This window comes from Topomyia yanbarensis, chromosome 2, assembly GCF_030247195.1.
Source record: "Topomyia yanbarensis strain Yona2022 chromosome 2, ASM3024719v1, whole genome shotgun sequence".
NCBI classification, from domain to species: domain Eukaryota; kingdom Metazoa; phylum Arthropoda; class Insecta; order Diptera; family Culicidae; genus Topomyia; species Topomyia yanbarensis.
Window position 1 is genome coordinate 171,368,861 of NC_080671.1, and position 72,089 is coordinate 171,440,949.

General features: G+C 38.0%; 3 protein-coding genes across 8 annotated transcripts; 1 reads left to right on the plus strand and 2 right to left on the minus strand.

The window, feature by feature from the left end:
• Positions 1 to 739: 739 nt before the first annotated feature.
• LOC131678503 (uncharacterized) lies at positions 740 to 2,660 on the minus strand. Of its 2 annotated transcripts, none has more exons than XM_058958696.1 (2): positions 2,189 to 2,660; positions 740 to 2,119 (listed from the first exon to the last, which is right to left on the minus strand). In XM_058958696.1, exon 2 carries the CDS (start codon positions 2,104 to 2,106, stop codon positions 811 to 813), a length of 1,296 nt encoding a protein of 431 aa, XP_058814679.1. In that variant the 5' UTR covers positions 2,107 to 2,119; positions 2,189 to 2,660; the 3' UTR covers positions 740 to 810. The 2 variants fall into 2 exon arrangements, with proteins under 2 accessions (XP_058814679.1, XP_058814678.1); XM_058958695.1 differs by having other exon boundaries at positions 740 to 2,129.
• Positions 2,661 to 9,445: 6,785 nt separating this feature from the next.
• LOC131682116 (endothelin-converting enzyme homolog) lies at positions 9,446 to 52,951 on the plus strand. 4 transcript variants are annotated; one of them, XM_058963345.1, is made up of 5 exons: positions 9,446 to 10,106; positions 32,318 to 32,594; positions 50,020 to 50,543; positions 50,601 to 51,019; positions 51,087 to 52,951. In XM_058963345.1, the coding sequence occupies exons 1-5, from the start codon at positions 10,095 to 10,097 to the stop codon at positions 52,240 to 52,242; spliced, it is 2,388 nt and encodes a 795-aa protein (XP_058819328.1). In that variant the 5' UTR covers positions 9,446 to 10,094; the 3' UTR covers positions 52,243 to 52,951. The 4 variants fall into 4 exon arrangements, with proteins under 4 accessions (XP_058819328.1, XP_058819327.1, XP_058819330.1 ...); XM_058963344.1 differs by lacking the exon at positions 9,446 to 10,106 and adding an exon at positions 17,003 to 17,026; XM_058963347.1 differs by lacking the exon at positions 9,446 to 10,106 and adding an exon at positions 31,888 to 32,201.
• Positions 52,952 to 64,912: 11,961 nt separating this feature from the next.
• On the minus strand, positions 64,913 to 67,032 carry LOC131682117 (serine protease 55-like). Of its 2 annotated transcripts, none has more exons than XM_058963349.1 (5): positions 66,336 to 67,032; positions 65,984 to 66,277; positions 65,742 to 65,909; positions 65,481 to 65,622; positions 64,913 to 65,410 (listed from the first exon to the last, which is right to left on the minus strand). In XM_058963349.1, exons 1-5 carry the CDS (start codon positions 67,027 to 67,029, stop codon positions 65,131 to 65,133), a joined length of 1,578 nt encoding a protein of 525 aa, XP_058819332.1. In that variant the 5' UTR covers positions 67,030 to 67,032; the 3' UTR covers positions 64,913 to 65,130. The 2 variants fall into 2 exon arrangements, with proteins under 2 accessions (XP_058819332.1, XP_058819331.1); XM_058963348.1 differs by having other exon boundaries at positions 65,975 to 66,277.
• Positions 67,033 to 72,089: the final 5,057 nt, after the last annotated feature.

Sequence of the window (72,089 nt, forward strand, 5' to 3'; positions counted from 1 at the left end):
ACTTTTCCTATGGACTTGAATTGATTTTGAACGCATCTGCTTGTATTTTGGATCGTTTGCGTATTGCCTTGAATCACTGCGTACGATGGGCCTTTAATTTATCAAGGTACACCAGAGTTACACATTTACAACAGCAGCTTTTAGGCTGCTCTTTTTATGAATTCTTTAAACTAAGAAGCTGTATTACCTTATTCAAAATTATCCACCTGGGTCCCTACTATCTGCTTGAAAAACTACGGCCATTTAGGAGCGCTAGAGTAAGACACTATGTTGTACCGCAGCATAACTCCTCTCATTACGGTAGTACCTTCTTCGTTCGTGCAATAATTCTATGGAATCAGCTGCCTGCTAATATTCACACTATTTTATCTACTGCAAGATTCTACCGTGAGTGCTTGAACTGCTTGAGTGGAGGAAATTAAATGGATTGGGATGAGCAGTAGGCTGGGGAACTGGACAGCATATAAAAATTTTTTATTAGCATTAGTTTAATTTTTTTTGTTTAATTAGGCCATTACAAATATTTTTAAAAAATTATGTCCGGCTCCAATTTTTTTTTGAAGGGGGGGTGGGGGCAAAATAAAAATAAATATTTTTTTTATAAAACAGCAATAAAAATTTATTTTAATTTAGTTTTTAAAAAACTAATTTAAGATGCCACATTCTTCTTTGGTCGTCCTCGTGGACGTTTTTCCAGAGCGATTGCAGATGGCGCGGCTGTGGTGTTTGTCTGAGCGGAACAATTCCTGCAAAGCATTAGTTTTCGTTCCGTCGAAAAGTCTTGCGTATTAAGACACTGCGCATAAAGCATTAAAAAAGACCCGGCTTGATAATAGTGCAGAGAAACAGGATCATAGCATTTAAGCTTGGTGTTTCGGAAAACATTCTGAAATGGTTCCAAAGGTGCTCCACAATATAAAGTTTTTCGTCTATATATTTATCTATCTCTGCTGCAACCGTTTTATCTATTGCGCATTTTGTATGCAGCAGCCGTGGAAACTCACAATCTGTGCATATAACAATTTTTCGAGCCCTTGTGTATGACAATGGAAACGGTGGCTTTGGTTGCTCGGTAGTGCTAGAAGATTTGGAGTTTTGTTTGCTTGGTACATGGTCATCATTCGGTTCTGTTCCATGTACATCCGCAAAATCTTTGTATTTTTCCCCATCCGGTTGCGGAGTATGGAGCCACATCAAGGAATTAAAAATGTCATTCAATAGTCGTATAGATTTATGAAATCTGCAGGAATCGTCAGTATGCTTGTCAAAAAACTCGCGGAAGTACCCGATGTTCAAAACTTGACTTTTGCAAACTTTGCTGCTTAGATCGATTTCCGGCCAAATACGAGAGATTTGTTGTTTTAAGTATGTAATTTCGTGATCGTTTGCTGGCTCTCCAACAAAAACTTTCTCTCCTTTGTACGTCAGACTTTCTAATCGATGTGTAAGAACATCTAACGAATCCTTCAATCCATCGCGGGCTAACTTCCGATAGTCGACCTCAGGGTGCTTATCCTGTGCATTTCTCCATTGCTTTTTCAACAACAACGAACGCACTTTTTGCTCGTAGGAACCCAAATGATTTCGCGCTAGTGAAACACCGATTAAAGCTATATTCGCGGTACACATCAATCGTTCTGCTGGATTAATGATTGAGAAATTTGGAGGTGTACGTACAGCACATAAGTAGTCCAAATCATGTTCTATAAATAGCGCAATGTAACTTAGAATCACTTGTATAGATGTCACGTTGTGATTCGGACCGCCATCTGTGCCTATAAACACAATGGGATTTTTTCGATCTTCTTCGTCAGCATACTTAACGAGTTCGGCTGCATGCCGAAAAGCAGTAGAAGTTTCGAAAATAGCATCTTTTAAGATGATTGTTGGCTTTCCTGCATACCACTCATTTGATAAAACTTTTGGAGGGGTGAGCTTAATCGAAACTGATGGAATAATATGTTGGGGCACGTTATCGTGGTCCATTGTATTCAACCCTCTCTCGTTCAGACCAGCCATAAGCACCGCACGTTGTTTTCGAGTAGCACTCACCGGAGCACCAGCGTACCCAACAGGAATGGAAGACTTGTCGTCTAAGAAATACATTAAAGCATTTTCGCTAAAAAGACCTATGAAATGTAAAAAAAGGTTTTTTATTTTTTACGTAGACTAAATTTTATAAATTTACCAGCCATCTTCTTCAAATATTGAAATTGTTTAACACCATAGTAGTGATCCAGATGAAACTTATGAAGCGTTCTTTTCTGAATTCCAAATTAATGTCGAAGCGTTCCTAGTAACGTTTTGCCACTTGTGAAGTGGAATTTCTTGGCGTGAATTGTAGCCGGAAGTATTCATATGATGGAATAAAGTTTTTGTTCGAACCAGCAAAAATTTCATCCATTTTCTTCTCACTGTTATCCATCAAGTCGCGCAAAGAAACACATAATGGCGAAATCCAGCAGGTTGATCCACGCCTTCTTTCCTCAGCTACCGCGAAATCGTTGTTTGCTATTATTTGCTCAACAGCGTTCCAAAAATTCTAAAACTTGTCTTTCTTCGATGCATGTGCCTCCTCGTCGATCGTCAAAGCTTCAGACAGGTCATATCCCTCTTCCAGTAAGAACTGTATCCCAGTTTCGATTTCGCTTATATCTTCTTTCGTATACTCTTCACCATGTGAAAATGCCAAAATTTATAGATATTCATACTCACAGTCTAAGAGAAAGTGTACTTGTCGCGAATGAAACAACGTCGCTCACTGTTTCAGGGGACCAATTAGCCGTTGCGCCGAACAATTCCAGTAGCCGTCTATTCTTGTCAAGTTTGACCCGCTCATCGATATGCTTTTCAATGTACACGCAATTGTACACGCTAGCGCCGTTTCGTCGCGTTCTGTTGAAACCCTCCAGATGAATGTAGCGTTCGGTTTAAATGAACGATACAACTGAACAGCAAAACTGAAGTTCATTCCAGAAATGTAATTATATTTTGCTCGCCGCTCCGATGGTGCAAAAAAAATAACATTCACAGCAGTGTAAACCGGGCAGGATAACAGCTCTTGCTCTAAGGCTTTATAGAGAACTTTCACAAGGCTTCCTCGTTTGGAATTTTGTTCGATAGTTTGAAGAGAACGGTTCTTTCGACATGCGATTGCTGATACGAAATCTTCACGAAACGATTCGGCTCTGTTGAGATGGCGAATGTAGCCTGCAATCGAAGTTTTCAGGGAGCCTATTTCGTTTAGCACCATTTCCCATCCTTCTACACGAAGAAATGATTCAAGTTCGGTTAGCCTTTCAAAGCGCTCTACTAACTCAGTATTTTTCATTTGTGGTATATTTTTTTTCTTATAAGTGCCATAATACGTGACACGGAATGTCTCCCGATCCTCTGGTTTGAAATGCAAAATTTCAGGAAGCTTTGACACACCAGGGGCTGTTGCAAATTTTTCCCACTGTCCATCTAAATACCATAAGATGGAAACGATCGTCGACATGAACATTTCCATATCCCTTTTTTGAAAAACTCGAAACCCAATTTTGCGCTGTGCCATATAATCGATCAGAAAATTAAATATTCCATCACGTCCACTATTTCCGTGGCGTTTTTGAGGAAGCTGAACTAAAGATGCTTGGCTCATAAGTTGTTCAAATGCGTTTTGCTTCGAGTTGGACGGAACTTGAATCTCGTCACTGAGTATGCATACTATTTTAGAGCACGATCCGATGGTGGAAACGGCATCTGATATACACGCAACGAGTGAAACTTCAAACAAATCGTTCAATGCAAAAGATTTGCTGCCAATATACAGTTTGGATACTTCGTAACTTTCAGATGGGTAGCAGCTCAAGATGTCCTTGATTAGATCGACGATTTTGCATCCCATCGGTGCCGAGACGATCGATTGTTTGACCAGTTTTCCTCCACGTTCAATTTTGACAGCCACCTGATTGCTTTGATCCTGAAAATTCATGTACTATTAGATATTATACATTGTTGTAAGTATACACTTACCATTCTGGTGATACGACTCACTGAAATGTTATTTAATGCAATCAATTTTACCCTTAAAAATAATGACGCATTAAAAATTTTAAGCGTTAGAAATTTCACGTACTGTTGAATCTGATTTTTTTAATCGATAGTCAATCCATATAAAAAAGGTTGGGCAGAATATATGGTTCACTGATATTGGTCAAAATGTAAAATTGTAAAGGTGGACACATTTGTAATTTTTTAGTTTGCCAATATTTTTCTCACTCACTTGACCCATGGACCCGATAAATGACTCGAAAAAAATACTTTTAGGATGTCTTATTTAACGTTACTTACATATGTTCAAACACGAATAAACCAACTGAAAAATATGACGATAGTTAAAATGTGATCCAGGACATCATCGCTAGAATCAACAATATCACGAAAGAAAATACATTCAAGACGTATAGGTGAAGTCATTTATCAATTTTTAAATGTCAATGTTTTCGGCTTGCATGGTTGGGTATGGTGATCGGGTCCGCGCAATGTAGAAACACGTTAAAAAATCTGACAAAAAATATCTTTACTCCCTGTATGCCGCACCGAAACACAAACCTAGTTGCAAAAGGTAGACTACAGATAAATCAACCGATACGAAATACTGAAATACTGCGAAGGTTGTAAATAAAATGTCAGAAATCCTAATAGAAAAATGTACACACCCTTACATTTTGTAACGAAACCCGGTTAAAAAAATGCGGACGAACATGGTCAGGCGATTTAAACAGTTTGACGATTGACTCAACTCGCCTGTGCTAATTGCCCCTAGGAAAAAAGGCAATTTGCGAATGCGATTTAAAGGCAATTTTAACACTTTAACACATAGAACAGACGTCCATCTTCAGCATTCAACTTGTGTAAAATCTCTACCGGTTTCGAAGGTAGTTGGGATATCCAAGCCAGCTGCGCTACTGTCGTCATGTTTTTTTGTGGCTGAGTTCGACAGAATTGACAGCGGATATTACTCTACCCAGTCAAACTAGTCCGGAACCGGTTCGGAATTCCAGCATGAATTCCAGCTCAAATCCATCAACCGATAGAGTCGGAATCGGTTGTTTTCTTTGAGCAAAGTTCCATACTGAATCCATTCAGGATTTGGAACCGGTTCCGGAATGGATTTGACGGATAGTTGGGATAGGTTGGTGTAGCGGCGCTAGTGTTTATCGTATATTAATTCAAATATTTACATACGTTTTTTAAATATTTTTATTCGATCATGGAGGTCTGTTCCCTGTGACTTAGACATATTTTCTTACGGTTGAAATGTTGTTTTTTTTCGCGTTTTTCAAACATGGTGGTTCATGTTTGGCTTAAGCTCAAAATTGATTTTTTTAAACAATTGGCGTGTTTTCGCTTGTATTTTGTTTGTCTAGTGCACCTCATTTAGCCAACGAATGTGGAAAATGTGGAATCGTGTGTAAGTATATCAAGATCAAGATCTCTGATCTAGAGTCTTAATGAAAGTCAGATTGTGGTAAGTTTTGGTGTAATACCAATTTACCCCAGATATCAATCTGTATTTCTGTATCTGTATGAGGATAGGAGGAAAACTTACTTTCTGGCAAACAATTCATAATATAAGTGAGTGAATGTAATTTCCAAAACTGCCATGATAGTGTTCAATATCGAAAAGGAAGATTTTATGAAAATTTAATTGTTGTTTTATTAAACGTGACCATTTTTTTCTATTTCGGTGATTAAAAAAAATTATTTGCCCCCTCATATTTTTGAACGATTTTGAAGGGGGGGGGGTGACATAATTTAAAAAAAAAACCTATTTTAATCCACCTAGCGGTGCAATTGTGCCTTTCTCATTTCTCTAAACTATAGCACGGAGGCTTTTTATGTTCAACATAGTTGTGGAAATGTCCATTACATTCTTAGTACACTTTGCATTTATACACAATAGCTTGCCAGCCACGAACTTGATGAGCTACGTGTCGACGGTGAAACACTTGAAACAAAAAAATATCGTACTTCATTAGCCTAATCAGTATTAGATCAATGTTATCTGCTTGCTAACTCATTTTGTCATGCGGGGATGGGTATGTGAGGTGGGCGAAAGTTCCATGAACGAACGACTCCCCAGCTTAAATTGGTTTGCTTTGTGATATAGTGATGGTTTAAAGATGATGGGGTTGATGGGGAGGGGTATGAGGGCTGAGGGGAGATTTAAGGAGATTTTTAAGAGAGGGGAGTGAATGGTAGAGGGGGGGGGGGTGTAACCCCTCTCCTTAAAGCATCAACTACGCCCCTGTTAAAATCCAGAAACCCTATGCGAGTTAAAAAAAAATTGGCCGGGATTAGGTTGACGTTTTTCAGAGTGATTGCATAACCTTTCTATATGAAAAAGACAAAAATGTGCCAAAATCCAAAAAAGTGAATAGTCGTCAAATTTTTTTTCGAGTTTGCATCAAAGCTCGACGTTTCATGCACCTTGAAGACATTTAGCTTCAAAAATAAAAATTCTATTTTTAATTTTTCCTATAGTTTATATGAGAAATTTCTGTGTGGCCGCACTCTTAAACCCGTAATTCCGGAAACAGAATTCCGATCGATCCAAAATTCAATAGCAGCCGATGGGAAGGTTGCACCTTTCATTTGAGACTAAGTTTGGGCAAATCGGTCCAGCCATCTCTGAGAAAAATGAGTGACATTTGACACATACGCACATACACACACATACACACATACACACATACATACATACACACACATACAGACTTTTTTCCGATCTCGACGAACTGAGTCGAATGGGATATGACATTCGGCCCTCCGGGCCGGGATTAGGTTGACGTTTTTCAGAGTGATTGCATAACCTTTCTATATGAGAAAGGCAAAAATTGGCCTTATTTAAACTCATTATTCGTGGTTTGAACAACATTATCACCAATTGTAGTAATTTATAAGAGAATACTATTACTCTACAAGTATTTGAATCAATAAATATGAAATATGAAAATGTGAATATCGCACAGAATTTCACGTGGAATTTCCAGTTTTTTGCACGGAATTTCGCGCGGAATTTCGTATGAAATTTCGCACGAAAGTTCTAACCGCATCTCGCGCGGAATTTCACGCTTAATTTTACGTGAAATTTCGCGTGTTATCAGTGGCGGCGCGAGGTGTTTTGTCGCTCGGGGCCAAACATTAAATTTGCCGCCCCTTTACAACGAATTTTCAAAAAAGTTCAACTATGTCCCACCTTTTCACATGAAACGAATATGATAAAGGTATTAGAAAGGATCTACACAAAAATGAACTTTTTTACATTTTATTGTCAATATTTTGTCCTGGTGGTAGTGTTGCGCATAAATTTCCTCGCGAAAGGTGTGGCTACGACTCCGTTCACATGTTCGCTCCGCGCTCATGTCCTTTAATTATGGCAATAATTGGTGCCTAAAATTTTCTTGTTTGAGCAAAGAGACGGCATTCTTCATTTGGTTTATGACTACTGGTACATCTTCTATAAAATATTACATATTAAAAAAAACTGATCAAGGAATTGGACAAATCATTTTAAAATATTATTTTTGTGAGGTACTGGCGATCAACCTTTTTTTTAAAATTATCTAGCTAAACGTTCAGAGAAAAATAATTTTCTTTTAACCCCTATCAAAGCCATTTTATTTATAAACAATAACGTTTATCAATTTTACGCTAAGGAAAGACTAGCTTACAAAACTAATTATTGAGACTATTAAATTTCATTTGAGCACTAGCACATATAGGGTAAATACCTAATTTTAGCCCCATTAGGGAAGGTGCCACACTATTCTATTAATTACGCAGCCTACAATCGATAAAATGCGTATAAAGTGGCATCAGTAGCCTTGCTTCGTTTCCAAGAACCATTTTAATACCAACAATGTCCTGAGAATGAGGAAATATTTCTGTTTGAGCGCCACGAAAAGTTGAATTGAATGCTCTTATTTTCGCACTACCATTTGTACCAATGCGTTGAACAAAGATGGCAGCCGCTGCTCTAACTAATGGCTTCAAATGGGTAGGGCGATAATAGAAATAGGGCGAAAATAGTCTCCACACCCTAAGTAATATTCATAGAACTGATGTAATTGCAATTTGTCTGGATAGATCCCGGTGAAACAGTGCTGCCAAGGACAGTGGGCATAACATAAATCTTTGATATATTTATGATGGCTCGAATTATTATTGAAAACTGATAGACTCAATTAAGACCGTCTTTGACTACCTTTTCCATACTATTTGATTATAGTAATCATTGTAAGGGAATTGTATTGAGCATCGGATCATTAGACCGGTTCTCTTATCGACTATGCTGGACCAACGCACCTGATTTTTAACAGGAACAGGAATTAAAAGATTGAAAATACAAAGTATACTTTTTGAGTTAGACATTTAAAAACAAACAAGTTGTTTACAAAAAAAGTTCAATAGCTTTGTAGTTGAGTTTTGATAGTTTGTGTAGAACGATTTTTCCCCAAAGACAACTCTCTATCACTGCTCGAGAGATTCTTAACCATGAACCAAACACTCTGTATAAGATAGAGTTCCCTGGTTTAATCCCAGCAAATTAGTCTGCATACTCTCACTACTTCAAGTTCGTTCGGAAACTAATCTCAGTTGAATTTTTTGAGACTGAGCAATATGTATATAATTTTGTTCGTTTGCATCCGTCGTCTTGATCCCCTACTTTTTAATAGTCAATCGCCAAAATCATATAAATTCAAGCATTTCACCCACACTTGATTTTGATCGTGATTATTGAAACTTGAAGAATTATTAAAAAATGAAATAGAAATTTGTTTAGTAGGAAATGCCGCCCCCTGATTTTGCCGCTCGGGGCGGTTGCCCCCTTCGCCCCCCCCTTGGCGCCGCCACTGCGTGTAATTTCGTGTGGAATTTCGTGCGGAATTTTCCAGAGAATTTTGCACGGAATTTTGCACGGAATTTCGCGCGGAATTTCGCATGAAGTTTCACTGCTGGAGTTTCACAAGGAATTTCTCGTGGCGTTTCGCGCGGAATTTCGCAGGGAAACTCACACTGAATTTCCCCTGGAATTTGCACGGAATTTCGCTGGTTATTTCGCACGGAATTTAATGTGGAATTTTAGTGCGGAATTTCGCGCGGAATTTTACACGAAATCTTGTGCGGAATTACACACGGAATATTACACGGAATTTCGTGCAGAATTTCGCAGAATATATCTAAAAAAACAAAAACATAACGAAACTCCTCTGGTGTCTATCAGGAAATACCAAACTTCGGCACAAAACATGAGGCGTCTCCGCAATGCTGGTTATAAATCTAACGGACGTACCGGGTTTTCCTCCTCCGGTGAAAGCTGTCTTTTCCGGTATTTTTGACAGATGGCTTCGGCGCAGTCTCCGTAGCTAGCAAAATGACGCATGCCCCCAATCAGTGTTTTTATCATCATACACATATGGATAAAATTAGTCAAACAAAACTTCTAACATAAATGTGAAAGATAATAGATAACTGATCAAAAGTATCTAATATTTTCGAATACAAAGGCTGAGCATTGTTTCACAGTTCAGTGAATCGTATCAAGATGTTCGGCAGTACTCTAATGCACCGATTTTTGAATCGTAACTAAACAGTGGGGGCCTAGAACTAACGATTTTCCATTAATTGTTTGTGTAAATTATCCATAGTTGTACCTGCTATAAATTTGAAAGGTTACTGCGAATAATTGCGGTACTTCGCCGAAAATCTGGGATCTAAAGTGAAGAATGCGGTGATCAAATGTATCAAATGAATGACATAAACATAAATCAAACGGTGTTCGATCGATTTTTCCAATGATAAACAAAACGTAAAGCTGTGCAAAGAACTCCCCTGATTGCCTTCTTTGTGAAAAGTATTGCCTTTCGTGTTATCGGTGTTTACTTTATAATACATTGTGAAGTGTTTCAATGATGAATTGTGCGTTTCCCAAGAAGTGGAAAACTATGTAAATTAGACACCTTTACTGTAAAGTGCGATGGAAACTAGCAGATAATAGTGCATTCGTATTTAGTTAGCTAAAGCAGTAGAGAATAGGCTTAAGGATGTCGGTGCAGGTAAAAATGTGTATAACAACATCATTTCTAACATTTTACGTTTTCTGGTACGAAAAACATTACATGATTGAAACTATAATCCTACGGTTCGCGCTTTAGCGTCCGCTTTGATTATTTTTGCCAGTTGGAATTCAATTGTTAGTTCATTGATGACTGTACATTGTTTGGATTAAAATGTCATCCAATGAAATTTGAGATCTTCGCTGAATATCAAGATTGGCACACTTTAAAGTGCGACTAGATGTTTACCTTCATACGCAAACGATCGGCGAGGTAGACAATAAATCAATAAAAATTCTTCAAAAGGGCTAATGAGATTTTTGTAAACAATCTTATTTCGCTCATTATTCCGCTGTCGAGTTGAATTTCATGAAAGATATACATGAATCAACATCTTTACCCTTGGTAGAATCAATTTCAAATGTCTTCTGTGTTGAAAATATAACAAATTAAGAGAAATCAGCAAAACAAAAGTTTGTTTACAAATATTATTAGCACTATTCTAATGTTGATATGGAAATGTATTCAACATGTTTTTGCAGAGTCGATATAGATATTGTTTTCTATATGTTTCTCAATGTTTTCCCTCTATCAAACGAGCTAGGTATATTCACCCAATAATACACGTCATTTATTAGCAAAGGGCGAAACGCACTGAAAATTCAACTGAAAGCGACATACAATTTATATGGATATAGGTAGGCAATTTCGTTGAAAAACGGCGCGTTCATTTATAATATACATTTCATATAAAAGAAAAAGTATATACGGCCCCATGAGGCACTAGTTATGTTATTACTGAGTATTAATGTCACTTTTAATGATCGTGGAAGGGCTCCTTATCATTTCACTGCCCTTGTATGCAAATGTGACGTAAACGCCACTTTGGTCGAATTTCACTTTTTCGTATATATAAGTTCGCTACGAAAATTCATATCTTTCAGTATATGAATGGTTTTACAAAAAAAAAATAAAAATTGAGTTCATATACGCGAAAAACAAAGAGACGAAGGCATGCTTTGATTTCCGGAAAAAATAAACGTCCCCAAGTTTCATCTATCATTACTTGGTAACGTCAATAGTATTGAAGCACCAAATTGACAAAAAGTATGCTTCTAATGATCTATCTTGTCGTTTCATAAACTTTAAACGAAACATTTACACACTATTGCACTTCTTTTTTCCTGCGAGTAGTTGATTTTATTTTTTCATCCGTTGAAACATTGCACTGCCCGGTTACTCGTTCCTCACAGGCCACAACAACAAGATTATGTCTCAACATTTGCCGCACATTGCATTGGGGGGTGGTCGGGTCGTCATTGGCAGATAAGATAACTCTCATTATCGCGTAACTAATTTTCAAGCCGCTTTGCTTCCGAATCTCTATCCAACAGTCATGCAGTCAGGCCCGTGGCCAGGAGTTTATTTCGGGAGGGGCTTAAAAAATTATTGCATAAAGCTTTTTTTATTTCGATTATAGAGGTTTTAACCTTATGGTTATTCGCCTTTTTTCGTGTTAGAAAATTTCTTTACAAAAATTTCTAACCCTATATGTGCGGGGTTGATAAACGAACCCTGATGAGCTGCGTACAAGGCAATCGATTTACCAACTACGCTTTACCCGCCCCCTGCATAAAGCTTTTAGTTCTAATGACTTGATATTGTCACTAGAAGCTAAATGAAATTTTGAAAAGTTCTTATTGAAAACAATGCCAAATCTAAGACAATCCATGTTCTTACAACGAATTATTGATGTTTAATATGATATTTATCATTTATTAACAAGTTACAATTTACTCTCGTTGCAACAATGGATATTCTAGAGTTCTCAGTATTTATGCGCTAACCGAATATGACAATCCTTGACGGTGCTGGAAAACGCAAGGTGTTTTAAGCTGCACGTTTAAAAGTTGTAGAAGACGCTAAATCGAAATGAGTAGAAATATATCCATAAAATGTTCGATCGAAGAGAATGTCGAAATTTGCACAAAATCTTCTGATTTAGCAAGCGAATTGTAGATGGTTCAACTTCAATTTTCTTGATCTGGCGTCCTGCAACTATTACCAGTTCTAATGCATCATGCCAACATAATTTTTTGGCATATTCTATTTAAATGAAACTATTTTTGAGACTGGCCTTGGCCTAGCAGATCAGAACCCTAGGGGCAGATCACTTGTGATGCATTTTTTAAAATCGCCTAAATTAAATGCATTTCTTTCCATCAAAATAGAAATTCATAATGTATTTTGCGTTGCGTGTAAGACGTCAAAGCCCTACACAAACTAGCCCTACATTCAACAAAACGTCGAACAAAGTGAATCAACGTAGGACGTTTGTTAAACAAACTTTTCTGCGAGGAAGTGCAAAGTTGATGCAAAAATGGAAATTAAATGAATTTTTTGATGCAAGTTTGTTATACATTTCTAGAGTGATCTGCCCCTAGTCAAAACCCCAGTTAGGAAGGAGGATTTTGATCAATAGGATCAAAATATATGGATCATTCCACGTCAGATTTACAACCAAAATATTAATTCCTTCCAATTTTTTTTCTTGCATTCATTAGCTATAAATAATTGACACGTATTTTTTTTATTTTGGCTGAATATGATTTATTTTCAAGTTATTAGTTTTTAAACTTTTGAAGTTTATAACATTGATCATTTTTCAATCACTCGGAAACGATTGGATATATGGAAAAAAATATTAAATAAAAAAGTTGTGTTCTCTAACGAGCTTACTGAAAAAAATTGCAATTTCTTTTTGTTATATAACTTATGAAATTTGCAATTGTTTGAAACAAATTGATTTTTTTTAAAGTTGTGCCTTTTTTTTTACTTATTATTAAGTATCATGTTAAAATAATTGTGCAAAACTTTGGGAGTGCATATCAAAATACTTTGCGAGATATTACAATTATAAACTTAAAACAAAGCAATTTTACACCAAACGCCTAGTGATAGGTCTATTGTAAATGAAATATCTCGTAAAATACTTCGAATTCCTTCTGAAATTTGTACACAATCTTCTCGATATAATTATAAATTATTTGAAAATGCTAAAAATATTTTTTTGGTACTATCCTGAAAAAAATTATTTGTTACTAATATTTGCATAATTCATCAATTATATAACAAAAACAAATATTACAAAAAAAATCCGGCGAGATCATCCGAAAACGCAGCTTTTATTATTTAATGCTTAATGTCTTAATTTAATGTCCAATTTTATTAAATTTATAAAACTTTTAAAAATATTATTAAAAGTCGATAGTTGCATGCATATGATTTATGGACTCCCAAACGGCTTAACCAATTGCCGTATAAATTTATACATAGTTGGAATTTGTTATGGAGCGTGTTTTTTGTGCTATTGGTTGGGGATTATCTGCCTACAAGATGGCGCTTCGGAACAAAACGCGCGATGGGTACTAGCTAGTATTTTATAGAGTTAAAAAACTCATAACTTGAAAAAAATATCAAATTCAGCCAAACTAAAAAAATCGTGTCTATAATTTTCAGCTAAAAATGCAAAAAACATTTGAGGGAACTAAAATTATAGTTGTAAATCGTGGAAAGACTCGCATTCTGCAAATTTAAGACTTTTTTGGGGGTATTCAAATGTTAAAAGCAAATATTTTTTAAAAGTCCCCCAAAAACAAATTTATTTTGATTACATAACTATATTAAGAAGATTATGTGAAAATTTCAGAATGGAACTCGAAGTGTTTCTCGAGATATTTCAGTTGTAACAGACCTATCACTGGGCGTTTAGTGTAAAATTGCCTTGTTTTATGTTTACAATTGTAATATCTCGCAAAGAATTTCACTGCCAAATTTTTACACAATCTTTTTAACATGATTTTTAATACTTAAAGAAAATAATAAATAAAAAATATGGTCCAACTTTTAAAAAATTCAATTTGTTTCAAATAATTGCAAATTTCATAAGTTATATAACAAAAAATGGAGGATGGAGGAGGATCTTTGGTGATGTGATGTGATTTTTTTTGTTAAGCTTATTTGAAAACGTAACTTTTTTTATTTAATATTTTTTTCCATATATCAAGTCGTTTCCGAGTTATCAGTGATTGAAAAATGTTCAATTTTATTGACTTCAAAAGTTCAAAAGCTAATAACTTGAAAAAAAAATATAATATTTAGTCAAAACAAAAAATACGCGTCAATTATTATTAGCTAAAGAATGTAAGAAAACATTTTGGAAGGAATTGAAATTTTGGTTGTAAATCTGACGTGCAATGACTTATGTATTTCAATGATTTAATCAACTAAAGGTAACTGCCCGGAATTTAATCTATTCAAGAAAATTATCCACAAATCGAATGAAAATCACTTAACACTGATTACTACTATCATCTAATTTACGTAAAATTTTACTAAATGCTTCATTGCTGACACCAACAACATAACTAGAAACTATAAATGTGAACAAGCTCAATAATTTCAGCATCTCTTCATTTCGACACATGAAAGGGAATACATCGCATTTACTTCCCCTCGATTTCAATTTATTGATCCCTTTTTGCTTTTTTCTGCATGATGTCTTATCATCTTATTCCATAAAGACCAAAAATAAAACGAAAGACTGTCATATACTGAAAACATGAAATCGATACAATAATCCCACCTTATTGACTTATAGACTCAACTAGTTACAACGTTTTAGTCGCTCTCCGTGATAACCTACTGATGTCTGATCAATCTATCGACACGTCGTTTTCAAACTTACATAGGCATTAATTAGAAACCATCGAAAGCGACTGAAATGCTGCTGGTGGTTGCAACATTATGTGGTTTAGCATCAATTGATCAATTGACATCCGAAGGAAAATAAGTGTAAAATCACGTCAGGTAGTCCTACCGCTACTGTGTACGTTTCTGTATATCAACAAAATTAGTAATATACGATTCGTGGGTTGATGAACACCTCCGGAAAACCGCCGGTTTACCACTTTTTGGCTTGTTTACTTTTTCACGTTTTTCTTGCTTATTGTTCGATTTTCCAGACTAACAGTGTTTTAATACGGACCGCATTCCCCACATAAAATGAAATTGAGTGTCAATAGAAATACTATTGCATTAAAATGATGCGAAAATAAAAAAAAAACTGTCGTCTCGGCTACAACTATGTCATCAGCTAACTGAATTATTTTTGTTTAGCGCGCTTGAGTGAGATGCCTGACGTTTATATTAAGCGTAGAGTGCTCTAATCTATTACAGAAATCCAATTTCCGTATGATTTAACTAACTTTCTTTATTCAGGCCAATATCTAGCATAACATGAGTTTTGTTAGATGCAATCACTAGCGATAAATGTTAATTTTGGGACAGTTTTTGTACTCAGTTTTCTATGAAACTTCTAAATTTTTATTATATAATTCGTTTATTTGAGTCGGCTCAATGCATTAGCTAAATGAAGCCTTGAGTCTTTAATATATTCCACGATGTAAACAATGAAAATGATAAAACGTTAATGGTTGTCCAACAGATCTCGTGCGATTGACCTGTTTACTGGCTGAGAAATATTTTTCATAACCAAACGCGTCTTGGTGGTCGTTCATTTCATCTCGTACACTTCCGTATTATTATCGTGGTAACTGCCATGTCCATGTTCGCAAATATCTGATTTCATCTTTGTTTTGTCCCCTTACGGGCCACCAGTGTCGACTTCCTCAATGATGATGCTAACTGTTAATTTTGATATACTAGGCGCAGTTTTTGCCGTCAATATTATATGAACAGCAGCCACAAATTTGGCAATTGTTTGTTTTTCAGGTAATAGTATTGGAGACTATGGATGTGCAAAGATGTAACGTGTATAATGATACTATCGCATTGCGTTTTGTACGTGCAGGGTCAGCTAGGACGAAATCCTAGCTGACCCTGCCCGTCTTATTCCTAGATGTGTCCTTTATAATAAATTCCATTTTTTTCCAAATGTGACAGGAATCTTTTAATGGCCACGGTTCAAGTAAGCTAAGTTTGTTTATTGGGGCTTTAACCTCTTGGTCGTTCGCCCGCGGTTCAAGTAAGTGGTATCAGATCTTGTAGCCGAACATTGATTTTCTCATCATCCATATAGATGAGAATCAACCACGTGTTACATGTTGTAATGCACACTGACTGGTTTCGCCTGGGCTAATTTGTTAAATAACATAAGTACTGAATGCCTGACAAGGTAGAACACGTTAAAGGCGAAGTTCGTAAGCATAAGCTCTATTTTCACCTTCAGCAAATAGTTCCCAGCATGAATATTCGGTCTTATGCAAAAATTCCGGAAGTAAATAGCCTCCAGGTTTGGCTGGAGCACCACTTCTTGCTTCTGCGATTCAATCATCCGACGGATCACCCCAGAAAGAATTAAAGTAACAGTTTCTTTTGTTCTTCCGACGAGTCACACAATATGAAAGGAAGTGTGTTATCAGACTCGGCATACTGAGTAGATATCGTGACCGATGTCTTCGGTAGTTCGAAATAGCAATCTTCCTGACCATTCTCCCATTAACCCTTAAAGGCGCAAGCCAATTTTTTTCATATTTTCTGACAATTGTCTCACGGTTTTAATACGTTGCTACGATAATTTTGAGATGGTTTTTGCAATGTTGTTTTAAAACAACATTGCGCATTTAAGGGTTAATTTGTTGAAACCAAACGAGATACAATTTTTTACGAGTTACCGAAAAACATGTTGCTTCTTAAATTTATTTTTGAAAAATTTCGGGGGGGCTTTAGCCCCTTAGCCCCCCCTCTGGCTACGTGCCTGCATGCAGTCAAACCCATGTAAAAGAGTTGTTTGTTTGTTATTGGGATCAATAATGGTGGTTTAAAAATGTGGCTAACAAAGTGACTGGATAGATGAATAGTGCAACATTGTGTTCGGCATGGATTTCTGTTTTCGAAAGGTATTACAATCTACTACTATACCGGATAATTGTAGTGAATAAGAACAAATATTTATTGGAACGGAACTCTTATTGACGAGCTGCGATAGTTTTTACATGTATATATGCATGACGCGTCATGCAATGTTATAGGAGTGATAGAACTTAATAAAGCAGGTGTTACTTTTGAGCAGCCAAAGGATTACGATTTGACCTGTTTGTTCATCAAGCTGTCATTTTAATCTTTCTATTTTGTTTTGAGAGAGAAAAATGGTTCAGATCAGTTGACCATGGCCTGAAAGTACTGTATGCCTGTTGAATGGTGAAAAACAAACCAAAGTTCATAGAATAATAATAGCAATGGTACTACACAGGCCCGTAGCCAGGATTTAGTTTCGGGAAGGGTTTAAAAATTATTGCATAAATGACGTTTTTAGTGAAAACAGACGCTAAAACTCCTAAAAATATGTTATCTGTTACAAGATAAAGCTATAGTACATCGACGAATTGAATTTGATTATTAATATTAATTTACAATTTTCTCTAGTTAGAAAAATGAATATTCGAGAGTTAACAGTATTTAGGGGTGATTGAAAATGCAACGTATTCTAGACTAAACGTTTACAAGGTGTAGAAGACGCCAATTTGGAATAAGTAGAAAAATATGAAAAATATCGTTTCACGAAACTTTACACGCATTTGGTAATCAAATCGTGTTGCTCCGTGATGAAGGACGCAACAAACGTCAAGGTTATCTCCATGGATAGGAATATATCTGCGAAATCCAACTTGACCATTGCAAGGAATGTCCGAACAAAGTGAATGTCGAAATTTGCTTTACATCTTCCAATTGAGCAGGCGATTTGTATATGCGGAAAATAGGTTCAACTCCTATTTCCATCATCAGACGTCTTGCAACTATTACTAATTCTGTGACTTGCGTTAACTCAACTTTATGAAATTTTCAATAATAGTGATCATGTCGTAATTAGGGTTCGTCGCGGTTGCGGTAATTACCGCAACCGCGCGGTATTTACCGCACCCGCACCGCAAAAACTGCGGTGCGGTAAGACACTTTTTCCCGCGGTTGCGGTGCGGTAAATGAGCTTTTACCGCGCGGTATTACCGCAACCGCACTTCAAAAAATAATTGATAAAGTCTGCATTAAAAAGTGAACTTAAACTATGACTTTTACCGTTTCAGAAGGACGCAACAAGATTTATTATCTTAACGAATGCTTAGCAATGTCATTTTTAGAAAAATCTCTATCAGAACGTTCGACTTTTTTTATTACTTTTATTTTTTTATTTTATTATTATTATTAATAGAGAAACATAATAAACATTTGATTGCTCTAATTTCCTTATACTTGACAATGATTTGAAAAGAAATCCGAATATAATCTGTATTCGACCTATCGCTACTTGATTTTCTACATTTTGGTTATGTATTTGTATTTGTTACTGTTACTAAGAAATAAAATCTATAAGCTGTTTCCAATATAAATTGGCACCATTATTTTTATCACATATTTTGAAGACTTTACCCTTCAAAGTAACAAATTTACAAACGAAACTTTTCAAATACATAAAACGCACAATCCAATCATTGAAAAACAAGTGTATTGTATTGTCAAATCCAATTTAAAAATGTCTCATTTCTCGCGATTCCTCTAGGCAATTGTAGAATTATGAATCGTTTTTGATGATATTTTCTCAATCGTAAATTTCGATTAATTTGTAGAGCTTAAAGATAAATTGATCATACTGCGACTTCAAAACAACCCAAAGAATGTAATTATCTTCATCAAACCAAGCGAATTTGGAGGAATTGGCAGTAAAGGAGACAAATATATGGAAAGCGTCCAAAATAAGGAGGGGCCCAAATTAGGCTGATTACCCTATCATTCATTTTTCTACATCGTATTTCTATCTCTTTTGATTTCTGTGTAAACAATTAATTTTTCTACAGTCGGTTTTATAACACTTTCTCAAAAAGTACATAACTTTTTTCCGCGTACGTTCATTGTTCGTCCAACTGGGAATATTTTCTACCAAATTGACAACTAATATTTTTCAATTAAGTTTTTGTAACTTTTTGAAAGTAAAGCTTTTGAAGTTAGTGTTTTTAGAGTGTAGGGTATTGCGATTTTTTTGTAATTCTCAAAGCCTTCCTTTATATTGTGACAAGTGTCGAAGTTAGCCCAGATGCCAAATATCGCATAGTTTGGACAAATTTTGACCCCTACCAATTTCAATTGAAATTTTTGCCATTGGCATTACGGAAAAATCTTTTTTAAAAATAAATAAAATGCTAGAACTGTCGAACTAGCCATTAGAAAATTACAGCTCATACATTTTTAAAACGAGCAATCTCAGTATTTGAAAAAGAATACATCCGTTTCTTGCAAAATACGAAGTTAGAGTTTTGGGGTATTTTGTTCCTAAAATCCCCAATTTGTAATAACATTTCTGCTGTATGCTGTAAATCATATATCTTTTGCAGTTTTTTTAAACATTCGACAACTCTATACCGGTTGAGATGAGATGAATTCCTGATTTTTTCGTCAAATATGGCAACGTTCTTATTGATGAAATTCAACATGTTTTATATCACTGTATTAGAATAATATATAGAAGTACTGGTGTTTTCCTTATTTTTTGTGAATATATTTTAAGGTGGTTTTTACTATGTAAATACGGAAATGTTTATTTCATTTTCATGTGGTAAAGTCATTGAAAATATAAAAATTGAAAGAAAAAAATATACAGTTTCATTATTCCATTTTTTCAATTAACTGAAGGATAATTAAATTAAAAGTTTTTCTATTATATGCTGCAGAAGAACGTTTTTGTATGCATAATTATGCTACATTTCATAGGACTTCAGTAATACAGCTAAATTTTATAGGACTTCAGCGCTATGCTAATATTTAGAGGAATGAGAATGTTTTACCTTATTCGAAAGTATTCGTCTCAAAATGTACGGCATTTCATTAATAAAACTTGCAAATTTATATTTTTTCATAGGTGTTACATTCTGAGGAGTTCATCAAAATTAATTTTCTTGTAAATAAGAATAACATTTTATTATACATGCTTATACATAATAAATAATAATTTTTCAACAAAATTTAAAAAAAATATGAATTTTACCGCATTACCGCGCGGTGCGGTGCGGTAAATACAGTGCGGTTGCGGTAAGCGGTGCGGTTTTATTATTTTTTTGCGGTTGCGGTGCGGACTATCCATTTACCGCCCACATCCGCACCTCGACGAACCCTAGTCGTAATCATAAAAATAATTTTTGCTTGACTCGCGTGGGGAATGGGTTAAAGACTACCTTCGAAAATTTTATCAGACAACTGAGAATAACTATTTATTCATCTATTTAAGCAGATTCTTTTACAGATCCTATTTTTTCTGAAACTGATACTTTTTATATCGTTAGACTTGCGAATTAAAAATATCGTAGACTGATTTTTCCAGTTTAGAAAAATTCCTAAATCCCTGAAACTATGGTAAAAGTTAAAATGTAAAGTAAATGCATAAAACTACTGATTTCACTACAAGGTAAGAATAAGAACTTTATCACTATTGACTTTTAGCAATCTTGCAAAACCGTTGGGACTTGATAAGATTACCTAGATTAAGCTGTGAAGATGTGAATATTTGAAGGTTTTGTTTAGGATTTCATGGGTTTTTGGACAATGCAAAATATATACTTCAATGATTTAATCTATTAATGGAAACTACCCAGAATTTAATATGCTGAGGGAAACTGCTCAGAAATTGTTTACTATTCGGTGCTAAGTGATTTTCCTCCGATTAGAAGAAAATCACGTAGCACTGAATTAGTGAAAGCTTCTAATTTACGTAAAATTTATTAAATATAACATTGATGAAACCACCAAAATAACTAGAAACTCTACTGTCAGCAAGAAAACAAGAAAAAGAAAAACACATCGCACTTACTCCTCCTTTGCCGAAGAGGGTTTCTTTTGGGGTTGTCTGTTTTAAAATTACAGCAAATTATTCGTTTCATGTGAAACTTTTGCAAAACACACGTTGACACTAATCTGCTCAGTAATTGGTTTGTTTTTGAATAAAAATAAATAGATTGGAAGAAATGCATGACTTCTTGAAGAAAGTTGTAATGTTTGTTTTACCACTTTTTCCGAAATAGTTTCAATTAAAGTTGTTGCACCAAACGTATCAAAGTTGTATGGATAACGAAGATGAAAATGTCGTTGTATTCAAACCGAAATGAGAAGATTAGAGCACAACTCCGAAAGCACTCGTGTTGAGTGTATAAAAAAGATAGAAGAGGTGTTCTTGAGTCGATTTCGATTGGTTGATTCCTTCTTCCCTCTCTCTGATATAAGATTATCACTCTCATTTTATTCCATGACGAGCAAAAACATAACGAAAGGTTGTCACATACTAAAGACATGCAATCGAAGCATTTATATAGGGTTACCAACCGGCCTTATTTTAAAGGACATGTCCTTATTTTCGAGGATTTGGAAAGCGTCCTTATTTTACTTCAAATGTCCTTAATTTTAGTCTCAAACCTTGGCATATACAGGGTGGTTCAACATGAAGTTTTTAAACAGGGCATTTTCTAGTAGTTAACGGGTACTAACTGCAAACTGTCATGCTATTGTAGTTTAGTATTGTTTGCCATTTCATAATGGAACGACTTACACTGGCTCACCATCTTCAAATTATTTAACTATATTTAAGAAAATCAACGATCTGTGGGAAATGTGTTTAGTGAACTCCAACCATAATATGGTCGACATCACCGGCCAACTGACTCAACTATTCGCCATGCAACCAAAAAGTAAGCGTTGTAGTTCTTGTTATTGGATGATTAGCGTATAAATCGTCCATATCTAGCACGCAGTGAAGAAAACATAGCGGCGGTGACATCCCCAAGCATTGGAAACCAACATTACTCGAGTAATTAGCCAGATACCACTTGAAATACTTGAATCCGTCATCAAAAATTGGAGCAGTCGAATGGATTACCTGAAGTGCCAACATGGTCAACATTTAAAAGAAATTGTTTTCAAACAATAAATGGCAAAAAATGTTCTTTCGATTGACAAATAAACAATTCGCGATTTACTCCATTTTTCAATTTTTTTACCAGATTAAAAAAACGTCTTGACGAATCACCCTGTATTAAATTATTCAGATCAACTTTTTTCCAAGAGAATCAATTTCAATTCCTTCCAGTGATTTTTTGTTAATGTTTTTGTTAATGCATACTCTCTGCGACTCATGGCAACTAAAATTTGTTTTACTCAGAAGTAACCAAAATTTGTTGGATAGCTCAATATGAGGTTTTGACAAAGTGGTATTTTCGTTTGGTATTGGCACTACATCATTCTAATTTGTCTCGATTGAAATTCAACATCCCAGTTCAACCTCTGGAAAATTAGTCAGAATTCCGACCTTTTTTCAGAATTCTGGCTCAAGTGACATAACTGGCATAACATTTTGCAGGGATGTCCTTAATTTGCTCTCAGTCCATTTGGTAACCCTAATTTATACCAACTTATTCGCTAATAGATTCAACCAGTCACAACATTTTAGTCGCTCTTCGAGATTTCCTACTGATTTCTGTTCGCTGTATTGTCACGTCATTTTCAAACTTATATGAACATTGATTAGAAACCATAGAAAACGACTAAAATTCTGCTGCTGGTTGCAACATTAAGTGTATCGTGTGACCTTAACCTAAGAGCAATGCATGTTTTATGTTTTACCATTTTTTGTCATCATTTGGTTTATTTATAATTGATATCAACAGACACAGTGTGGCCCTAATGATAATTTCTTAATCTATTTAAAAAGTCAAATTGTAATCTGCTACGTGGAATGTGAAGATCGAACTCGGATGATACTTTGTTGAAGGTCCGCTGCAAACCAATGATGGCACCGTTTACTCCATAGTTAGTCCGGCGAAGAGGTAATCGGAGGAATAAATTATTGCGAAGGGCGCGAGGGCGAACGTTTATATTTATCGCACTGAGAAGCTCGGAGCAATCAATTCAATCTTGCAAAATATCCGAAATCGTCATAGCACGGAATAGATCCCGCCGCACTTGCAATGTATCGAGTCCAATAAGCAAACCCCGGCTTTCGTAATTTGGCAGCTGGTGAGGGTTGCTCCAAGGCAATCGACGAAGGGCAAACCGAACAAATCTCCGCTGTACTGTCTCAATTCGATGGACACCGTTAAGATAATGAGGGTTTCACACAAATGACCAATATTCCAGAGTTGATCGAACGAGTGAGCAGTAGAGAGATTTCAAGCAGTAAATATGTGAAAAGTGCTTAGATATTCTCATTATGAACCCCAAACAGCGTGATGCCTTTGCGACAATATAGCTGATATGCTGTTTAAACGTCAGTTGTTCATCGAGAAAAACTCCGAGATCTTTGACACAATTCGCTCTGTCAATCGTGGATTCAGCTAGACAGTAATCGAATCGAATTGGCGTTTTTTTCCTCGAGAACGTAATGACCGTACATTTCTTGGGGTTTAGGGTCATTCAGTTGAACTCGCACCATTCCGCAAAGGTTACCAGTTGACGTTGAAGGAAAGCTGCATCATCAGTATTCCGGATTCTATGGTAAGCAGCCACACAGGTATAACTTGAGGTCGTCGGCGAAATACAACCGTGTTGTCTTTCGAAGTTGACGTCGTTGAAATACAGAAGAAAAATCAATGGACCGAGATGGCTGCCTTGCGGAATACCAGATGAAGCAAAGAACTCTCCGGATACACAATCACCTATCTAGACTGCTAGACGACGATCACTGAGATACGATTGCATCCAACGGAGAATATTAGTACCAAAGCCAAGTCTATCCAACTTTGCCACTGCAATAGCGTGATTAATTATGTCAAAAGCAGCCGAAAGGTCCATGTAGATAACGTCAGTTTGAAGGCCGTCCGACATGGCATCTTTAACATATGTTGTGAACGACAGAAGATTCGTAGATGTTGAACGTTTCGGCACAAATTCATGCTGAGTCTCGGAGATATACTGTTTTCAGTGGCTGGAGATGGGTTCCAACACAGCCATTTCAAACAGCTTAGGAACTGCGCTTAGCGTTGTAATACCACGGTAGTTGTCAACTACCTTTTTATCACCTTTTTAGTGAACTGGAAACATGAAGGAGGAGTTCGGGAAATACTCCGACAATTGAAACAGATGACAAAGAGGTTCAATTAGACCAGTAGAGCATTTTTTTAGAATAATAGTTGGCATACCATGTGGGCCTGCCGAAGTTGAAGCCTTCATTTTGCCAATCGCCGGTTGTACCATATTATTGTCGATATTGATAGAGTTCAAAGACTGGTATGATAGAGGTACATTAAGAGCCGCGCGTGAAACCTGGGTCGGTGTCAGTTTCTCGTTGGAGAAAACACTCGCGAACTTTTCAGAGAATAGTTGGCAAATCTCCTGTAAACTAGAGCTCATACGTCCCCAATAGCTCATCGTTGAAGGCAACCCGGATTCGTTTCTTTGCTCGTTTACATGCTTCCAGAATGTTTTAGGTTCGGACTTCAACTTACGTTGCACGTTTCGCAAGTAATCGGCATGGCAACGCTTCGATGTCTTTTTATAGATTTGGTTGACATGAACGTAGTGTTGTCGTAGCACGTAGCCCCCAAACATGGAGTACTTCTTCAGAGCGGCTCTTTTAGTCGCTTTTAACCGTCTCAGCTCGGCAGTGTGCCACGCTGGGTGCTTAGATTGAAGGCCACTTTTAGGTACATAGCGATCGATAGCATAGCTCATAACATTGGAGAAGATCTGCACTGCAACGTTGACATCATCATTGTCGAGAATTTCAGTCCAGTGGATATTCGAAAGGAAGTCAATAATTCTATTATAGTTGGCTTTTCTAAAATTATAGCTGACGGTGTCAGAAGTATTGCAGTCATGCTTCACTCGAATCGCTTCAAGCACTATATGCAGGGGAGGGTGGTGTCTAACAGTCTTTACCAGGGGGAACGGTGCTGCGGTAACATTTGGCACGTAGTCAGATTTGCTCGAAAAACAGAGATCAAGGATTCTGTTGTTCTGGTTCATCACATTATTCGTTTGGCGCAGCAGATTTAGACTGTAGCAATCAAGCAAACTGGTGATACGATCATGAAAAGATGACAGTTTGGGATCAGCGAACATAGATCCGTCAGAAGCAGAGCGCTATTTTAATCCGGAGAAATTGAAATCACCAACAATCAGGATCTCATCAACCGGGCTTGCTTGAGCGGAAATTCGTTCCAGTGACTCAGTATGTGAATCAATCAATGTCGAATCGCGACTGCGGTCCGGTGGAAGATAAACCATGCAAAGAAAAAGTGCGTAGCCAACCAGTTTGATTCGCACCCACACCTGCTCGACACAGACCTCCAAAGTGTCGTCAATCAGTAGCGCTTTCAATCGACGATGGATAGCCACAAGTACCCCGCCGCCGGTAGCCTTGAGACTGTTGCGTGAGCTGCGATCAGTACGGAAAACATCGTAGTTGGCACCAAATGCTTGCACTGACAGAGTGCTATCGCTTTCGCTATCGAAGCATTCATACGAACTTGCTATCAAATAATCGTCGATTCCTGAATTCATACCGCCGGCATTCTGATAATATATTTGTAGGTTTGAATGCCGCGATTGACTGGAAGCGAGGAGCTGATCAATGCTTGCATTAACAAAATCAGGTTCGTACTTGCCGTTAGTATCGATTTGGAAGACCCCTTCACCTCTCCTGCACACAGGACCGGGACGACCGGTGAACGCTGGCTGCAATGGCTCGACTGTGGCAGGGGGATCAAGGGCTTTCATAGTGCTAGCTGCAGTGCTTCCCGGGGTGCGATGAGTCATACCAGCATAGCATAGAGTGCTTAGTCCTTCTGTGATCGTTGTAGACCCGAATATGCTGTGAAGAGACGTGCTCGTTACGATGGCATCAAAATTTTGTTTTTGACATTGAAGATTCACAGCGGCTGTAGAGTTGTGTTCATTAGCAGACTGTAAGTGAAATTTACATTGAGGGCGTGCAGCATCTTGTATTGCTTCGGAAGGACATATACCCTTCTTGGCTTTACCTGACACAGAAGCAGTCACCGATTCGTCAGGTAGACCGAGATCGCTCGCCGGGGTACAAGAAGTTGGACAGACGAGTTTATCCAGAATAGCTTGGCGCTACTGTCCACCGCCAGATGGATTCTTCTCCGCCGCAATACTGATGATAGGTTTGTTTTGAGCGAATCATCTTCACGTTTGCGCTTAGGTGTGTTTGAAACTGGATTATATTCAGCAATTCGTTTCCAAGGCGTTATAGTTGGGGATAGCGTTTTGAGTCAACTTTAACCGAGAGAGCTTTGACGACATCTTTGAAATCAGCTATGTCATTCTTTATAGATTTCAGAGAATTGTCGTCAGGCACTACGTCGCAACAACGCGAATCCATGCTACGGAAATTGTTATTTGAGAATAAGTCAGCACAGCGGTTGCACATCCAGAATAGATTCCGTGGGTGGGTTCCCAGGACCAGGGATGCCAACGGTACCGATAAACTACAGAAGCTGTACCGCTCGCGTCTGGTGACTGTACTGGGGACAGTAGTTTTTTGTCATGTTACTGCTTTGCACAGAGGCAGCCGTACAGCGCTGGGCGTCCTGCACTAGTGAATGACAGCAGCATCGAGAGAGAAATGAGAATGTAGGCAGAAAAATTACAGCCGCAGAAAAGGTAGGCATTTTGCATCCTTGCCCAGGACGTCACGAACATCATAATCCATCTTGACGCATATCATGTGGAACGAATTTCCGCAGTATCCACGACATGTGATTTGATCAGAATCATTAACCACTTTCGAGCAGTTGTTACAAGCCATACTTTTGATGTAGAAATAACGCCTAGCGGGTATGCAATATCCGCAGGAAAACGCAGCAGATGTCGCTTTTGGCGAAAAAATTGAGCTAACGTACTGTGCAGTGATAATGCCAAGTGAAAACAAAAATCACAAACAAAACTATCACTTTCACGAATCAACACTAGCAGATATGTCCTGTCAACTTTTAAACGAATTTTCCTTTTACGCGTTTGTCAAGTAGAATGGTTTTGCGGATTTGCAGTGTATTAGTACAGAACAAATTCCTCGTAAAAATGAAATGCAGTGTCAATTAAATGATATTACGTTGAAATGACGCAAAACAAAAACTGTCTTCTCGGCTGTATCTTGAATGTTATACCTGGTGTTTATACTAAGAGTACAGAGTGCACAGTGTGCACTGAAATAATACGGAAATAAAAAGTTGTGTGCAGTTCAAAAACTTATCATTTAAATGACAAACGGAACCGTGAGTATTTTATATGTTTCTTGCGCAATCGTTTGGCCATTGAATTGCACGTGGGAAACCTGTTTACGAGGCGAGGATATATTTTTTACTCGCCAACTGTGTCTTGGGGGGAGGGCTTGGTCATTGCCATCTCGCTATTGTACATTTCCGTGTCATCATCGTAGTTGCCGCCTTTATGTTCGCGAATATCTGATTTCTTCCTTGCTTCATGCCCTTACAAGTGTCAACTTCCTCAATGATGGTACTGGTTGTAGATTTTGAGGTACTTAACGCAGCTTTTGCAGTTGTCAATATTACCTGACCAGCTGCCACAAATTTTGCATTTTTTTTATATTCAGCGGTTTCTAAGCAGGGTAGACCGTGATGTGCTGTTTTTTCGCAGAACTGGCATGGATTAGTTTGACCTTGATCTGGGCAAAGAATTCTCTGCGTAACTCTATTATCGCACATAAACACTATTTGAAATGCCATGAAGTAGTTTCTACACGTGTCCTTCGGAATGGATTGCATTTTTCCCAAATGATCCATTTCATTTTCCCAAAAGCTGCACAATTTCGCACGAAGAGTCACCTTGCAGAACCACTTTTTTGTCTCTCCCCTCACTAGCAAACAGGTAGTACGGCGAATAAAACTACAATTCAGATGAAGATTGATCGGAAAAATCGGTTTTTAAAATGTTTTTTGGTTGCCTTCTCTGCTTCCGTGCGCGTGGGACCAAGATTTACGCTAAAGTGCCTCTTTATTTCTACTCTTTGAGGTGTGCAGCCATGGAGTAGAATGCACGTATGAGAGCAACACACATCGGAGTGAAGAGGTTTATTGTGAAAGAGAAAATCGGTGGATCGTATGAGAAGTGCAAAAAGGTGTTTTTATTCTTCTCTTTTTCTCGTGTGTCACTTGTTACACAATTTTTTCAGAGATGGCTGAACCAAATATCACAAACTTAGTTTCAAATGAAATGTATAGCGCTCCCAAAAGCTGCTATTGATTTTTCAGTTGATCCGACTTCCGGTTCCGGAGTTACGGATTCCCATATAAACTGGTAATATCATGATGTCTAAATGATGTAATACATATCAAAACGGGTAGTAGGTTGGGCCACATTGGCCACCTATGACGTTTCTTGAAGCCCCCGAGGAATTCGCCAAGTTCCTAAACTAGTATCAAACCTATTTTCTCTATGAATATGGCAACGTTATGGCTCTCTCGATCTATTTTTGTAAACTTATGACATAATAAATTGCGGTTGAATACAGCATTATGCTGACGAGGTCCGTCTATGTTTGTGATGTTTATTTATTTTTATTGGGGAAGCGGAAGTATAATGATTAGTTTTACAAATCATCCGTATGTATGTTTGGTATAGTAAGACATTTTTCGGTGCAACGGAGTCAAGTATGTAGCCACAGGGATTAAAACCCTCAAAAAATTTCAGAAGAAAATCAAAATTATCAAAAATATATGCAAGTTTAAGGAAAAACTTCCAATTATCCTAAAAAATATGTTCTTTTGTTTTATGAAAGCAACTATTTTGTTTGTTTGACACGGCTCATGGCGGTAGCTTAACGGAGCTGTGTACCTTTTATACAGGGTGTTTGGTTCATGAGTAAGAATCTCTCGAGGGGTGATTTACTGTCATATTTGGAGCAAAAAATCGTTCAACACATACCATCAAATCCCAACCGTTACAGAGTTATTGAACTTTTTGTGTAAAAAACTTGTTTATCTTTTTTGTGTAAAAAACACCTCTAACTCAAAAAGTATACCTCGTATTTTAAATCTTTTAGTGCAATTGGAAAGGTGAGAAAATTTTCTATTGAATAACTTTCTCATATCTTTCAGATAATTAGTTTTAATTACCTTTTAGTTGTAAAGTAGTTAAAAGTTAGTGTTTTTGATGAGGTTTTGTTATTTTCTCAAAATAATGAATTATGATTATAGCAATATCTATTATCCATAAGTTGGGTTTGAGGACGATTCATAATTTATTCTTCAACATAATATTCCTATATCTTCTCGTTTCCTTGTAATTTGACTTCTAAACTTTTTCTGTAATTGACTTGAAAGGGTCTTAAAAAACTCTAATCTAAAAAATATGCTTTAAATCGCTATTATCAGGACTTCATTGGAAAGCTGAGAAAACTTCCTTCCGATTTATGTACAGATATCTTTTAGTTAAGTGTTTTACATGACTTTTTACTAGTAAAATAGCTCAAAATTTGCGTTTTTTGGTAATTTTTGTAATTATTTTAATTATTAATCAACTAAATTTATCGTCACTATTGTTCATTTGGTGCCCCTTAATATTCTCTACAACTTATTATTTGACACTTTATCCCTATCGCTTTTCATTTCGCTGCAATTAAATAGTTAACACAGGATGGCATCATCACAAATGCAGTGGGTTCGAAATCGTTGTTTTTTGCATATGAAACGAGAAGCTAAAATGATTTTGCTTCGAAACTAAAAAAGATAATTGAATGAAGTCAAAAGAAGAATTGTAGAACTTGCTGAGATGCATTAATTCCATGATAATAATGGTGAAGTTTATTATTTACTATTTTAAGAAAATAACAAAAATGCTAATAAAAACACTAACTTTCAACTAATTAACTTCTAAAAGAATACTAAATTCACTTAACTGAAAGGTATTAATACATTTTTCTCTGCAAAGTTTTCCTGGCCTTCGAATAAAAATAAGAAAAGGTACAATAAGTGCCATACTCTTTCAACATGAGATAAAAATATCCAAGTTCAATAACCCAAACACATGAAAACAAGACAAGATAAGTGTATCATGTTAAAGAACAAATTATACAACTTTTCAAGGCTAACAATTTGAATTATTAAAATGGTGATGTTAACTATTAAGATTTTCGCGAAGTGAACGAAAAATCGATCAAAATTGTTAAATTTTAGATAAATTACTGTGAAAAGATTACTTAACCTAATTAGCTGAAACATTTGAGGACATTTTTCAGTGGAAAATTTTCTCACCTATCCAATGGATCTAAAAGATTTGAAATACAAAGTACATTTTTTGAGTTAGAGCTATTTTAAGACACCTAAGTTTTTAACACAAAAAGTTCAATAACTTAGTAACGGTTGAGATTTAATGGTACGTGTAGAACGATTTTTTTCTATAAATATGACATCCAATCATCCCTCGAGAGTTTCTTAACCATGAACCAAACACCCTGTATGTTTAGTCTATATAAATAAAAATACAAACAAATAATATTGAACAACTATTGGATCTCGTGCGCACAACTTTTTATTGCGATCGGAGATTTACTTTTTCCCTGACGAAACATTTATCTTTTCGCGTACAGCGTAAAATTCTCTCACATTTTTCACGTCCATTGCATTTCAATTATGATTTTCTCGATACTGTACAATTAAGCACATCAAGGAGAATAATTAAATTGTTGTGGCGAGACTAGATGCACTGAACGGACATACATATTTCTGTATGTAGAAAATTTAGTGATTTCTACTAAACATGTGTTTTATAAATGTTTAAGATATAGTACATTGCTGCTTTATCAAGCCTAAAGATATAAACAATATATCGGTTCTCACGGTAAAGAGGGACAAGTCTGTCTTTACCAAGAGACATGCTGGTGAACTTGAGTGATTCGTAGCTATACTGCCTAAGCTCGACCCTCATCAGCAAAAGACAAAAGTTAATGCCGTAAGGTATTAAGCCGGTTCTAATGACCCTGCCACTTCTAGTTTTTCGATCTGTTTACTTCACATCCTTGCTCTCACTTGAGTACTATGGCTCTAAATTTTCATAACTTTCTTTACCCAGTAATCTCTAGCTAATTGAATGTCGTTAAAATGTAAAAAAATATAAATAAAATTTGTTTAAAATAGCGCGGCACTCTCAATAATAGGGCCGAAATAGGCTCATTATCCTAAATGTAATATCAACGTAATTTACTGGTGCCTTGAACAAAAAACGATTTTTGTGATAAAAGGTCCGTTATAAGACAAGCGTTTCTCCAGTGCGCGAATGTGTTTGTCTTTCTATAATATAATGTGTCCGCTGTGAATCGAAAAATGTACCGCTCCCGTACTTGATAAAAACCCAAATCAGTATAAACATTAACTGGAACTGCCTGAAAGAACAGATCACAGCAAATTGAAATAAAAATAGACCGAACAGACATACAGGGTAAACAGTCACTGGCTCTTGTTTATCTCTGTATCAAATAACAACAAAGCATGGTAGGTATAATAAAAGAATGCGCGCGCATTTCGTTCATCCCTGGCCTTGCTACCGGCAGATCTACGCTTCTTTTAGTCCTTCCCACCCACCCCCATTTCTCGTTAGATTATCGCGAGTGGTGTATTTGCTCTGCATACAGTACGGGTACGGGTACGGTATGGTATTTGGAAGCCGACATCACGTCACACATGTGAGTGTTAAGCGCGCAGTAGGTTGCCAATTTACGCTGAGTTACCGTCTCATTTATCCACGCGAGAAACAGTGGTCTGTTTCTATTAGAAAAAGTGAGATCAACGTAGTGCTTAGTATATCTTCCAGAGATAAACATTCCCTATACTTACGGAAGTGCGATTCAGTATAGCTGTTTGAGGCTACCGAGAGCGAGAAATTAACGCAGACGTGCATCTTGACTCTATTGCATCGAATCGAACTGAAAGTTAGCAGCGTATTTAAATTTTATTGCGGCCACTTATAAATTGCAGTACATACCGCATTTGATTGTCTCAACCGTGTCGACAGAATTGATTTGCATTCGCAGTCGAGTGAACTATTGACAGACGCATTCTCAATCAGGCCAGTATTTTTTATTGGTGTTCTAGAGGCTGTCATCAAGTGAGGGCGATTTTTGTTTTCACTCTAAATAAATAGAAGTAAAACAACGTGATTTCTCTATCTTTACTAATCTGCAGATGACCCGGTACAAGCAGGCACAGTTTGCCGACGAGGACAGCAGCAGCATCGGTTCGATCCAAATCAACGAAACCAGCCGGAGTCCGACGATGCACATTCGTTATCACACGGCTAGAGGGACGTCGCTGTGGTACGCCAGGAGTAAACTGGAGAAGGTGCTCATTCTATTGGTACTCGTTTCCGCACTGACAATCGTAGTGCTGATTGGCATACTGGCAACAGAAAGCACCAGGATTCTACACGTGCAGCCACATGTGGATTCCAACATCTACAAAGGTGAGTACCGTGTGCGGGTGAGATTGTTGGTTGAATCGCATTATAGTGGCAGAAACAACAGGAAACGTCAGCTATGCAATCAGATGATAAGATTATAATGTTTTGGCTAATCAATTAATTTCAATTGACTCATTGAACCTTGTTAGACGGATTTGTATATTTTACGTCCTAGCGCAAGATATTAACCACACATTTTCGCCGTTCCTCGCATTTCCCTTATATATAAAATCGATGATATAAAGGAAAATAATTAACCCTTTAAAGTGCAAATCAATTTTTTTCAATTTTTGATGCCAAATGTCTTAAAAATGCATGAAAAGTTGAGATTGAAGTTGAAATTGACGAAGATTGACTTTTTTGGGCTTTAGTACATATTTGTCTCATATAGAAAGGTTACGCAATCACTCTGAAAATCGTCAACCTAATCCAGGACAAAACATTTTTTGACTTATATAGGTTTTCTCAATTCAAGCAGGGGCGTAGCTAGGGGTATGCAGTGAGGGGTCCCCTTGCACATTACACACCCTTACCTGAACCTACTATCCCTTCAAGTTACCCTCATCATGCCCCTCCCCCCATCTAGCCACCTGCCAAAGTTCCCCAACGGACCCCCCCTCAAACGTCCGCGTCATGCACCCTTTTCAGACCCACCCCTATCTCAGCCCCATCATCTTCACTCTGTAGGTATTCCAAAATAGGCTGGGGGTGGTTTGATTGTGGGTTATTCATCCCACTCACACATACCCCGCATAATAAAATAAGTTAGCCGAAAGACAACGTTGAGTAGGAAAAAATGTACAAAAACCAACAACTCAGAGAACAGATTTGGGTAGTCTTCCGACTAGATAATAAAACTACTTTTGCAAGGAACCTCATTGCTCCTCCGCATTACATTACGGCATTACTTCGGGAAAAGATTTTCTTATGTGCAGTGCACAGTACACACTCCTATCCAACTAGTTCTTTCAGTAAGGTTACAGCACCCATCCTCGACACACTACCAATTTTCGATTATCCACACAACGGGACAATTTCTGTATGGTAGTAGGAAAGCTAGCTGTGGGTCTAGAATTAGTGCTCTTCCCCTACGAGAACCATCTGGTCGTCAAACTTCAGACTGTCTAATTTACTGAGCCCTTCAGTTCCCCTGTGCCGTTTAGTACCACTTCCTTGTTGAGCTTCCGACTTGTTCGCGATATACTCGGTCTAGTCCCCGACGAAGGATTTAGCCTACTCCGACGAAGAATTCCCCGGCGAGAAAAGTTTGAAAGCGAGCCAACCAGCCAGGTGTCGAGGTCAGCTAGACGATTCAGGTAGAGTAGGGCGTCCGGTTTGCTGGAGTCCCGGCGCGACTGGTGGTGTCTCAACGCCGTTTTCGCAGTCTAGTTCCCGGTGGTGAATCTGATTGTGCGCTGAGGGGAGTTCCCCGACGAAAGAAGTTCTCCCGATACCGATTCTTCTTTGGTTTCAGCGCCACAACTTCTTGAGCCCTTTGGCTCCGTGACCGGTGCCATTTAGCGCCGCAACTCTTTTAAGTCCTGTAGTTCTCTTCTTGTGCCATGTAGCACTACTTCCTTGATGAGGCATTCAGCTCCTCGACTTGTTCGCGAACTACTCGGTCTAGTCCCCGACGATGGGCCTGACCTACTCCGATAGAGAGTTTCCCGGCGAGAGAAGTTCTCCCGAAAACGAACCAAGCAGCCAGGTGCCGAGATTAGTTCGGTGATTCCGGTGATTTTCTATTTCTATCGGCAAAACCGGTAGGGTGCCGTGGTCGGTCTGGAGATTCCGGATGGAACTTGGCGTCCGGTTCGCTGGTGTTTCGACGACTCATACTCGGTGCTCCGTTGCAGTCTACTTGACTAGTCCTCGGCGGTGGATCTAGCTTGTTCCTGCGGGGAGTTCCTTGGCGGTGATTGCTCTCACGAAACCGCTGCTCGATGTTCATCACGCCGTTTCCGCTGCAAGACGTTCATGATCTACATCATAACATTTCACATCTATACGTCTATTGTCTTCCTGTAGGCTACATTATCCGGGTTGATGTCCGGTCCTCCCGTTTTAAGTAGCTCCCTGCATGTCGCTTCAAACCACGTACATGCTCCGGTTTCTCCTCGACGTTCTCGCACTCCGGGCACAATGGTGACGTTACGTACCCGAACCGATGAAGATACTTCCTAAAGCAGCTGTGGACCGACAGGAGCTGTTTCAGGAGGAAGGTCATCTCTCCGTGCTTTCTATTGACCCACGTCGACAGGTTTGGGATGAGCCGGTAGGTCCACTTTCCTTTCTCCATATTGTCCCATTCCTGCTGCTACGTCACCATCAAATCGATTCTCATCTTCCTTCTTACGTATCTGGCGTTTCAGTTATTGTACCACTTGATATCTTCCGCCAGGGTGATGCAGATGGTGATTATCTCGGCGATAACGCGTACTGCCTCCGAAGATATTATTCTGTACGCAATCGCAATCGTACGACCACCAGCCGGAACATTCTGTTCAGCTTTTCGCGGTTCCGCTTGGTTTTAAGCGCCGCACCACAACAAACCGTAACAAACCGAGCTTCGTAGGCGTCATCAACGTGGTTGTTCAAGATCAACCGGTCGTCGACTATGACTCCCAATTGCTTCAGTGCAGGCTTCGATGCAATCACGTGCCCTCCGACGGTGATTTGTATCCACTGAACCTCTTTTCAGTTGCTGACCAACAACACATCCGTCTTGTGGTGAACTATGTGACACGTCGGCCACGAAATGCACGATTTTGACTTTCCAGGGCAGCCGCAGTGTTAAGACCCCATCGTACATCCCGTTCCAAAGAGTTGGACCAAGAATGGAGCCCTGAGAAACGTTTCGTACAGCAGTATTCTTATCTGGAAGTAGCTCTTCAGGATCTGTCTCATTCTTTTGTGCAGCGCTGTAGCATTGGCCTATACGAGGCTGTCTGGCCGAGTAACTTCCCTAACTTTATCAGCAACACCAGCTTCTGTACCTTCCGGATTTCGGGGAAGTTATTATCTTCTAAACCCTTCTGCAGTAGTATCCGGACCGGTGGCTTTCTTTATTTTAGTCGCACCGACGCTTCTTTGAGCTCGGCATTATTCGCTTGCTACTCGGTTGTGTTTGCTCTTTCTTATTCGCCGTACGGTGTCGGTGACCAGGTAGTTGGATCAAGCTTCGGGAAGAGACCCTCAACGATTATCTTTAGTTTACCCGGGCATATTTCAGCTGGTGTCGACGGGTCCTCATCTTTGTCATGACGACTCAGTACGCGTCTTCCAGAGATTAGCGTCTACTTCTCATCACAGTTCCTTATGGCAAACTGGCCTGATCTCCCGTTTTAAAGCGTGCCTACCTTCTCGAAACGTTGCTTGCGCTCCTCTCTCACTCTCCGATCTTGTTCTCTGAGCCTGCCTGCTGGCTCTAAGGCAAGCAGTGTTTTTTTTTACAATGGAGAAGACGTTTATGTCCTAACCCAGTACACGTGCTATTGGTAGGTGTCCAAGCTACCACACGGGGTGTACTGGGGGCGTGTCGGGCTCGAATGGTGACGCTGCCATTAATACCGACTAAACTCCATTGGGCTCCGCCATCGTTCCCCCCAGGAACTACCTCTCGGTATTACTTCTGGGGGGATGACTGTACTTGATGTACTCATTCACTCTCGCTCACGCGTTCATACGTTCTGTATGAGGCTTACTTGGGTGCTCTCTCTATCGCATCTTGATTCATTCTCTAACACTCCACATGAGGCTGACTTGTGTGCTCACCTTACTCATTCCTTGCTAGGCTTACTTTTGTGCTCGCCTCACCCATACCATGTGAGGCTGACTTGCTCACCCTTTCACTTCTCTGCCACGCCACGAGGCATCGATAGCTAAGTTCACTTATACGCCTATACATTCGCTCTTCTGCCTTGCTTCGGGGTGGCTGGGTTTACCTCTTAAGCGGTTGCCAGTCGCTGCGCCAAACCTGCCTCAGCATGAACAGACCATTCACTCCCTTTTTTGCGCTCGGCCTTTTTCGCTCCAGCTAACCAATCACTAGTTAGCCGTGCCCGTCGTCTGTTGCTCGGTTCACCAAATTACCTGTAGCCTACAGGCAATCTGGGTGGTAGCAGCCGAGACCGCGATCCACTTCTCCATCGATTGACACATCCGCTGAATAAGGGTATCAGGGGTTGTGTCCCAGCCACAGACGTCAAGCATTGCTCTTCTTTCGACGTCGAACCGAGGACATACGAGCAGTATGTGTTCGGCAGTTTCGTCTACACCTGGGCAGTCCGGGCAGGCTGGGACCTCCGCGTGCCCGCACCTGTGGAGGTACTGTCGGAAACAGCCATGGCCTGACAGGAATTGTGTCAGGTGGAAGTGAACTTTTCCATGGGGTCTTCCCACCCAGTTCGATATGTTAGGTATCAGTGTGTAGCGTACTGAGCTACTCACTTAACCAGTAAGCGGCACGCCGTCTACTGCATGGCTCCAGTTTTCGTGGCATTGTAACGTCACAAGCCGTCACAATCCCTCTTGTTAGATCAGCGACATCAACAACGTACTTGATTCCGCTGTTCGCCGAAATCATAGAGGTTTTTGTTAAAGACTTTCGTCTTTCACTTTTGCTTGCCGGTCGTCCTTCTCCTTGTTGCAGCAGCGTTCCATTGGCCGATACTGTAGCGAATCGCCTGATGGTCGCTATGGGGATACTTCTCGCACACTTTCGAGTCCATGTTCGACGTCAGTAAAGGACTACAGAATGTGGCGGAATTTCTCTCAGTACCGATATCCTTTTCGTGTACCAATAAGCTCCAAGTTTAGTCACGATACCAGGAGCCATTTAGCTCCTCGCTTAGCCGCGATCTACTCGTTGTAGTTCTCGGCGGTTGACCTAGACCTTCTTTCTCCACAACGAGCCGACAGGTAGGTGTCAAGGTCTGTCGCCAATTTTCACTACAAGCAAATATTCTCACAAGATAACATTTGCAAATGAAATTTTGGGAATTCCATTTAAAATATTAGGCTTATTTTTGTTGAACAATTTCAACATTTCAATTTTTTCAAATTCGCCAATACGCCACAGTCCCGGATCCTCCTCCTTGATCCGCCGCTGGTTTCAAGCGCTGTTTCAGTGTCGACACATAGCATCTCAAGATCGTGGCCGTCGATCCATTGTATGTATGTGCAAATCGTATTGAATATGTAATATACATTTCTGGCACGGTGTGTATAATAGAACAATATTATAACAAAAAAATAAGCATCGCTGAATTGTTCATTATTGGATGAAAGAAACTTTTACCTTTAATTTAAAATTTATTCGGAAATAATCCACCGAGGGATCCAGAACAATTTTTTTTAGTTCAAATCTAAATATCATGATTTATGAAACATACTATATTAGGCTGTCCCAAAAAAATCCTTGCGCGAAAAGTCATGGTGCTCAACCCTATAATGAAAGATAAGCATATTTTAAGCTTTTGTAGAACAAATCAAGTTTCTAAAAAATCGTCTAGAGGTTCCACAAATGCGATTTATGAAAAATGGCCATTTTTGAGTAAAATTGTCGTATATAAGCGGTTTTCGTAATTTTTTCGAAGTCCGATTATTTTTTAAATATTTTTTTTATTTTTCTGTGGACCTTGGAGAATAAATTCCATTTAAAATAATTTTTTCACAAAAAGTGCTTATATCAATGATAGAACAAAACGATCAATGATCAATGATTAAACAAAGCGAAAACAATATTTTTTAGTCAATTATGAAGAAAATCCTCACAAATCAATATTTTTTTCATTAAACTAAAGACATGTATTAAAAAGTACTAGGGTGAAGTGCCTATTTTCACCATACTAAGCAAGGTGCCTCACTAATTCGTTAATTTCTCGCCCTACAATCAATGGAATACGTAAAAATTGACATCAACAGCTTTGCTTCGTTGTTAAGAACCAATATAATAACACAAATGCACTGAAAACAGTGAAATTCTCGTGTTTGACCGCAACGAAAACTCGAATCGGGTGCCCCTATTGTTGCGCTACCATTTGACTCAATGCGTTGAACAAAGATGGCAGACACTGCTCTAACCAACGGCTTCAAATGGGTAGGGTGATAATAGAAACATGGCGCAAATGGGCTCATCACCCTATTCATTACAAAAGTTTTCGTGAATGAATATTGTGAAAATTCGGTCGGGAGGCTGAGATATAGCATTTTTAGTAAATGCTTTCAAACCATGAAACTTTGTCACATTTTTTTAAATTGATCAATATCTTAACCTTAACTTGACCAGCTTAGGCATTTTGGGTGTCAAATAAAAAGGATTTCTCTCTTACAAAATTTTTCCATATGTGGAATTTATCATCTTATTCTAAGGCAGTTATTGTGATATTTATGGAATTGTGCATGATCAACAACTTTTTCGAATATGTCTTTAACTTTAATGATACTATAACCAGTATAACATTCACGGTTGATTAGATTTATTTATTAATGTAAACGTTATCGTTATCGCCATTGGAAAAAGAGCTATTTTCAATCATAAAATGTGAATATTTCCACACATACTAGAGTGATTTCATGAGAAACCGGCCGACCGCATAATATGACCATCGTCGATTCGAACGAAACTTTGCAGGTGTGTTCACTGTATGAATCTCCATGATATTCTCTGGCAATTGGAATATTTTGATACAAGAGTAATTTTTCAAAAGGGCGTAAACGTTTCTACGTAAATTAATTTCAAAAATTTTTTGTTCGATTACTGTATTTTATACAGCAAAACTATCTGAGAACAAGTTACAGGGAATCAATACTTCTATCCGAAAAAATATACACTGAAAAAAATGTGTCATTTTTCAAAAAAAAAACAAAAATTTATGATAAAAATTTAAATTGCGAAAAAACCCATTTTTTTAAATTTTTTATATTTTGCTACCAAAAACCTAAGAGAAAAGAAACATTTTGATTGTGATTGCATGATGCTAAGTCGGTCAAAAAGTTTTTCTACCAATAACTTCGTACATGTTTTTAAATTTCATACTAATTGACATACAAAATTGTAATTTTATTACAGAATATAATTCTAAGCACCATTTAAAATCAAAATGTATTTAACAAAAATCTTCCAAAATGCGATAGTTTTCGAGATATTTGAAATTTTGCTCCTTCAAAACAATTAATTCGTGTAATTATGCTCTTTTTAAAAGCTATTCGCGTTACCCCATCAAAAAATGTCAAACATTTAATGTTTATCGTTTTAAAGACGTAAAAGCAACTTTTTTAGTGTATTTGGATCCTAGAGAAGCTTTCAATAAAAAAGTTTTCCTAACAACAACTTTTGACATTTTTTTATAATTCTTACTATTTGCAGTCAAATATACCATTTTCTTTTTGAATATGATTCTAAACGCCATTTTAAATCGAAATGCTCTTAACAAAAATTTTCTAAAATGTAGTAGTTCTCGAGATATTTTAACTTTTGTTTTAACAACACAATTATTTTGTTTTATTACCACCTTTTCATAAGTTAGTCGCGTTTCTCCATCAACAATAATAGGTTTTTCAAAAGGCCCGTAAACTTTCGTGCAACTTTCTCTTTGACATTAAGGCGATATTGTAAACCATTTGAAAGAATCATATTCAAAAAGAAAATTGTATTTTTGACCGCAAATAATAAGAATTATAAAAAAATGTCAAAAGTTGTTGTTAGGAAAACTTTTTTATTGAAAGCTTCTCTAGGATCCAAATACACTAAAAAAGTTGCTTTTACGTCTTTAAAACGATAAACATTAAATTTTTGACATTTTTTGATGGGGTATCGCGAATAACTTTTAAAAGGAGCATAATTACACGAATTAATTGTTTTTGAAGGAGCAAAATTTCAAATATCTCGAAAACTATCGCATTTTGGAAGATTTTTTTAAATGCATTTTGATTTTAAATGGTGCTTAGAATTATATTCTGTAATAGAATTACAATTTTGTATGTCTATTAGTATGAAATTTAAAAACATGTACGAAGTTATTGTTAAGAAAACTTTTTTACCGATTTTTTCTCCATCATTCAATCACAATGTTTCTTTTCGCTTTAGGTTTTTGGTAACATAATAAAAAAAAATTAAAAAAATGGGTTTTTTCGCAATTTAAATTTTTATCATAAATTTTTGTTTTTTTGAAAAATGACACATTTTTTTCAGTGTATATTTTTTTTCAGACAGAAGTATTCATTCCCTGTAACTCGTTCTCAGATAGTTTTGCTGTATAAAGATTTTCGGATGGATCTTCGTGGAATTCCTCACTAGCGATAGCAAGTTTCCGTCTTCGGCAAAGTAATGCAGTTTAATAGTCCAAATAATGTTCTAGAACTGGAAAAAATCTAGAAGAAAACTTATGAGGAAAAAACTGCTTTTAAGGGGCCTTTAACCAATAATGTCTCATATCTCTAAAAACTTAAAAGATAGAGAGTTGAAGTCTTCAAGTAAAGTGTTTGTAACGAGTTTCTCTATACAAATTTGCTGAAAGAAGTATTTGTCTATCTGAATCATTGACGAAAAAAAATTTCGTAACTCCCTATTAAGGGGATTAATCATCAATCCGATAAGGCAGAAAAAAGGGAGTTCTACTCCAAGAAACTTTCTTGAAGACACCATTATGCTAAAGTGAACCGTTTTGACGCAATCTAAAAAAACCTTTTTTTTGCTCTTTGGGACCACTGTGCGTTCCGGTCATTCTTTTTCATTCTGTGTTCCAGTGGACACGTTCCTAAAAACCCCTGAAAAAGGAAAAAAACAAAGACTCACGTCAAAACAAGGAATATATACTCAAATTGAAACCATTTTATATGTTATCGAATTCATAAAGCATGATTGATTATGTTGGCCCCTTCTTCTTTTGGCGATAGTTCGCCAAATTGAATTGAAAAAATAAAAATGTTCGTCGACCCTCGGTGGATTATTTTCAAACAAGTTAAAGGTAAAAAGATCTGCTATCTAATAGCGAAAGATTCGGCGATGCTTATTTTTTTGTAATAAGGTCATTTTATATACACACCGTGCCAGCATTACAATGCATTGTATTGAACATAACCAGCCACGGAATCGTAGTTTGGACAAATGAGAAAGACACAATTGCACCACTAGGTGGATTAGAACAGATTTTATAGACTGAATTCACAGTTTATGTATTTATTACCACCGCTAACTGACATACAAGCACAGAGAACAGATATATAAGCTAGAGCAAACTTTCCTGAAAAACCTGTGTAAACATTTCTCGACAAACATGTCAAATGATCCTAAGTGCAAATGAGAGTCTATTTGTTTAGTTTCTCTTCCGATTATTGCGGCGTTATCATAAAACTTTTCAATATTGTATCGATATATATCGAAAAACTTTGATTTTGACTAGCATATTATGCTAAGAGTTAAGGAACAAACGTATAAACGGCCGAGTTATTAGCGAAAGAGAAAGTAAACAAAGAGAATCTGTCATTTGCATTTAGGACCATTTGAAATGTTTGGCTAGGTTTAAATGAAAATATGTTGAAAATCACCATCGCATACAGGTTCGCAGGCATGAATTACTATTGCATCCAAGTTTGCACGCAACGCCCGTATAGCATTTGCTGGCCGATCGTAGCGCCTGCTAGTGGCTATCAGTTTTGCTGATAATGGCTGCTGAAACCCTAGGATAGGATCCGCCAGCTGGCTTCTTCTTATATTTTGCTAATCCCTGCTGAAAACGACATACCCCCACTCAACCAATGTTGCCAAAATATTTGTTTTGTTACAGTCGTGTCCAAAACTTAAATTGTTCTGATTAAAATATTCTATATTATGTATCAATTTCACGCTCCGGGAAAAACCAATGATTTAGTCTTTATATCCGCATTTAAATGATCATTACGGGTCTTCCATCGGAATACAGCAAAGCAAAATAATATATATTTGTTGTTGGCCATTACGAAAAATATTTCCATGCTCTTCATTTTTGTAAGTTGCTTTCTGAGTCGAGCAACCTCATTCACAAGATCAATCTTCTCTGTTCGCATTTGGTTTACATATTCTAAAACTATTTTTTTGCAAGGCTTAATTTTTGTTTAGTTTGTATATAGGTTTGATCCAGTACTTCATGTGATTTTTTCGGAGAAAACAGCAGTAGAAAATAACACGCTCCTATTTACACCGATGATTGATGCAGTTGAAAACTGTAAAATTCTACTGTATCGATAATACTAAAAGAAGAACAACAAGCAGGATAACTTTCTCATGGTTTGCCCCAAAGTATTGCGAATCTTTTCTTAAATCCACATTGCGACTTTTCAGCCATGCGCCACCGGGCCGTGCGTTGAATTACGCGCCCATCTAGTTTGCATCAGTGCGAGTGAGAAAACATTTTGACGTTTGTTATTGTTTCGACCGCACTCGTGTGTATCCCATATAGCAACAACTCGACGAAATGCTATATTATCTCGCGATAGACAATACTCCCAATTTACTCGGCGCTGGAACAAAGACAATTTTTACATGAAGTTGAAATAATTTTCATACGTAGGCTAAATAGTCAGTTACTCGGTTAGACTTCGAAAAGAGACATTTCCGCATTAATCCGCACACCGCACTACCGGATCTCTCGGAAACCTGTAGAACTTCAGTTTCAGTTTGAATTCGTCTGCCAGAAAATGCCTTGCACTTTATAATTACAGACGGACGTTATGGAAAGAAAGCGGAATCTCAAGAAAACAAAAAAAAACAAAACGGTAAACAAACGTCGTTTTACGTTTTGTTTTACATCACAATACGACAACACTTCTAAGCAGCCCTTTAGTACTTTTAGTTTCCAAGCCGAACGTTTGCCAATGTCACTTTCGTCCAATCACGAGCTGGTTCAGAATTGGTTCAAAATCAGGGGACAGAGCTGGCGGATCCTATCCTAGCTGAAACCTACCCAGAAATCAATTTGAAACCGCTCTCAGAGTGATCCGAGGGGTTCACTCGAAAACTTTATCAGTGAATATGGTTCGTGCGTGCAATCAGTCACGTAGCGTGCAGTTGACCGGGTTGCGCCAGTGTGCAATTTCCAAGTACAGACTAAATTATTGTTCGAAAGTCGAACTGAAAAAGAAAGCTAATATAAACACCAAAGTGGCGCAAAACCGAGACTTTACCAAAGGCACAAAAAGACAACGTTACGGCCCTATCAGTCCCATTCAGATTCATTCACAATAAAAGATGTTCACAAATGCAAAGTTGGTAAAAAAAAATAATAATGCACGTATTTCAGTTGCGCGACACGAAAATTTAAAATGCAAGGGTAGTAAAACAGCGCGCCTACTAAACTTCATCGAGAAGGAATGAGACGAGCATAGCCTAGCTTAGCCCCCACTAATGCTACGTGTACTTCACCCTTTACTTTGGCTCGCAAGTACGCCACACAGGCATATGCTTCCTCGCTGGCATCCACAAAGATATCCAATTGGAGGGACTTTATCTGTCGCTCAGGAATAGTAGGAAAGTAACATCGATTTATCCGTACATGATTCAATTCTCCAAACTTGCTAGTCCACCTTAACCATTTGTTGCTGTCTCGGAATCAGTTCATCCCACTCTGTCTTCGCTCGCCAAATTTCTTGGATAAGAGTTTTACCATGGATCAGAAACTGCGAAAGAAGCCCTAAAGGATCGAACAACGACATCACTGCGCGGAGCACTTGCCGCTTGGTGGGGTGTGTTGTCTCCGTAGCCATTGTCGTAGAATAAGTGAAAACATCAGGTTTGGGATGCCACAGCATTCCCAGAACTCGTTCGGTGGATCCGTTTCCGTCCAGATCAAGACTTTTCGGATTAGTTGCCTTGGCCTTCCCAATCCAACGCAGAACATTTGAAGAATTCGAGATCCAGTTCCTTATGTGGAACCCAGCTCTAGAATGTACGTATTTAACATCCAGTGCTAGCTGAACTGCTCTGTCCTCGTCATCTAAACTGTCCAGATAGTCGTCGACGTAATGTCTCTTAGTAATGGCGGCTACGGCTTCTGGATACGTTCCGGCATGCTTAGTTGCGGTCCTTAACGTAGTGAACCGAACACGGCGAACAGGTAGAACCGAACGTTGCTACGTTCATTAGGTACACTTCTGGAGCCTGATCATATCTATCCCGCCAAATAAGTCTTTGGGCGTGACGATCCTCGTGTCGAATTAATATCTGGTGGAACATCTCTTTGATGTCAGCGCAGATGGCCACCCTTCGCTCCCGAAAATCAAACAGCACCGCCGACAATGACCTCATCAGATCAGGTCCCATTAGCAGCATCGAATTCAAAGAAACGCCTTCTACTTTCGCCGCCGCGTCGCAAAATATTCTTATTTTCTCTGGCTTTTTGGGATTTAATACCACTCCCAAGGGCAAATACCACGTTCGTCGGGGGTCCGCCTCTTTCAATTCTTTAGCAGTGGCTTTTCGTATGTATCCCTTTTCTGAGTACTCACGCATTTGCCTTTTAACACTAGCGCCGATTGTCGAATCTTTTTCCATTCGTCTTTCTAAGCACTGCATGCGTCGAATCGCCATTGGGAGGCTGTCAGGAAACTCGAACGTGTAAAATTTCCATAAAAGGCCGGTCTCGAAGCGGTTACCAACACGTTTAGTAGTTTCACGAAGAATTCGGCCAGCTCGCCGATTATCGTCGGAATCTGGACATTCCGCTAGAGCAACGCCCATGTTGTCGATCGAAAAGTATTCTTTTAACAGATCGTGAAGTGCGCGATCATCATTACACTGACAAATGTGGAAGCTATGTGCTGAGCTGGTACGCTCATTATTCTCGGCACCGTATATCGTCCAGCCTAAACGGGTCTTGGCTGCAATAGGATCTGTTTGCCTTCCTTCCCTGATTTTCAACATCGCACTCAGATGGGGATTGTCATTCCCAATGAGTATCTGCGGTACAGCGTCAACATAGTCCTCGACGGGTAAGCCCTTCAAGTGCGGGTATCGCTCGGATAGCTGATTATATTTAATCGACTGACGCGGAAGGTTCAGACTGCTCACGGTCCGTACATTGGAAAGCAGATATTTTTGCTCAACCTTACTGCCGGTGATTTCTAATGAAACACGCTGCGAACATTTTTCCGACCTGGTCATGTTTGCTGTCCACTAGAGTGGGACATGGTTATATGAAAAAAATAAAATTTTGCTCCGAGTAACTTTTTGGGTCCCATTTAGCTTCCAGAACAACTCTGCAAATTTTTAGTTCGATCGGTGAAACTATATTTTTGCGCCCACGGTTTAAAGTTTACATGGGATTTCGTATGGGGAAAACGTCTTTTGCAAATTAATTCTTCCAAGAGTCACCCGTTACCTCCTAAAAATAAATGGATATCTGATTTTTAGAGGAAATTTGTCATGGAAATAAAGTCTAGAAGACTGCAAAACAATCTGATGCTTGTGGAAAAAGTTATTAAGCAAAAACCGATTGATGCCCTGAAGAATGATGAAAATTTTACTTTTCATAGCATCACTGCTGCTGATGGTCGGATTATATACAAATTTTTTAATTTTCTCTTTTTATATACAAAAGAAGACTCAATTTATCCCTCAAAACTCTTGCGAAGTGGCCAAACAGTATGGGAAAATGATTTAGACAAATTAAGAGAATATCAAAACACAATTGCATACAATTGGACAACCAACAACAGTGGTGCTAGAAAAAATGAATATTTTATCAATCGTCAGAGCATCAATTGGTTTCAGGTTAATAACTTTTTTCTTAGGCGTCAGATCGTTTCGTAGTTTTCGAGACTTTGTTTCTGTGTTAAATTTCCTACAAAAGCCACATAACGGTTTATTTTTAGGAAGCAATGGGCGACTCCTGGAGTAATTGTTTTGTGAAAGTTAATTTTCCCATATAAAATCCCATGTAAACTTTAAACAGTGGGCGCCAAAATATAGTTTCAGGGATCAAGCTAAGAATTTACACAGATGTTCTAGGACCCAAATGGTACCCAAAAAGTTGCTCGGAGATGGAATCTATTTTTTGTCCCACCCTAGTGTGCATGTCTGTATATCAGGAGTGAGAATGCAGCCGGGGAGGTAAAGGTCAGGCTTTTGACCTCAAAATCAAAGGTTGCCCCATTAAAATGTCAGACGATTCCTCGGCTTGAGGAACCAGGATCAAAATGGAGTCACGTACCTGGTATGCAGAATCCTACAGATCCTATTTTGGGGGGATTTTGCCAAACGACATCGTTCTGAATACGTTCTGGTGGCAAGGGCCGAGGTGGTTAGAGAAGGCGGAAGAGAATAGGCCTCTCTTGCTAGATAATCCATCGGCAGACGAGGAAGATGAGGAGAAACGACGCACGCTGCTAGCTGAACAGTTTCAACAATCGCTGAATTCATACATTGGTAAATTTTATTTTCTGCCTCGGTTGATGTTGGATTGTTGTACGATGTTTTATCTTTTAGACAATGTCTTTCATGATCAAACTGTCACCCCTTGTAACCTCATTGTCCACTGTAGGCAAAGTGGGTCTCGTTCCCCGTATAACCCCAACTGCTTCGCGATTATATCATCTACCAAAGTCATCGAGGATCCGTCATCCAGAAAGACGAAAGCTGTAACCGAGCGATTACTTCCGTATAGGGTGACTGGCACAATCCGAAATAAGGTCGAAATTTTAGAGTGGTGATGATTGGTGACGGCTTCCGACGTCACGGCTTTCTGGCTAGCACAAGGCTTACTTGTATATGTATGTAGGAGGTGTTGGTGGATGGTGTTTCAATTGGCATCCACCAATTTCGCATAACTTCTTTATTTTACACGGGCGTCTACCATGGGCCCCTAAGCAGATCCGACATAAGCTATTTTCATTAACTGCTTTCCAGCGGCTTTCCAAGGCCATCTTGGCAAAACGAGGACATTTCTTTACCCTGTGATCGACCTGCTTGCAGACAAGGCATTCTGAGCGTGTAGCTCGTCTTTGCTCGGTTTCTAGGCATCGTTCATCAACAGCAGCGTTCGAAACCTCGTCTGACACGTGCGCACCGCAAAAACTTCTCTCTTTACCTTTCTCCTGTTTTCCCACTCGCTGTTGCTTTGTGTCAATATGAAGTGTTACTTGAGAAGCTACTGAAACCAATGTTGTCATGTACTGGGCAAATGTTTGCAGATTTGCTGCATCATAACGCTGTTTATGTAGTGCCCAGTCTAGTTTCAGATTTCCCGGTAGTTTTTCGACTAACTCAAACAGCAAGGTAGGGTCATTCAGATGAGCCATCTGGCCGTTAGCATACAGGTGATCGCAAAGAGTTTGCACTGTCATTCCGAATCCTATCAATGTCTCGAGTTTATCGGACCTCGGTGCTGAGACCTCACGCAGTTTTTGCAGCAAAGTGTGTATTAGAAGCTCCGGTCGCCCATACAGTGTCTGCAGCGTAGCGATAACATGAGGTACGGATGCGGGCAGCAAAAGCCTGCTGCGCACCGAGTCCAAAGCGGAACCCTTTAAGCAACGTTGCAACCTGATCAAATTTTCTGCATCTGTGTACCCGCAGGCTTGACTGCTTGTATAGTCCGAGCTTATAAACAGGGGCCAGTCTTCAGGGTTCCCGGTGAAGGTCGGCAATTCTCGTGGCATTACCTGCCTGGCAGCCAGTTGTTGGGGCGATGGACCCCATCCATACGGCGGGGTAGAGAGTGTACTACTTGACCCCTGTGCGGGCAGCTCAGGCATTTGTTGTCCGGATGGCACTGTAGATGGATGTGGTATAGGAATTGGTCCCTCTGGTGTACGATCGAGGTGTCTGTGAAGCATCCCATATACTCCCGCGCGAGAATCATACTCCGGACCGAGTGTCGATCGCAGATTGGCTGGCTCTCTGATTATCCCCGTTGATTGATTATTAAGCTGAGATGCAGAATGAACTGGCGACATATTTGGCGCATAAGGAGCAATGTTACTAATTGATGCACGCCGGTCCACTTTCATAGCGGGGTTAGAAGGGTTAACGCCACCAAGTGTTTTGCTAGGCGCTTCATTTCTCCGGTGATCCTGCCAATTTGTCGCTGTGGCTGATCCCGGGAGTTTCGCAGCTACAGGTTTTTGCATCGTCGAACTGGATATCCCTTGCCGTAGTGGAATCTGGTGCCTCTATTGCTTCACATTGCTGAAAATACTTTGATGAGAACATATGCTTGACCTATCATTATCGACCTCTTCCAATTCCGCTTCCATTATTCGAAATCTTTCATCGTGGAACTCCTGGTCAAGTTGCAGTTGCTTCATTTCGAATTCTGCCTTCTTCTGCGACTTCTGCTGCTCGTGATTGCGATCCTCTTCTCGACGTTCTAGCTCTAATTGCCTGTCCAACAGAGCTTTCTGTGCCTCGAGTTTTCGGAGATTCAGACGAGCTTTTGCCTTCGCGCTGTGAGTGGTTGATAGTCCTGAAGAGGTTCCAGCATGATCAGAGTTCCTGCCGCTTCCCGCTGCATCTGGGTTTAGCGAAACTAAATTGGGATTCTCGGCACCTTCTAAAACGGGTGGTAATGTCGGAGGAAGTGTTGAACACTTAGGGCAAAGGAAATCCCTTTCGCTGATGCTATCCCCGACTCCTACGCACGCCACATCTTACAACGATCGCACTGAACCATTTCATCATTGTCCGCCGAGTTGCATGCGGGGCAGTTTGTTGTTGGTGCCTTCCGGCTATGTTTGGATGGCATCCTTTAAATCTTTTAGTTTGTTGGGATGATGTGACGGAAAGTCTTTTTAGCAGAATACAACGTATGTGTGATGAAATCTCGCTAAAAGCTATATTTTGTTTTATTATTTTTCAATTCAATGCAATAAATGTGGTTACTTATATTTAAACTAACCTCACTTTTCCAAATACCCTCAACAATAGATTAATTCACGATTTGAAGAACTACAGATCAAATTAGCTGTGAGGTAACAATTAGTGATAATAAATGAAGTTACTTACATTTCCAATAATGCGATAATTATTAATTTAATATAGGAAGTTGTATAATTGGTCTCGAACTGGTGCCTGAAGATAACGTGTTCGCTTTGTTGATCGCTTCTTTTACCAGTTAGATTATTCCTACCTACGATGAATTTTGTGACATATCTGATCCTCTGTTTGGGGGGGGGGGGTCGTCGATGTTTGCTTACTCGGTAACACTAGTTATTAAATCAATTGCTTTGTATGTAGCTTTCCTGGGTTCGATTCCTATCCACGCACATGGTTTTTTCAAAGAGAAGAATCTCAGTCCAATTTTTAAGCGGTTTTTACCTTGCGACTTTGATTTTCAGTTACTCAAATCTAACCATAAATAACGTACCAAATATTCTTGAACTTATATGATAGTGCGTTGTCATATTACAAATGATTTTCGTTGATTATTTACTTTGCCATTTTCATCCTTCACAGACGGATACAGACCGACCGGCGGCCCTTCGATGCCGTGCTTAAATAAACACTGCATATTTGCGGCAAGCGAAATACTGCACTCTATCGACAGCTCGGTCAACCCGTGCGATGATTTCTACGGTTTCTCGTGCAACCAGTGGATTAAGAATAATCCCATCCCGGACGGTAAGTCTATGTGGGGTACCTTCGGCAAGTTGGAACAGCAGAATCAACTGGTGGTGAAAAATGCTCTGGAACGACCCGAAACCGAGCTGAAATCGAAGGCCGAGAAGAAAGCGAAACTCTACTATCAATCCTGCTTGGACGAAGATGAGACCATGGAAAAGCTGGGAGCTGAACCGCTGTTGAAACTCCTGAAGTCCATCGGAGGCTGGAACGTAACGGCCAATGCCAGTGGGTTTGATGTTAGCAAGTGGTCGCTACAAAAATCACTTCAAACTCTACAAATCAAGTACAACATGGGGGGACTGTTCGGATGGGCCGTAGGCGAAGATGATCGAAACTCTAGTAAACACATCATTCAGGTACTGATTACTTTAGGTGATTGAAACCGAACTAATTCCTCTTTATTAACTTCACAGATTGACCAGGGTGGTCTCACGCTACCATCACGGGACAACTATCTGAACAAAACGGCTAATGCGAAGATATTGACCGCATATCTGGACTACATGACGAAAGTCGCTGTTTTGCTGGGGGCTGATGAAGCTGATGCCCGCCGGCAGATGTCGGATATTGTTGAGTTTGAAACTAGACTGGCCAATATCACCACTCCGCAGGACATGCGTAGAGACGAAGAGGAGATGTACCACTTGATGTCACTAACAACCTTGCAGGAAAAAGCACCCTTTATAATATGGCGTGACCACTTCGAAGAGGCATTCCGACTGGTTAAGAGGAAAATCACAGAAAAGGAGAAAGTCGTAGTATATGCTCCGGAATACCTGCAGAAGCTGAATACACTAATTCAGGAGTACAATTCAACGGACGAGAAGAAAACGTATGTATTAAATGAATACGTCCTATAAATGCAATCAAACATAATTTTCTTCTAATTTCATTCACAGCATTTTAAACAACTATCTGGTCTGGCAAACGGTTCGAACACTAACAGCCTGCCTGTCGAAGGCGTTTCGTGATGCATACAAAGGTCTTAGAAAGGCTTTGATCGGTTCTGATGGTGGAGAGGAACCCTGGCGGTACTGTGTTAGTGACACCACGAATGTCCTAGGTTTTGCCATTGGTGCTATGTTTGTTCGAGAAGTCTTCCACGGCGAGTCGAAACCTCAGGCAGAGGAAATGATAAATGAAGTTCGTACCGCTTTCAAGGACAACCTCAATAACCTTGTCTGGATGGACAATGAAACTAGGCAGTTGGCAAACGAGAAGGCCGATGCCATTTCGGATATGATCGGTTTCCCGGATTATATATTAAATGCGGAGGAGTTAGATAAAAAATATCAAGATTTAAATATCGATCCGAAGATGTATTTTGAAAACAACATCAACTTCAATATTTACAGTTTGAAGAAAAATTTGGAGAAACTTGACCAACCGGTTAACAAAACTCGCTGGGGAATGACACCACCGACAGTCAATGCTTATTATACACCAACAAAGAACCAAATTGTGTTCCCTGCCGGTATACTTCAGCTTCCCTTTTTCGATATGAAAAATCCAAAAAGTTTAAATTACGGAGCAATGGGTGTTGTGATGGGACACGAGTTAACGCACGCCTTTGACGATCAAGGTCGAGAGTATGACAAACAAGGTAATCTGCATCAATGGTGGAACAATAAAACGATTGAACGCTTCAAGAAACAAACCGAGTGTTTCAACAAGCAGTACAGTACTTACAAGGTGAATGGAAAAAATCTAAATGGAAAACAAACCATGGGCGAGAACATTGCTGACAATGGTGGGCTGAAGGCAGCCTTTCACGCGTATATCAAAGCAGAGAAATTCAGCAGCTCCGAAACGGACACTCTGCCACTTCCAGGACTGAATATGACTCACAGGCAGCTGTTCTTCATATCGTTTGCCCAAGTTTGGTGCTCGGCCGTTACAGACGAAACGACAACTCTTCAGATCGAGAAAGATCCACACTCTCCACCGATGTATCGAGTGATTGGATCGTTGTCGAATCTGAAAGAATTTGCCGACACTTTCAAGTGTCCAGTGGGCTCGAGAATGAATCCGGAACGGAAGTGTGAGGTGTGGTAAAAGACTGTTAGGATAGCAATCTTTGCTCGAATAGTATAAATTCAAAGAGGATGGATTCCAAGAAGTGAACTATTTTTATTTATGTACCTACAATTTAGTTTCTACTGGATGCGTACAAAGAGATTTTGTTTTGCTCCTTCCGTTAAGCTTTAGTAGTATTCTTTTTAATGTAGAAATCTATCTGCGATGCCAAAAGTCCAAAGAATAAATGTGAATACGTAGTGTAGATATCTACCTACTCTTGCTGAAAATAAACATAATCCCATTATATTACCGACATAGTAATAAGAGAGATCTTTAGCAGTGTTGGAACTACCGGTAAGCGTATTGACATTTTGCACAGTTACTATAAATGTGATTCAAATCAGATCGTATCGTGATGTAGCGGGAGTGCCGTATCCGATGCGGAACGTTTATTTAGTAGAAAACAGAATAGTAGATCTAACACAAAGATGTAATAATAAAAATACAGATAAACAGAGAATCAAATTTTCTACATAACATTCAACTACTGTACCATGGAGTCGCGTTTTAAAGTGTATCTGAAAGACATTCGGTTCCTTGCAAAAATCAGGAAACATTTTATTAGTGAAATTTATTTAGTTCTAACAATCGACATGATTATATGTTCAATGATGTACTGGCAACATGCAAGTCGGAAGCACTGTTTAATACGATTTGAAGATTAATAAATTTAAAAAAATCTGTATTTACAGAAGTGTTTTATGATTCCGAAAACAGACTTGGTTATTTATTACAATTTCGACCATTCAACGAAGGCGAGGTGTATTGTGAATTTCCAATCCTCTTTATTTGCGTTACATGTCTGTTGAAAACTAACAGGCCTTCTTTTTTTAAAAACCGTTCAAGACCTACAGGACAACAAAGCGTTTTGAAAGGACCAAGTATTGTGAACATGTATAGGTTACGGGACAAGTTGAGTTCGAAAATAGTGTAGACAGTTATGTAGATAATTGCGCCACGTCTTATTATCTAGCAGCGTTGATCGCTTGTGACTAGTGTTCAGTGATATATAAACCTTTTTCCCTTGCTCCTATAGAAAGGCTATATAGTCACTCTGAAAATCGACATTTTAACTGAGGCCCGGAGGGCTGAGTTTCTTATACCATTCGATCCAGTTCGTCGACTTCGGTTGGTTACTCGGAAATGGCTGAACCGATTTTTTCAAACATAGTCTAAAACGAAAGGTACGACGTTTACATGGGCTGCTATTGAATTTCAAACTTTCGGCTCCGGAGTTGGAATTGGAATGGAGTCTGAAGAGTGCGATTACGCATGAAATTCCCATATAAATCAGAATCAGCAATGTTATCTAAAAATCTTCATAAAAGTGTTATAAATTGCTTGTATTTACAGCTTCACCTCACTGATAATCAAACCCACATTCGAAAAGGTAGGTAAGTTTCTGAATTGAACTCACGTCTGCTACTGAGAAATATCTGGCTCGATTTTCTCAAATATAGTAAGTATAGTATATGAAAGCTACGTCATCTCAATTAACTGCTATTAAATTTCCTTGAAATCGGAGTTCTAGTTACGGGTTGAAGTATGCGGTTTCATGTGAAATTCCTATATAAACCGGTTTAATCATAATAACTAAATGATTCATTTATTTTTTATGCAATTCGTTTATTTGATAGGGCAGCTGTTGCGTTAGCTTAAAGGTGCCAATTTTGTTATGTTTTACATTTTAAATTACTTAAAACTATGGGATTACATATTGATTTTTTTAAATGAAGCTAAGGAGATTTTATAGCTATCTTATACGTATACACAAGGAGGTAATTTAATTTTCGTAAGATTTTTAGGGGGGTTATTTAGTTTTTATGGCAATATGATTTGACATTTTGGGAAGGGAGATTATTGGAGCAAATAATGTTTAACTAAGGGGGTTGCCCTTAGTTTTACAACTATCTTAAAACTTGGAATAACTAGAGGGCTTGATTGAATTTGTGAAGATTTGGGGAGTTAAGTTATTTTTAAGTGACAGTTGGGAATTTTCAACGAGATTATGTAATATAATAGGTAAAACTAGAAGAGACAGCAAGAGATAAATGCTTTTGGAAGATATTTGAGGGGGTAGGTGTGATACTTCTGGGTATGAGAATCAGGGGAGGGAGGACGGACAAAGTTGGCAACCGCATAGATTGCAGACTCGGGTTGCCTTCATCAAGAAGAATCATGTACTGGGAAGCCAGGTGGTTCTCCTCAAGACGGCAGAGGCTTCTCCAGATGATTTCGTAGTGCAGCTCAGATGTGGATCGGCAACACTTTGAGTTGTGCGTGTGATGTTTGTGCTGCAGGTCCCGTGTTTGTTGGCTCATTCGACGGAGATGTTTTGTGTCGCCTTGGAGTCGCATGCACTTCTGAGAATGATCAGAAAAATAAAAGGGGCAGTTAAATTTTTATATTGATGGTTTTTAGGAAGGTGGTATATCGAACCGGGACGCTAGGTGGCCTTCCTCGGGCCCGGAGGGTGTCCATTAGCTGAGACCTAGCGGAACTGTACTCGCTGCATACCCAGACAATGTGCCAGCGTGTATCCAGCGTGTAATGGTTTGCCATGAGTCGAGACATTACACGAATGAAATCACGACCCACATCCATCCCCTTGAACCAAGGTTTCGTCGATACCTTGAGGATTATCGAATGTAGCCACCTTCCTAGTTCCCCATTGCTCCACGAAGTTTGCCAACTTTCGAGGATTCTCTGATGAGTAATACTGAAATAATTGTTGAAGCAAATTGGTCTTTCATAAACGTCACCTTCCAGGGCACCCACCTTAGCTAAGGAGTCCGCCTTTTCATTGCCCGGAATGAAGCAATGAGAAGTGACCTACACCAAGGTAATCTGGAAAGATTTGCCTGATAAAGCATACAGTAGCTACCGTATTTTCCCCAAAAAATACGAGAAGTGCTTTCCATGTTTCATCGAGCGAATAGCGTCAATGGAACTGAGGTTATCCGAAACGATGAAGTAATGGTCTGCGGGTAATGTGTCAATGACTCCAGGGGTTACTGAATAGCAGCTAGTTCTGGGGCGTAAACTGAAGTAGGTGTACCCCATTAGGCATAAATACGTTAGGCATACGGACGTTTGGCATACGTAAGTTAGGCATAATGGAAGTTAGACCTAAAGACGTTAAGCATAATGGACGATTGGCATAATGGTCGTTAGGCATAAATTACCATATTGAAGTATCACTCAACATAATTTAACAGAAGCTGATCAAACTCGATCATAATTTTATTCTACTGTATATACTTGAAGAAATCTTTGCTCAAATTAACGAAGAAAACCGAATGCTTGGCATACAGATATACAACCTGTGTGTATTACTCGACACACAACCGATAAATTGCACCTAACTAAAATAGATTAATCTGTTTGTAAAAATAAGGAGGTTTTATGCCTGTTGGAGAGAGATTTTGAATGAAACCTAGGTCTATGAGGCTTTTACCTGCTTCAAATAAATATATAAAACAAAATAATAAAATCAATCTCATTTGTGTTAAGGTATGATTAACGCACATTAACTTTGATTGGTTCTTACATACATGCATGGTGCAATTGTCCAAGAAGATAATATATATCTTGACGAACAGTTCACGAAAGAAAGAATGATAAATGTGTTGCTTCTATATTGATTATCTCCCATATTATTCAGTCCAATGATTATATTCTCGAGGCCACCAAAGATAAAACTACGGAAACTGTCAGATACGAAACAGAGTTTTTCCGTGTACTGTGAAGACATACCGCAACAATAAAGGTTTCGGTACAAACGTAACATCCGTACGCTAATGCTGATGCTGTCTGTAACACTGCAAGTTTTCATAACATGATGGCTGTTCATTATTACTCTTTATTGGTCAATATTTGGATATAATAGTATTGATAATACATCCAACAAACTTGAAATGGGCTTGATTCAAAACTTTTCTCTCAAATGAAGAAAGCATTCAGCGCATCCATGGAAAAAATATAAAACAAATTCAACACTTGTAAGTAATAAATATCTCGATTGGTGTTTTTCATTTTGCTGTCTCTCGAAGGTATGCGATTTTATACATTAAAGCTTCTAACTCGCAAAATGAGCATAAGATTGAAGTCTCTACAATAAAGAAAACCTTGCGATTATTTTTATATTTTTTGTGAATTATGCCTAACGTACATTATGCCAATCGTCCATTATGCCTAACGTCCATTATGCCTATCGTACGTATGCCTAACGTATGTATGCCTAACGTCGCGCACCCACTGAAGCAGGATCACTGAGTTTGTAGGAGGCGGAGAACTTTTGATTGAAAATACCGAAGCCAGCGGATCCTTCGAGGTTTGATCCGTCAGTATAATACATCTTAGAGCAGTCGACTTCTCGGAATTTATTATAAAATATGTTTGGAACCACTTGTGGGCGTATGTGGTCCGGAATTCCACTAATCTCGTCTTTCATGGATGTGTCGAAGAAAACAGTAGATTCAGAAGTATTTATGAAATGCACACGGTTGAGATTGTAAGAAGAAGGATTAATATTCTGCGCCATATAGTCAAAGTACAGGGACATGAAACGGGTCTGAGAATTGAGCTCAACAAGCCTTTCGAAATTTTCAATCACCACCGGGTTCAAGATATCGCATCGATTGAGCAATCGAAATGAGAGTTCTCAAAATAGATTTTTAGCTGGAGAACGCCCGACTGGACTTCGAGACTCATCGTATGTGTCAACTGCATGCACCCAAAGGCGATACGCAAACAATGATACTGAATTCTTTCGAGTTTGATGAAATGTATGTTCGCAGCGGAGCGAAAGCAGAAGTATCCGTATTACATTACCGACAGTGTCGCTGTTGGATAAAACCTAATTAGGTTTCCTGGGTTGGCAGTGCACTGGGCGCCCCACCATGTTCCGGTTATTGTACGAAGAAAGTTGATCCTTTGTTGGCATTTCTGTTTCAGATACCTAATGTGGCATCCCCATGTACCTTTCTAGTCGAACCAGAGCTCTTGGTTGAGATCAATGCAAGATAATCGTTCGTCCCTTTGCCTTTGCGAAAGCCAAATTGTGTATCTGACAGTAGGCCATTTGCTTCGACCCAATTGTCGAACTTCCGGATACAGAAAAGCATTGCGATCGGTCGATACGAATTGTTGTCGGAGGCTGGTTTTCCTGATTTTTGGATGGCAACGGCCTTCACTTGTCACGTGTAGGACAATGTTAGCCTCAAGAAACTTATTAAATAAGTTTAACAAGCGTCTCTTGGCAGGGTGTGGCAGATTCTTCAACATGTTGAATTTGATTCTTTTTGGCCCTGAAGCTTTATTGTTACACAACAAGAGAGCAATTGAGAACTCCACCATCGAAAAAGGTGTTTCGTTCGCGTTATCGTGAGGGGACGCGGCGAGGTAGATCTTCTGTGCCGGAGCGGAATCCGGACAAACCTTTTTGGCGAAATCGAATATCCAACGGTTTGTATGTTCCGCGCTCTAGTTAGTACTGTTTCGGTTTCGCAAACGCCGAGTCGTGCCCCAAAGAGTGCTCATTGATGTCTCTCTCGTTAGTCTGTCAACGAACCGGCGCCAGTAACTACGTTTCTTGCCTTTCATCAAACTCTGCATTCGCATTTCTAACGTCGCGTATTGTCGATAGCAAGCGGGTTACCCGTTGTCTCGGATGGTCTTATACGCAGCGGCCATCTCCGCGTACACGTTGCACCTGTTGATCCCCAAAAGCACTTCTCCATAGAGTCCAGGCGAATAATATTAAAATTGTGGAAGTTGAGATCTGTATCGGAAGTCAACCAAGCTCCACATAATGCAAATGCATCGCAACTCAAACTGTGTCAAATGGAAGGTCACCTCTCCATGACTCCTATGTACCCAAATCAACACATTTGGCATGAATCGGTTGGTCCACCTTCCTTTCTCCGCGTTGCCACTTAAGTAACGAGTCTGCTCTAGGCAGTTTCCTTGCATTCCCACGTCCTCAGCCAGGGTGTTGCAGATTGGAAACATCCCGGCAATGACGCGTACCACCTCCGATGATATCGTTCTGTATGCACTGCACAGTGGTACAGAATGCAAATTTATCAGGAATTTTAGGATTTTACTAAAGCTAAACAACTTAGCCTTATTAAGTCTTTGGAGAAGTTTTCGTACTTTATGCGCCCCCTCTTTTTGTTAAAACAATAGTTAGGGTGGTTCTAATTTTACCAAGATCAAAAAATTAACTTTTTAATCATTCTAGCTAGAGCCAAACGGCCTTCAGCGAAGTTGTAGAACGACAAATTTTGGAAAAGTTTGCTGAAGACATGTAAGCTCTATCTGTCATACTTTTTTATTTTACAATAAATTTAAAGTCGGAGCTTAGGGTGTTTCTTCGAAATACAGTTTTATTCCAATAACTTTTGCTGTATTCATTTAAAACTGAAGTAGTCTTCAGACAACTTTATGATTGTTTCAAGGCGAATAATTTGTTTCATGGCACTATATATCTAGCTTTTGCGTTGAAAAGTTATGAGCACTTTTTCGCCAAAAATGGGGTTGTTTTGAATGACAATATCACTCATTTGGGGCAAATAAAAGATAATTCTTTTTGAACTATAAATAAGGTCATGATTAGAGTTATAATTGAGCAAAAAATGGCGAATACGGTATTTTTCAAAATTTCATAAAATTGATTTTAAAAAATCTATATTTGAAATATTAAGTGCTTATATCTTCTGAACAATAAAAGCTAGAGTTTTGATGTATTAGAAGAAAATGTTCGTCTTCAAAAACTCTGAAAAACATCTGAAGGATAAGTTGCAAAAAAATGAAAACTGAAAAAGTTATATTAAAAATTTGATTTTTCATGAATTGACTCTTTGTAATACATTTAAATTACTTTCACGGTGAACAATATTAAAAATGTAGTTTCGTTTTCATGATAAAATATTGCACTTTACAATACTTTTCTATTATTTTAAATAGTGGGTAGGGTGGTTCTAACTTTTTTAAAATCAGAAAAATAACTTTTTAATGGTTCGAGATAGAGTTTCGTTGTCTTCCACAAAATTCAAGATATTGAAATTTTGAAAAACTTTGTCGAAGACACTGAAACTCTATGTCGTATACTTTTCATTTTACAAGAAATTTACCAAAAAATTTAGGGTGTTTCTTAAAAAAATGGTTTTCTTTGTATAACTTTTGCAGTTTTGATTTTTCATTAAGATCACTTTATAAATACTTTCAGATATTTTGAAGGAGAACAATTTGTCTTAATATATTGAACCTCTAGCTTCGCTCGTTAGAAAGTTATATATACTTTTTACTAAAAATAACCAATTTTTTGAGTAAATATTGCAAGATAAGAAAAAATCGTATTTGCCATTTTTTGGTGATCTATACTACAAAGCATGCTATTTCATATGAAAGCAACAGTATTCAATGTTGAGTGCCCAAATCGAAGATAATTCTATTTGAAAAGTTATATTTTTTATATAAAAGTTCTTATAACTTTAAAACGAAAAAATTTAAGTAGTTGGAGATTTAAAGCAAATTATGCGCCCTAAAATAATCTTTAAGTTGTCCAAAGGGTACTTTAGCGTAAAATAAAAACTTAAAAAGTTATAGAAATAAAACCGTTTTTTTAAGGAACACCCTAAAGCTTACATTTGAATTTCTCGTGCAATGGAAAATATGAAAGCTAGAGCTTTCATGTCTTCAGCAAATTTGTCTACAATGTATTGCTCTACAACTTCATCGAAGACAGTAAAGCTCTATCTCAAACCGTTAAAAAGTTCTATTGTACATATTGCTAAATTTAGAACCACCCCTCGGTTTAAACAAAAAGAAGGGCCTTGCAAAGTACAACAACTTTGCCAAACATGTTGTAAAGCTAAGTCATTTAATTTTAGCAAAAAGTTAAAATTCCTGCTAAATTTGCATTTTGGACCACTGTGCACTGGCGACACGAACTGCCATTAAGTGAAACGTGCTTGTCAACTTGGATCGGTTCTGCTTTGAATTCAGTGCAGCAGCCCAGACCGGTACGCTATACCTCAGTATTGAGGATGAGACACCCGCCAGGAGACGTCTCGTGCTGCATCTTACTCATCCAATGTTTGGAGTGATCCTTGCAAATGCGTTAGTTGTCCTCGCAGTCTTCTCACATTCATGGTCGACATGGCTGTTGTAATTTAACCGCCGTCGACCATCACGCCCAGGTGCTCCAGCGAACATATCGGTAGGATTGAGTGTCTACCGATACTGATCACGTTGCGCTATTTTTTTTACGGTTGCTGACCAGCACTACCTCTGTCTTGTGGTGAGCTAGCTGCAACTTGACGTCAATCATCCAGGTTTTTACGACATCTATTGCCTCTTCCGTCAACATCTCCATCTTCTAAAGGGTCTCGCCGGTTACCATCAAGACAATGTCATCTGCAAAGCCAACGATCTCGACTTCACTGGGCAGTTGCAGTGTTAACACTCGGTTATGCATTACATACACTCTAGTCGACTTGCCATGACTGTGCTTCTACCGTCGACATATCTTTCCGAAGTCCGAACTGCGCTGCGATAATCCGTTCTGACTTTCAGCATAGTTTTTCAGCCTGTTGAGGAAGACCGTTTCCAGAAGTTTACCAGTCCAGTATACATATCGACCAATACGACGATGGATCTCCTGGTGATTTCACTGATTTTGGCGGCACCTACTGGATCTTCCATCTGCCTATCTCTCTAGAACTATCTTAAACATGTCCGGAACGTCAGAATCGTGGTCATCAGGACCACGTTGGGGATACCATCTACACTAGGAGCTTTTTTCGCGTTCAATCCTCCTGCTACTATAAAGAGCTTGTCATTGAAGACACGATTGTCACCAGAACTTTCACCGTTTGCATGCACCGTACGGCGTAGGCGGCCATGCGTTTGGTTCATGCTTCGGGAAAAGACCCTCTACCACGGTGTGTTTGGTAGAACGATTTTATTCGAAAAAAATCGGCATCGCTAAAACTTCAGCATGTGATAGAATGGGCTTTTCCCTTTCATTTGAAAGTAAAATTAAAATATTCTGTCGGGGGCTGCAGAACAACTTTTTATTTTAAAGTTTTTTGTTTGAAAACTTAGGTTTTCAATAAAACTGGTTCACATTTTTGCCCCTAGGTAGTACTTTAGACATTTAAATATTACCAAAAGTGAGAATCTGATGGACAATTTCATTGTGTACAACATTGTGAAAAACTACATCGCGATCTAAAATCGCCAGAGAAAGCTATTAAATTTTCATTAAAGTTTCTAGATTCGCACGGGGCCAATTGGTTAAGAAGCTTTATTCCAAAAATATTTTTATTTGTAAAAAAATGGACTGCCTTATTTTAACATAAGAACCTGAATGCTAGCATAAGAACCTGAATGCTAGCAAAGTCCCACCTTTAAGCGTAAAAACATAATTCCAGATTCCACCGTTTTATGCAATGACATTTTAGGAGCATGGAGATATAGAGAAGAGTAGATAAAATTTGAACGAAATTAAGACTCTTTTGAAAGAGGCTGGGCAATGTAGCAAAATGAAACAGTTTTTTTTTCTGTCACAGATATATTTGTTTCTTCTTTTTTTCTTCACTCATTCTGGAGTATGCTTGATATAATCTTGAATCAACCTTTTTGCTCATTAGCATCTTGTGGGATATATTTGGCCTAATTCTTAACTTTATATTTCATCAAACTCGATTAGATATTCAGTCATTTGATTTGATTTCGATTGAGAATCCTGATTGACAGTTTCATGAAAAATAGAAAAATAATTCGATGAGATTTATGTTCAAGTTGGTTAACTTTTTGGAATCGCTGTACATTGAACAGAAATCGCAATAGTAAATGAGAAATAAAGGTTTTGTCTATTGTACGAAGATAGCGATCTCAATATAATAGTAGATGTAGAAAGTATCACCTTTACCCGAAAGACGTGTTGCTTTTAATGTCATCAGATTCTGAACTGAACTGGCAGCTCTGTCTTCTTGATATGTTGTCTTTGATCTTGCATAACCTTATCCTTTTCCTATTATCCCATATTATGAGAGAAATCTTCAATAAACAGACTTGTATTATTACTTTGAGAATTTAATGAATGTATGGTCCAGCCTGATATTTTTTTGTTCGTTTTCTGTTGTGATCCATGTTCAACGAGAAACGACTTCGGAATTTTTTCTTAAAGGAAATTATGAAACATGGTTTTGTTCTTTTTTCTAAGATTATGTGAAATGTGATTTGGAAATAAAATTTCAGGACAAGCAAAAATCTGCATCTATAAATTCTAATGAAATGAATCTACCCCAACAGATAACAAACATGGATCCCAAACTCGAAGAGTTTTTTTTTCTTTTTCAATCTTTTAATGTTGATAAAGACAAACAAGATTCTCAACCCAAAATTGCAATAAAATCCGTAGTTTATTACAATGACTCAAACTGTCTACTTTAGATCATTCAAATATAAAGCTTTGAATTTAAGCCAATTGTATTTTACCAGGTAGGATAGGATCAGGAAGAAGAGCCATTCTAGTTTACATAAGCTATCCCCTAGAGCGAGAAAAGAAATGAAAAAGGCATTATAAAATCCGTTACTACATTAATCAACATCTCGAAAAGGTATAAGATTATCGAATAAATTTGGTCAACACCTTTCTACATCTCCTTGTTCATAAGTGTCATTTTCGCTCATGACCCGGAGAAATCTGAAAATATATTTTTTCTGCTGAGAATGGGACTTTGCATAAATTGAAATTTATCTGAATTTACTGTTCATTTGAACCCAACATTTTTTGTAAGTCCTTGTTAATCGACTTCTTAATCCATAGGCCCCCCACACGCCTAAAACTGATAAAATTTTAATAACTTTCTCGGGTGATTTAATATCGATCTATAGCATTCTACGAAGTTGTAGACAATGGGATTGTTCATCAGATTCTCACTTTTAGTATTTTTTGAATGTCTATAGTACCAATTAGTAGCAAAAAGGCGAATTAATCTCATTAAAAAGCTTAAGTTTTCAATCAAAAAACTTTAAAATAAAAAGTTGTTCTAGACCCCCCGACAGAATATTTTAATATTACTTTCAAATGAAAGGGAAAAGTCCACTCTTTCATATCCCGAAGTTTTACAGATGCCGAATTTTTTTTGAATAAAGTTGTTGGACAAAGACACCGTGCTACGATAATTTTCAGTTTTTTGCGCACATTTCAGCTGGCGTCGTACAGTGATCCCGGAGTAAAAACAAGTCAAACCGTTAAACTAAGTTATTATGGTATTACTGTTTATGATCAATCTATTATACTGTTAATAAACAATAAAATTTACGATTTATCAAAGGTTTGAGTTTGTGAAGCTCATAATAAAAAGCTATGTTAAAAAAACTAGCCTTAAGTATAACACTTCGTAAATATCATTTTATAGCTCGATATACTTCTTACACGTAGTGCTCATACCTTCAACAAAGTTGTTCTTAATAAGAGTCAACAAATTTGCTAGAGACACGATGTCTATTACTATTTGTTTTTGAAGAAATAATTCTCGTAATTACTTCTAGGAGAATTAATTAGTCAAATCATTATAAACAGACAATTTTCTTCCAACAATACTGTGTACAATATTTAATTAAATTAGTCATCATCAATTTTTTTTCAACACGATTAATTTTAGTTTGGGGGGAGGGTTAACCCCAACGCACCTCTCCTGGCTACACTACTGGTTCTGTTACCCGTTATATCGTGAAAATACGCAGCATAAATGTAGATACCTATATGTTACTTACATTCATCAGTTCAGAGCTTCTTATATCGATATTCAAACAGTTGTGATGGGCATTTGTATCGACGGCGATAATGAGTAAATACCTTTTTCTTCCATAGTCTGATAAAAAACCTTTTGAAAGCATCAGAAGGGATTGTTTCATTTATGCGGCAAATTTACTCTTCACGTCGTCATATTGAAAGTAGTTGGAAAATCGAATATGACGAACCTTTCATATAAGTATTATGCTACTGTCTAAATTGACCCCCACATCTCATAAATTGTCACAAATGTTTCACGCCCCCTTCATTAGTGCGCAATGAATTATTTAAAAATATAGTGGGAACATATTTCGTCACGTTCTGCCTTACTCACCCGAATTGTAACAAATTTACGATTCCCCTCCGTCATCCTAAAACGGTGACATAATTCATGAATGGTCACTAAAATATATGCCTATTTACAAGTTTGCATGTCCGAGGTATTGTCGCATGATTTTGTTATGCCATTTTAGTGGTTCATCATTATTATCATCATACACATTTCATCATCATTACTTATTTTACAGTAATTAAAAAATACCAAACGTTCACTTATGAACTGGAAGATATAGCCTTTAGCGTTTTGTGTTCTGTCACACATTACGACGTTGGAGCAGGTACCCTGCGATCCAATTCTTGGCTGAGATACTTGAGGCCGCCGGTCTGTGAGCTAGTTTTTTTCCGGAGAAAGATATTTAACGGCAACTAATCTCCTGGCAGATCGCAGCCGTCGAAACTGACATTTATACAAATAACTTAAATATAAAAAAACATGGACATGGCACTGTTGGTTGAGTGGAAAGCGTGGCTGCTTCACACCCCAGTGGATATGGAAAAATTGAAATTATTTATTGAAAACCATCAATTATATTGAATCCCTATGAAGAAGACACTACAATTCGCCGAAAATTTGGATAATATGAACATGCATAAACATGAATTTGTAGACAAAAACAGTCAACAGCCTACTTCCTTATATAGCCATTTCACCAAAACATGTGGCATCCCTACGAAATCCCTGGTGAAGCTCCATTCAAAAATATGCAGCATCCCTATTTCCACACAATGCTCTCAATCCAAGGAATAAATTGCTGCAACTTAATAAAACGAATTTTTGTGCATGTGCTGCTAACAATGACTCCCACAAGATGATATACGCCGTCTGCTGGACTTCGTATCATTATTGATGGTGCTATCAGTTGATTGAAGCATTTTGCCGCCGGTTTGGATGCTCCGAATCCTTTCACCATTCCCGTAGCTGAATACAGGAAAATTTTTCCTACATCGAAATCCTTGTCGCTCCACAGACACACGAACTGACCGGTGGATAACCTGGAAATGTACTTAATAAACTTCTCTAATAAACCGTGTTGAGATAAAAAGATGGAAATTGAAGTCATACGATGTGTTCCGTTTCAGCTCAATTAGTGCGAGGTTGTTTTCGTCTGTCGGACTGCGGGAAAATTCGGGATGTTGATGAAAATCTTCTATTTCGTAGTGAAACGCTTGACCTTCCGTTTCGATAACAACGAATTGTTCGTCTTCTGTGTGTGGAACCAGAATACGATTTGGTAGAAGGATAAAAGAAGAGTATAAAAATATTCGATTTATTATCTCGTTTTGTACTTTTAGCAAATAATCATATATCAAGTCCTGAACCCACCTGAACTTTTATCGGAAACATGGAGTGAACGACAGCCTGCTGTTGAGATTAGAAAGCGTTTACTTATCACTATAACGAAACAATCAATCACGCGCATGAATGGAGTATCCCTCGCAACGTACGCCAAGTAGGACAATTCCTGGGACCCGTTTTTATATTCCGCACATTCTATGAGGAAACGGAACAGACATGATGCGAGCGAATAAAGGAGGGAAGATGATTTATTTCAATACTTTTCTCACTCATTCTACTCGGCGATTCGGATGGTGCTACGGTGGAACTAGAAACGCCGGTATGTTCTCGTGGGCTATTCACTGCAGGATTGTCGATTATTATGAATCGATCCAAGTTTGCCACTTTCTCTATCCATTCCACATATCGAGGGATGTTGACGAATCCAGCAAAACTGCGAGGATTACACAATGAGACGGTGTTTTCTCTCAATCCAGTGAAAGAAATGATACCACGCGCAACCCACGATCCATTCACTTTCACTGCAAAAGCGCCCCCGCTATCGCCGTTACACACGTTCGTTCCTAGCAAGATTTTCCGCGGGAGTTATAGTTCATTCCTTCAAACTTCAATCAACTTTACCATTTCTTAAACCAGCACAAAACATTCCATCAAAGAGAACCTGAGAAAATAAGTTACGGTCCCCATCCAGGCATTCCAGGAAGCTAACCATCGGCATTTCCGTCGACTTCAAAGTGCTCGCCAACATCTCATACTCGGTTAGACCCCATCCGGCTACAACTCCAACAAGTTCACCACCATCGCCGTACTCGTTGGTGTCCCAAAGGCAAATCGGTTGGATGTATTCGTTGAACTCAGCAATGGTATGTAGAAGTAACACCGCAATATCGTGCCGATAAGAGCTGGCCGTATAGTTTTCATGTCGATAGATTTTCTCCACTCGATGTTCTTGCGTACTTTTACTCACAGTAATTAGCTCAAACATTCCCAAGCGAACCGAGATACCACTAGGAACAACCTTAAATCCGTTGGGATTTGTGACGCAATGTGCTGCCGTGATTGTCATACGATCACTGATTAAGAAGCCACCGCAAATGTACGAACTTCCCAACTGTTCCATCCGGTAAATGGCAGCGTGCCATGGGAATTCACCGGGCTGAGTGGTCTGCCCAGCTGTAATCACTGCAACCGTGTTAATCGGGCGCTGTCCGCATCGATATCGGTCAGATTGGTCAGTTTTCACTTGAATAGCTCTACTTTTCGATGCTGCCAGGAGTAATATTAGTGATAAGAGTACACGCATCGCGAATGTCATGGGTTCACTTCAGCACTGAACTTGAGACTGCTGCACGAAGCTTCATTCAGTAAGAACGATGATAAGAAAGACGCATTTTAAGATTAATCACATTGCATTACTGATAACCCTTTGTCTGGATGCTGATAGTATCGAAATGAACATAGCTTTTATGTGCCGGGAAATAGACGCACTTGTGATAATCAGGATGAAAAAAGCGAATGGTAGCACTTAAACCGCACCGACGTGGCTTTTGATGGTCGTAGTTAGCCAATTTCGGCAGACATGCCAAGTCAAACTTTGGCGAAAATTTTAAAAGATTTGGACAGATAAAAAAGATTATAACTACTAGAGGTCGCATGCTGTTGTTAACACTGATAATTTATTATCTCACTCTTACATATGCTAGGCCCGTTTGACGCATATTTTGACAACTGTCTAAATTCTCTTTGAAAGCAAATTCCGGACAAACCGTTATTGGCTAAACACAGTTCATATAGCAGTTAACAACATCTGTGACAGTTGGCTTTTAAGCCGTAATCATATGTTTGTGGAGATATTGCCCCGTGTAAACACATGGCAAAGTAATGGGGTACAATGTGCTAGAGTGAGACCTCATGTTTTAGTCCGTGAATACGTAGAGACATTAGCGCTTTGCTCCCTTTAGTAGTTATAATCTCTTTTGGACAGATTGAACCGTTGCATAAAGTTTTGGGAGAAGAGTTTGATCGAAAGATGCAAAACAACCGATCCGAGCGTGTGGTCATTGTCGCATGAGGTCAGATCTGTAGATTTTGAACAAAACCCACAAAAACCCGAAGCATGTAGAGAAATTATGCCACGTGCATTGCTCATAAGCATAAGAGTTCAATATGGGACTCTTATGCTTTTATGGGCAGTGCACGTTAATACAATTTTCTCGTGTTAATGAAGAGTTTACACCCAAAACAAAAATCTCTTGCAATAATTGCATGCGATAATCACTTGCAAATAATGTTAGCATCGGTTGCAATTTAGCAGTTAAAACTGCTTGCAATTTTTGAAATCATATAAAATCATTTCATCTATTGATATACCTACACACGTTTCTTCAACACAACAGTCGTAGGATTGCCATCACATTCACATGACGATGCTGGTTGTTATACCAACGCACGGCCAGTTTTATTTACCGTCTGACTTTTATTAATTCCTCACCAACATCATTAAATACAATGTTGTGGCTCATTTATTACACACGAGACCTTATCGAATTGCAGATGTGCTGAGTGTGCGAGTTTTAACGCTCTTCTCTCGTGTACCAGGACGGAACACCGTCAATAGTCAGTGTTACGACGCGCAAGAGCATGAGTTCAAATCTGGATGCGTCCGTTATTTTTCCATTAATTCTGAAATCGTTCAAGTGTTTATTAGGGCATTGCAAAAAAAAAATTTGTTTTTTTATTCTCAAAGGCCCCCCCTCTCATATTGTAACAAATATCAAAGTAAGCTCAGATGCCAAATTTCACATCATTTGGACAATTCTAGATCCTTGCCCACTTCGCTTGAAATTTTTGAAATTGGTGCTATGGGAAAATGTGGAGGAAAAATATATTAAATGCTATAACTTTTGAAGTAGCAATCAGAAAATTACAATTTATACCTCTTATTAAAGGAAATAATCTTAGTATTGGAATGGAGGCATTTCTGTTTCTATAAAAATACGGGAAAGTGGGATACTGGGTCATTTTGACCCCAAAATTCCCTATTTTTTTGAATTTTCTGCGCCGTTCTGTTCTCTGTTTTTCTAATGTGAAAAAATCTCAGAAATCGAACGAAACCTTTTTGACCTTTGTCCAAATACGAGAAGTTGGGGTTATAGGGCTTTTTGTCATTCATATTAAATTATATCATTTTCTCGTGCAAATATCTCTATTATTCTTCATTCAATTTTAATAAATTTTACCTTGTTGAACGTGAAAAATCCTTAGGAACAAAATTAAAATAGATTCGTTACCGGTAAAATTCAGAAATATCAAATTATCTGACATATATTCTCGATTTCACATTTTTATCACAAAATCGCACATATTAACTCCATTTAACAACAAAATTCTTATTTGATTTACTATTTATAGTAAAAAATGCGCTTAGGAATCACATGAGAAAAGTTTCATACCTCGAAAAATGGGTGAAGTTGAGGTATTAGGACATTTAATGAAAAAAATGTGGATTGAAGAGTTAATGTCAAAAAATTTGATGTTTTAGAATTTTAACGCAAACGAATCTGTTTTTGTTGTATTTCTAAGAATTTTCCACGTTCAACAAGGTACAATTTATTAAAATTGAATGCAGAATAATAGAGATATATGCACGAGAAAATGATAAAATTTAATATAAATGACAAAAGGCCCTAAAACCCCAACTGCTCGTATTCGGACAAAGGTCTAAAAGGTTCCGTTCGATATCTGAGATTTTTTCGCATTAGAAAAACTGCAAAATATGTATGGTTTGCACAACGGAGCTGAAAAATTCAAAAAATAGAAGATTTTGGGGCCAAAATGGCCCAGTACTCCACTTCCCCGTATTTGTCTAGGAACAGGAATATCTCCATTCCAATACTAAGGTTATTTTCTTTAAGGTTGAAGAGAGAATGCGCAAAATTCGCAAACGAAAAAAGCAGTTTTTTTCCACACCGTATGTCAGATCTTCATAAAAAAGAATCAGCGTATATAGAATGTTGTTACAGTTATGCTGATTGATTTCTATGAAGATCTGACATACGGTGTAGAAAAAAACTGCTTTTTTCGTTTGCGAATTTTACCCTTTCTCTGTCCAACCTTAATAAGAGGTATAAATTGTAATTTTCTGATTGCTATTTCAAAAGTTTTAGCATTTAATATATTTTTCCTCCACATTTTCTCATAGTACTAATTTCAAAAATTTCAAGCGAAGTGGGCGGGGGTCTATAATTGTCCAAATGATGTGAAATTTGGCATCTGAGCTTACTTTGACATTTGTCACAATATGAGAATTCAAAAAAAATTTTTTTTGCAATGCCCTAGTGTTTATATACAGGAGGTTTGGTTCATGGTTAAGAATTTCTCGAGATTGACTGTCATATTTGGAGAAAAAAATTGTTCTGCACATATCATCAAATCTCAACCATTACAGAGTTATTGAACTTTTTGTGTAAAAAACTTATTTGTATTAAAATACCTCTAACTCAAAGAGTATACTTTGTATTTTTAATCTTTCAGTTTCATTCGAAAGGTGAGAACATTTCCTATTGAATGGTGTTCTCATATCTTTCAGTTAATTAGTTTTAATTACCTTTTAGTTATAAAGTGGTTAAAAGTTAGTGTTTTTGAGGAGGTTTTTGTTAATTATCTCAAAATAATGAATTATGATTATAGCAATATCTGTTATCCAAAAGTTAGGTTTTAGGACGATTCTTTATTTGTTCTTCAACATCATATTGCTATCTCTTCTCATTTATTTGTAATTTCATTACTAAACTTTTCCTGTAATCGACTTGCAAGTGCTTAAAAGACTCTAATCTAAAAAATATGCTTTATATCGTTATTTCCAAGGTTTCATGGGAAGCTGAGAAAATTTTCTATCGATGTATGTACAAATATCTCTTAGTTAAGGATACTAAACGGTCTTTTACTAAGAAAATAACTTACAATTAGCGTTTTTTGAGGAGTTTTGTGATTATTCTAATTATTAATCAACAAAATTTATCGTTACTGTTCTTCATTGGCTGCCCCTTAACATTCTCTATAACTTGTTACTTGGCACTTTATCCACATCTCTTTTCATTTGGCTGTTATTTAATAGTTAATACAGCACGACCTCACAACAAATTTAGTGGGTTCGAAATGGTTATTTTTGCATATGAAACCATGTGATAAAAATGATTTTGCGTCGAAACAAAAAGAGATAATTGAGTAAAGTCAAAGAAAGAATTATAGAACTTACTCAGATGTATTATTTGTATGATAATAATGGTGATGTTTATTATTTACTATTTTAAGAAAATTAACGAAAATGCTAATAATAACACTAACTTTGAAATTAATTTACTTCTAAAAGAATGCTAAATTAACTTAACTGAAAGTTATTAATACATTTTTCAATGCAAAATTTTCCTAGCTTTCGAACGAAAAGAAAAAAAAATACAATAAGTGCCACACTTTTTCAATTAGAGCTAGTATTAATGAGAATGAGACAAAAATATCCAAGTTCAATAACCAAAACACATGAAAACAAGAAAAAATAAATCTATCATGTCAAAGAACGAATTATGCAGCTCTTCAAGACTAACAATCTGAATGATTAAAATGATGATATTAACTATTAACATTTTCGAAAAATGAACGAAAAATCGATCAAATTTTTTAAATTTAAAATAAATTACTTTGAAAAGGTTACTTAAGTCCATTAACTGATACATGTAAGGGCATCACTCAATGGGAAATTTTCTTACCTTCCCAATGAACCTTAAAGATTTGAAATACAAAATGCACTTTTTGAGTTAGAGCTATTTTAAGAGAAATAAGTTTTTAACACAAAAAGTTCAATAACTTTGTAACGATTAAGATTTGGCGATATGTGTAGAACGATTTTTTTCTCCAAATATGACAGTCAATCACCCCTCGAGAGATTCTTAACCATGAACCAAACACCCTGTATGACTTTTATTCATTCATAACTATCTGAGAGCTTGGTTGGATGGATAAAGTATCGGTTAGTGATCTGCCCATGCGGAATCGTTTTTCTATGCCAGCAATCTTTTCTGTCTAACGCCTATTGATCACAAACACATATATTGCTAATACATTAACAAAATTTGTTTTTTTTTCTGTTTCTTGCATTGCATGCAAGGAAGATTCATGCAATTTTTGCGCATTACCCAAGCGCATGCAATTTGATTTAGCGATATTTGCATTAACGCAAGTGATTCGTACCGGATTTGTTTTTGGTGTATAATGAGTATTACTTTATTGGTGTCTTAGAGGCAAAACTAAGCCGATTTTGAATATCGGGGTATGAAAACAAATCTACGTTATTCAAAGAATTCGATTCTGAGAGCATTT

Excerpts from the sequence above, each read along its gene's own strand:
- LOC131682116 (XM_058963344.1), top strand. The coding sequence starts at position 17,006 with ATGGATTTCTGTTTTCGAAAG. Across the intron at positions 17,027-32,317 it reads TGGATTTCTGTTTTCGAAAG|ATGACCCGGTACAAGCAGGC; the intron begins GTATTACAATCT and ends ACTAATCTGCAG. Across the intron at positions 51,020-51,086 it reads TCAACGGACGAGAAGAAAAC|CATTTTAAACAACTATCTGG; the intron begins GTATGTATTAAA and ends TTTCATTCACAG.
- LOC131682117 (XM_058963348.1), bottom strand. The coding sequence starts at position 67,029 with ATGACATTCGCGATGCGTGTACTCTTATCACTAATATTACTCCTGGCA. Across the intron at positions 66,278-66,335 it reads TTGTGCTGGTTTAAGAAATG|GAACGAACGTGTGTAACGGC; the intron begins GTAAAGTTGATT and ends AAATCTTGCTAG. Across the intron at positions 65,910-65,974 it reads GAGTAGAATGAGTGAGAAAA|AATGTGCGGAATATAAAAAC; the intron begins GTATTGAAATAA and ends GTTTCCTCATAG.